General features: G+C 46.5%; 1 protein-coding gene across 1 annotated transcript; it reads right to left on the bottom strand.

Moving 5' to 3' along the window:
- Nucleotides 1-1484: 1484 nt before the first annotated feature.
- LOC141060280 (uncharacterized) lies at nucleotides 1485-36544 on the bottom strand. Its single transcript, XM_073556498.1, has 4 exons — nucleotides 35840-36544; nucleotides 35206-35361; nucleotides 17975-18065; nucleotides 1485-3138 (listed from the first exon to the last, which is right to left on the bottom strand). Exons 1-4 carry the CDS (start codon nucleotides 36542-36544, stop codon nucleotides 2282-2284), a joined length of 1809 nt encoding a protein of 602 aa, XP_073412599.1. The 3' UTR covers nucleotides 1485-2281.
- Nucleotides 36545-62629: the final 26085 nt, after the last annotated feature.

Below are 62629 nucleotides of genomic sequence, written 5' to 3' on the forward strand. Positions count from 1 at the left end.
AGGAAATTAGGAAAAAAATTGAAGCAAAAAATGTGGTCAATTCTGTACTTAATATCCCCTATCCTGGTATATATGGCCCCCTCATCCCTATCCTGATACACATGGCCCCCTCATCCCTACCCTGGTATACATGGATCCCTCATCCCTATCCTGGTATGCATGGATCCCTCATCCCCTATCCTGGAATGCATGGATCCCTCATCCCTATCCTGACAGGAATGATCGCCTTAATCCCTATGCTAGTATGCAGGGCCCCCATTTCACCCTGGTATGCAGGGCCCCATCTCTATTCTGGTACGATTGGCCCCCCATCCCGATCCTGTTATGTATGGCCCCATCCCTATTGCCCCCACCCCCATCCTGGTATGCATGGCCCCATCAGAAAACATAAAAAAAATTACATTTGCTGGAGTACTCGCCAGGACTGTTCCTCAAAGATCACGGTGAGTATTCATTGCTCTTCAGTAGAGCGCAGTATCAGCCACCGACATCCTACTGCTGCCGGCGGTCACATGTGCTGCTACTTAAGAGAAATGAATATTCATTGGATTCATCATTCATTCATCAGGAGACTATTTAATATTGAACTATATTCAAGCGGGACTAGATGAAGAAAACCCTAAAATCATGTATCATGTTATCCGAAACAGTCAGAAAACTAGCCAGATATTGGCAGATCCCAGACCTCAAACTATATACTGTGTAAGTTTATAAGCCCCTCCAGTGTCAGGAATAGATAGTATGTGAAAATACCGTATATACCGCTCAGGGAACACTTACCTTATTCATACTAAATAATGGCACACATCTCCCAGACATTATGATTGCACATATCCCTAGTCTTTATACCGATATTGCACTCATTCCCTGACAGACCGCAGCATGGCCATTAGTTAGAAGCTGCTAATGATCTTTGGAGCAGGTAAGTTTTCCCTGAGTGGTACATATTGGGCCGTCTGAAGACTGAGTTTAGTCTAGGACAATTTGTTTGCACTACTAATTAACAGCAGTTACATTACCAAACTAGGGCAGTCCCTATAGGAGAAAAACACAAGAATTATACTGTATTTTCACATAATATCTATTCCTGACACTGGAGTGGGTTATAAACTTACACAGTATATAGTCTGAGGTCTGGAATCTGCCAATATGGGGCTAGTTTTCTGACTGTTTCGGATAACATGATACATGATTTTAGTTTTTTTCCATCTAGTCTGGCTTGAATATAGATAAATATTAAATGTAGTCTGCTGATGAGTCGCCTTTGGTGAGGATGACAAAACTCACAGAAATGAGAGGCTTGGAGAGTGCGTGTGTATACCCTATCACCCTATCTACTGAAACGTGGGGTACATGTTTTTTCTATTAGTCATCTTCTGACTAACCTTCAGGGGGTAAATTTATGGGTATAGTTTTACATTTTGAGTTAATAAAGTTTAGTTTTATCCTTTTGTCAGCAAACATGAGGAATGACAAGAGACAACCCCTTTAAGAAGATCTAATTTTGGTTAAAACGTTTCCAACATTCTGAACATAAAAAAGGCTTCTCCCCTATGTGACATCTCTGATGTTTATTAACAGTTGATTTCCAAGTAAAACATTTCCCACATTAAGAAAATGAAAAAGGCTTCTCCCCTGTGTGAGTTCTCTGATGGCGATCAAGACTTACTTTCCATTTAAAACATTTCCCACATTCTGAACATGAATATGGCTTCTCTGCTGTGTGAATTCTCTGATGTCTAACAAGATTTGAATTATGAGTAAAACATTTCCCACATTCTGAACAGGAAAAAGGCTTCTCCCCTGTGTGAGTTCTCTGATGGCTTTCAAGACTTACTTTCCATTTAAAATATTTCCGACATTCTGAACATGAATATGGCTTCTCTGCTGTGTGAATTCTCTGATGTGTAACAAGATTTGGTTTCTGAGTAAAACATTTCCCACATTCTGAACATGAAAAAAGCTTCTCTCCTGTGTGAGTTCTCTGGTGATTAATAAGATGCTCTTTCTGGTTAAAACATTTCCTACATTCTGAGCAGGAAAAAGGTTTCTCCCCTGTGTGAGTTCTCTGGTGATTAATAAGATGCTCTTTCCGGCTAAAACATTTCCCACATTATGAACAGGAAAAAGGCTTCTCCCCTGTGTGAGTTCTCTGATGGCTATCAAGACTTACTTTCCATTTAAAATATTTCTCACATTCTGAACATGAATATGGCTTCTCTGCTGTGTGAATTCTTTGATGTGTAATGAGATTTGGTTTCTGAGTAAAACATTTCCCACATTAAGAAAATGAAAAAGGCTTCTCCCCTGTGTGAGTTCTCTGATGGCTATCAAGACTTACTTTCCATTTAAAACATTTCCCACATTCTGAACATGAATATGGCTTCTCTGCTGTGTGAATTCTCTGATGTCTAACAAGATTTGAATTATGAGTAAAACATTTCCCACATTCTGAACAGGAAAAAGGCTTCTCCCCTGTGTGAGTTCTCTGATGGCGATCAAGACTTACTTTCCATTTAAAATATTTCCCACATTCTGAACATGAATATGGCTTCTCTGCTGTGTGAATTCTCTGATGTGTAACAAGATTTGGTTTCTGAGTAAAACATTTCCCACATTCTGAACATGAAAAAAGCTTCTCCCCTGTGTGAGTTCTCTGGTGATTAATAAGATGCTCTTTCTGTTTAAAACATTTCCCACATTCTGAACAGGAAAACGGCTTCTCCCCTGTGTGAGTTCTCTGGTGATTAATAAGATGCTCTTTCCGGCTAAAACATTTCCCACATTCTGAACAGGAAAAAGGCTTCTCCCCTGTGTGAGTCCTATGGTGATTAACCAATTGTGATTTCGTGTTAAAACATTTCCCACATTCTGAACATGAAAATGGCTTCTTTGCTTTAGGAGCAGTTTGTTTTTTAATGTCTCTTTTGTGACTTTGAATTTCCTTAGTAATCGGTAAAGAATCAGAAGATGTGACTTGTTTCATAGGATCAGATGACAGATCTTTACTGTGAATAGGTGATGATATATCTGGAGTAATAGCATTCACTTCAGTTGTATCTTGTAGGATCTCAAGATCATTAGATTTAAAAATTGAAGATGTCAGCTGTCCCTCTGATCGCTTGGTACAGTCATCTTCTAGGATAAAAAAACAATTTTTTTAATAAAATATCCTTGAGTTTTATATTTTTGAACATTTCTACTTAAACTGTCCATAAAAATGGCAAACTATGTAAAAAACTTTAATTATTTACCAAGACAATGACATTTCACAGTCTAATAGAAAACCTTGTTGGATGAGCCAGTAGTGTGTGGTGTTCAACTGTTTGTTCATTCTGCCTCCCAAATATCAAATATAAAGAAACCAATCAATGTTACATAGGCAAAAATAATTGGAAGAAGTTCTCCAGCTCCACGATGTTGTGAAAACAGATTTCTTTATTCACATCAGACGTTACAAAGAGGAAGTTAAAATGCCTGCATAGAAAATACAGATGCTTGCATTCTCAACGCATTTCTAGAGTCTCAGCACCCTTAGTCAAGGCAGGTTAGAGTTAATGCTATAGTTAGGGTTAGTGTTGGGGCTAAAGTAAGAGTACTGTCACGCTTGGCGATGCACCAGCGATCCCGACAATGATATGACCTAATAGGAATCGCTGGTGCATCGCTACATGGTCGCTGGTGAGATGTCAAAGTCAGATCTCACAGCGACGCAGCAGCGATATAGAATGATACGACAGTCGTTGGGATCCGGTCTCTCAGACCTGTAGTACTGAGGTCATTCCTCATTGTCCCTGTCAAACACAGCGATGCATGCTGGCCCGCGGGACACCAGCGATCAAAAAATGGCCCAGGACATTCGAGCATGATCAGCAACACCGCAGCAGGGGCCCAATCGCCGCTATGTGTCACAAGTAGCGAGAACGCAGGTGAGATCGCTGATGCATCACAAAATCGATCTCGCTATGTGAGACGGGGGCTAAAGGGTTCCTGTCAGGCGAAAGTTAAGGTTACTATTAGGCAAAAGTTGGGTTACTGTTAGGCAAAAGTTGGGTTACTGTTAGGCAAAAGTTGGGTTACTGTTAGGCAAAAGTTGGGGTTACTGATAGGCAAAAGTTAGGGTTACTGTTAGGCTAAAGTTAGGGTTACTGTTAGGCTAAAGTTAGAGTTTATTCTACAGTTAGGGGTAGGCTAAAGAATTAGGCTTTTCTCAATTGTCTCCCCAATAATTTGGTCACGTCAGTCATGTTACGTGAGAGTTTTCTATTTCCGGAGAAAAAAAACTATAAACGAATAAAATGGCCCGTCAGTATTATAGTGCAGAGGAGGCTTATGCACTTTTATGTTCTGACAGTGAAGAAAGTTCAGTGTCAGATGGCGATGTGGATTTCGAGGGTTTTAGTAGCAGCGACAGTGATAGCTCAGAAATGAACAGTGATTCTGGTCCATCCTCACACACAAGGACCAGTACAACAAGAAGGAAAAATAGCGCTTCTGGAGAAATGTCTCCAACTCAGGGAACAAAGCCCAGTACTAGCGCTGTCCCTAGTGCTCGTGAATTGGCGCACACCAATGTCCAAGGGGCTTTGCCTCTTGATGTAGCATTTCCCAGATGGGAGGCTTCGGATTCGGCTACTCCATTCATCCCTAATTTTAATGCCATTCCTGGTATAAATGTGGAGGTGGAAAATTTTGGAACGATTATTTTTTTAATTTGTTTCTGACAGATAGCTTGCTAGAGCATATTGTCCTACAAATTTATATGTGTCCGAATTCATCAGCCAGAATCCACGATCCTATTATGCTAGGTCAAATTTATGGACAAACTAATGTCCTAGAAAGGAAAACATTTTTAGGACTTACATTCAATATGGAACTTGTTAAAAAAAATAACCATTCGGTCCTATTGGTCCAACTGCCCTGTTCAAGCCACCCCTATGTTTTCTGCTGTTCTTCGTAGGACCCATTATGAAATGCTCATGAGATTTTGTCATTTTAACGACAATAGTCAATGCCTGCCCAGAAATGTCCCTGAACATGACAGACTATTCAAAATCAGACCCATCATCACAGAAAAGGAAAAGGAAGACTGCACCTCAAGCAATTTATTCCTTCTAAGAGGGCAATTTTTGGAATAAGGCTCTATAAAATGTGCGAGAGTCCAACCGGATACACATCAGCTTTTCGCATTTATGAGGAGAAAGATAGCCAACTAAACCCACCAGGAGGCCCTACTTATCTGGGGACATAGGGAAAAATCATTTGGGAGCTGATAACGCCATTTTTACAAAAAGGCTACAATCTGTATGTTGACAACTTCTACACCAGCATACCCCTATTTAAAAGTCTGGTTGAACATAACATAGGGGCTTGTGGGACTATTCGCAAAAACCGTCAGGTGTTTCCACAATCATTGGTCAGCAAAAAGTTCCGAAAGGGGCAGTCAGGGGCTTTACACAATGGAGAGCTGCTTGTCCTTAAGTATAAGGATAAAGATATTTTTATCCTGAGCTCGATCCACACAGATTCCACAAGGGCCACTGCAGACCAACAGGGATCCACTACTCCAAAACCTGGGTCTGTCATTGACTACAACAAATATATGGGGGTGTGGACCTTGCAGATCAGGTTCTACAGCCATACCAGGTATCAAGAAAATCATATATCTGGTATAAAAAGTTAGTCATGTATTTGTTTCAGGTGGCCACATATAATTCTTTTGTGTTATACAAAAAAGCCGGAAATGCAGATATTTTCCTTGATTATCAGGAAAAGGTCACTGAAAATCTTGTTTTTGAGAATTTTGTCCCCGCCAATCCTTTATAATCTGAAGACGTCAGAAGACTCACTGAGTGACATTTTATTGCACTCATCCCAGTAACTGAAACAAGAAAGAACCCCAGAGAAGATGTCGTGTATGTTCCTAGAGAGGAATGAGGCATGATACCCGCTATTATTACCCACAATGCCCATCATTGCCAGCCTTATGCCTCCATGATGGCTTTACAATCTTCCACACAGAACCCCGTCTTTGAACTGTTTTGACATTCAAGCATTTGGTTTATTTAGTGACAGACACATATGAGTAGAGCTGACTTAACAATTTCCGGTGGTAGGTGGGGGGAGGTCTCCAGAGACACAAGCTGGGCACAATATATTGGGCACTACAATGACATTTTTTCAATTTTTGCTCTAAAACTTCCACTACGAGTTTCTGGAAATCATCCATGTAGAGAAAATGTTCACTATATTCATAGATGAATTCCCAGAGGGGTGTCATTTCCAAAATGGGGTCACTTCAGGGGGGGATTCTGTTGTTCTAGCACTTAGCGGCTCTCCAAAGTGCCACAACAGCAGAATCCCCCCTGAAGTGACCCCATTTTAGAAATGACACCCCTCTGGGAATTAGAAATGACCCCCCCTCTGTGAATTCATCTCTGGGTTTAGTGACCATTTACCTATCTACCTAATTTCCAATGTAATATCTGGGGTTAAAACAACATTTTAGTGATAAAAATGTACCATATTTTTCAGACTATAAGACGCACTTTTTGCCAAAAAATTTAGTGGGGAAATAGGGATGCGTCTTATAGTAGGAATTTACTTACAAATGCTGTGGCGGCGGCGCTCTGTGCTGCGTGGAGGGCTCCACTGGAATTTTGTCAAAGTCCAGAGACCCCTGCAGTTTCATTGCTACGATGCGGTGGTCTCCAGAAAAATGGCCGCTGGGAACGGCGCATGCTCAGATTCAGATCTCGCCCCGAGATCTCGTTGCCGAGATCTAAATCTGAGCATGTGCCGCCCCCACCTGCCATTCTCCCGGAGGCCATCGCATCACAGCAATGGAGCTGCAGGGGCTTAAGGCTTTGACAAAATGGCAGCAAAGCCCCCCACGCAGCACAGGGTGCCGCTGCCCCAGCACAGAGCGCTGCCGCCGCCACAGGTGGAGCGCTGCTGACCCAACGCAGAGCACTTCCACCCAAGCACAGAGCACCGCTGCCACACCAGCCTGGAATGGGAGCTTCCGGAAGCCACCGCACCAGCCTGGACCACCGAACAACGTCTGTGACCACTCTTGCACCTGTGCTGATTCCACCCCCCCGGTAAGCTGAATTCGGATGTAAGATGGACCCCCATTTTGCACATTTTTCTCCCCTATTTTCCTTTTGAAAATTTGGGGTGCGTCTTATAGTCCAAAAAATACAGTAATTATTTTTTCTTCACTGCCCAATGGTATAATTTTCTATGGAACAGCTGTGGGGTCAGTATGCTCACTGCACCACTAGAAGAATTCATTCAGGGTAGTATTTTGTAAAATGCAGTCACTTTTGGGGGATTTTGCTGTTCTGGCACCTCAGGGGCTCTGACAATGTGACATGTCACCCACAAACACTTCCAGCAAAATCTGCTCTCCAATACAGCGCTCCTTCCCTTCCAAGCCCTGCCATGCGCCGAAACAGTAGTATTCTCCCACATGTGGGGTATCGGCGAGCTCAGGAGAAATTGCACAACAAATTGTATGGAGCAATTTCTCCCGTTACCCTTATGAAAATGCAAAATATGGAGCTAAAAAGATTTGTGAAAAATCGTATTTTTTTTTATTTGCATGGCGCCATGTTATAAACTTCTGTGAAGCACCTGTGGGTTGAAGGTGCTCAATACACATCTGGATAAGTTCCCTAAGAGGTCTAGTTTCTAAAATGGTGTCACTTGTTGGTGGTTTCCACTGTTTAGGCATATCAGGGGCTCTCCAAACACGACATGGCAACCGCTAATTATTACAGTATATTTTACATTCAAAAAATCAAATGGAGCGCCTTCCCTTCCGAGCCCTGCCGTGCACCCAAACAGTAGATTTCCCTCACATATGGGGTATCGGCATGCTCAGGAGAAATTGCACAACAAAATGTATAGTCCATTTTCTCCTGTTACCCTGGCGAAACTAAAAAAAAAATAGGTCTAAAGGAAAATTTTTGTGAAAGAAAATTAAAGTAAATGTTTATTTTTTCCTTCCACATTCCATTCATTTCAGTGAAGCACCTGAAGGGTTAAGTAACTTCTTGAATGTAGTTTTGAGTAGCATGAGGGGTGCAGTTTTTAGAATGGTGTCACTTTTGGGTATTTTCTGTCATATTGACCCCCCAAACTCATTTCAAATGTGAGGTGGTCCCTAAAAAAATGGTTTTGTAAATTTTGTTGTAAAAATGAGAAATCGCTGTTTAACTTTTAACCCTTATAACTTCCTAACAAAAAAATTTGATATAGTTGATATAGATGCTACTGCGCAGGCGCCGCCATCGCCGGTGACATTGTGCTGGATGTAATTTCTTTCTAAGCCTCACAATAGCCACAATATTATAGGCATTATCACCAATAACATCAATGCTATTATATGCATCTAGAGTTGAGCGAAACGGGTCGAAAAAATTCAAAAGTCGCCGACTTTTAGCAAAGTCGGGTTTCATGAAACGAAACCCGACCCTAGGATGAGGTCGGCCACAAGGTCGGCGACTTACGCGCCAAAGTCGCGTTTCAAAAGTTTGTTTTGCGCTCTTTTTCAGCCAATCAGGATCCACGGACACTGTGGGCAACGTGATGACATAGGCACGGGTCACCACCATCTTTCAGAAGGGCATGCAAGTGATTGGCTTGCTTTGGTGGGTGTTACAGGGGGTATAAAAGGGCGTGCACGCCGACCGCCATCTTACTTCTGCCGATCTCAGTATAGGGAGAGGTTGCTGCTGATTCTGTAGGGAGAGCGTTAGGCAGGGAAGAAGACAAAAAAACTGCTTCTGCTGCTAGCGATTTGGCCTGCACAACACACCAGTCACTGTGTGTGCAGTGCAAGGGGAGGCTATATAGTGGTGTATCAGTGGTGTTGGTTGTTAGGCTGCCTTCTAAGGCTTCCTGACAGGCTGGCATTGCTGTTTACCCACTGCTCCGCAAACTGCTTTTTTAAAAGCAATCCAATCTCCCTTATCCTCTAGTCACTTTGGTCACAGCTGTGCCATCGAGCCTGTCACATAGCACTCAGATATTCATTGGGCCTCAAACTGCTTTTTTAAAAGCAATCCCAATTTTTTTTTTTTGTCCTGCTGAGAAGAAAAAAAAACTGCTTCTGCTGCTGATAGCAATTTGGCCTGCACAACACACCAGTCACTGTGTGTGCAGTGCAAGGGGAGGCTATATTGTGGTGTATCAGTGGTTTTGGTTGTTGGGCTGCCTTTTAAGGCTTCCTGACAGGCTGGCATTGCTGTTTACCCACTGCTCCACAAACTGCTTTTTTAAAAGCAATCCAATCTCCCTTATCCTCTAGTCACTTAGGTCACAGCTGTGCCATCGAGCCTGTCACATAGCGCTCAGATATCAGTGGGCCTCACACAATCCAAAAGTGTCCAGTGTCCAAAAGTGTGTGCAGAGATTCAAAATCTCACTTATCCTCTAGTCACTTAGGTCACAGCTGTGCCATCGAGCCTGTCACATAGCGCTCAGATATTCATTGGGCCTCACACAATCCAAAAGTGTCCAGTGTCCAAAAGTGTGTGCAGAGATTCAAAATCTCACTTATCCTCTAGTCACTTAGGTCACAGCTGTGCCATCGAGCCTGTCACATAGCGCTCAGATATTCATTGGGCCTCACACAATCCAAAAGTGTCCAGTGTCCAAAAGTGTGTGCAGAGATTCAAAATCTCACTTATCCTCTAGTCACTTGGGTCACAGCTGTGCCATCGAGCCTGTCACATAGCGCTCAGATATTCATTGGGCCTCACACAATCCAAAAGTGTCCAGTGTCCAAAAGTGTGTGCAGAGATTCAAAATCTCACTTATCCTCTAGTCACTTAGGTCACAGCTGTGCCATCGAGCCTGTCACATAGCGCTCAGATATTCATTGGGCCTCACACAATCCAAAAGTGTCCAGTGTCCAAAAGTGTGTGCAGAGATTCAAAATCTCACTTATCCTCTAGTCACTTAGGTCACAGCTGTGCCATCGAGCCTGTCACATAGCGCTCAGATATTCATTGGGCCTCACACAATCCAAAAGTGTCCAGTGTCCAAAAGTGTGTGCAGAGATTCAAAATCTCACTTATCCTCTAGTCACTTAGGTCACAGCTGTGCCATCGAGCCTGTCACATAGCGCTCAGATATTCATTGGGCCTCACACAATCCAAAAGTGTCCAGTGTCCAAAAGTGTGTGCAGAGATTCAAAATCTCACTTATCCTCTAGTCACTTAGGTCACAGCTGTGCCATCGAGCCTGTCACATAGCGCTCAGATATTCATTGGGCCTCACACAATCCAAAAGTGTCCAGTGTCCAAAAGTGTGTGCAGAGATTCAAAATCTCACTTATCCTCTAGTCACTTAGGTCACAGCTGTGCCATCGAGCCTGTCACATAGCGCTCAGATATTCATTGGGCCTCACACAATCCAAAAGTGTCCAGTGTCCAAAAGTGTGTGCAGAAATTCAAAATCTCCCCTGTCCTATAGACACCTTATACCTTGTTTTACATGCTATATAGTTTGTTGGATTTTGTCTACATTTCTACCAAAAATGAGGAAGGCTGGTGGAAGAGGCCGTGGGATTGGGCGGGGGTTGGCAGCTGGTAATGATGGTGTTGGTGGTGGATCTGATGGTAGTGGCAAGAGCAAAATAGGACCGAATGCAGGAGGTGTTGAGCCTGCGTCATTGTCTGGCTACATAAGGCCTCGAACGCTTAGTTTTCTAGGAGTTGGCAAACCGCTTTTAAAGCCAGAGCACCAGGAAAAAGTTTTGTCTTACATTGCTGACTCAGCCTCCAGCTCTATCGCCTCCTCTTCTTCAGTTGTAAAAAGTAAAAGCACTGAGTCGTCATTGGAGGCTCATGTTCATGAACCACACCTTTCCTTGTGTCCTTCACCCCAACCAAGATTGAAGGATGACGCAGGCCATACTACTGATTACTCCATGGAGCTGTTTTCACATACCATGCCTGGATTATCAAGTGAAATGGTGAATTACCCAGGCCAAGATGAATCTGACATGGAGTGCACTGATGCACAGCCGCTGATGGATGATTCTGCTGGTACATTCACTCAGAGCACTACATTGTCCTCGCAGTGTACAGAGCCAGATTCTGACCCTGATGAGACTCAGGTGCCCCTTCCCGCACACTATACCACCATACACGGTGACACAGAGGAAGGTGCACATGACATAGAAGAGGAGGTGATGGATGACCCAGTTGTTGACCCAGATTGGCATCCATTGGGGGAAGAGGGTGCTGCTTCCAATAGCTCAGATGAGGAGCATCCACAGCAGACATCGACATCGCAACAGCTGTTATCTGGCAGGCCCGGAGCACTCCAAAGACAGGTTCCAAACATCAAAAGAGTTGCTGGACAGCTTGTCCAGAGGGTCAAAAGATCACAGCGTGCTAGGCCGCAAAATGTCTGCCAAAGTAGGAAGAGTGCAGTGTGGCACTTTTTTGAACAAAATCCTCATGATCAGGCCAAGGTTATCTGTAAGAAGTGCGCCAAGACCTTTAGCCGAGGGAAAAATCTGAAAAATTTGAATACCAGTTGCATGCTTAGACATTTAACCAGCATGCACTTGCAAGCGTGGACACAACACCAAACCTCAAGTGCCACATGTGCAACTGATCACAACGAAGGTAGTCATCAACGCTACATTGTTTCCCCCACTGTAAGCCCACCGGTTAGCACAGCAGCAAATGTTGAGGTGTCGTTGTAAGGCCACAGCAGTTAGGGAATCCCACTGTTATATCAACGAAAGACTGATTCTAGGCCATCAGAAAGAACACCAACTCCATCACCATCATCAACCCTCTCTCAGTCCGCCCTGTCCACCGCTACTTCCACCATATGCAGCTCTCAAGTCCAGCTCACCCTCCCAGACACTATGAGTAGGTCAAGAAAGTACTCAGTCTCTCATCCGCGTACACTGGGTTTGAACGCCCACATTGCCAAACTAATCTCGTTTGAGATGATGCCCTTTCGGTTGGTGGAAAGCACAGCTTTCCGCGAACTCATGGCCTATGCAGTACCACGCTATGACCTACCCAGTCGCCACTTCTTCTCTCGCAAAGCCATCCCAGCCCTCCACCATCATGTGAAAGACCGCATTGTCCATGCACTCAAGCAGTCAGTGAGCGGAAAGGTGCACCTCACAACTGATGCATGGTCCAGTCGGCATGGCCAGGGCTGTTACGTGTCCATCACTGCGCACTGGGTTAATGTGGTGGATGCAGGGTCCACAGGGGACAGCGGTGGTGGGACAGTGCTGCCTAGCCCACGGTATAGGAAACAGTTGGCTGTAGGCGTTCCACCCTCCTCCTCCTCCTCCAGAAGCGAAAGCTCGTCCACAGAGCGCAGTCATACGAGCACTCCATCTGCAGCTGCCACTGTTGCACACGATGTGTCCCCCTATCGAGCAGCTAGTGGAAAGCGTCAGCAGGCTGTGTTGCAGATGATGTGTTTGGGCGACAGACATACCGCCGAGGTGCTGGCCGAGTACTTAAAGCGACAAACTGAGTCATGGCTGGGCAGTGTACATCTTGAGGCAGGCAAGGTAGTTAGTGATAATGGCCGTAATTTTGTGGCAGTCATAGCCCTTTCAAAACTCAGCCACATACCTTGCTTGGCTCACACCTTGAATCTGGTGGTGCAGTGCTTCCTCAAAAATTATCCGGAGTTAACAGCCCTGCTCCAGAAGGTGCGAAGACTGTGCGCACACATCCGCCGGTCGCCTGTACACTCCGTTCGTATGCAGAAGCTGCAGCGATTGCTCCACCTTCCCAACCACCACCTCATTATCGACATTGCAATAAGGTGGAACTCCACCCTGCACATGGTGGAGCGGCTGTGCGAGCAGAGGCAGGCCATAATGCATTTGTGGGAGGATACACGGCCAGGCACTTTGAGAGCAGACATGGAGTTGACAGGTGTGCAGTGGTCGAAGCTGAAAGACCTCTGTAAAGTCCTTCAGTGTTTTGAGGAATGCACACGGCTGGTAAGCGCAGACGACGCCATCCTAAGCATGAGCATCCCACTTATGCGTCTGCTCATGCAAACTTTGACGCACCTTAAGGAGCAGGCGTCTGCAGCCAATGTTGATGAGGAGGAAGAGGAGGAGGGAATCCTTGATGACATTCAGCCATTGTCTGCTCAGGGACCTCTCCTGGACGAGGTGGAGGAAGAAGAGGAGGAGGAGGATGATGATGGGGATGATTACTTAGGGGAGGAGGATGCATCTCGTGGGGCAAGTGAAAATGTTGGCGTGGCAAGGTCTGGTACAGGGTTTGTGCGTGACTGGAGGGATGTGGATTTGCCAGAAAGTGCTCTTCCAACCAGCACTCGCAGTGCATCATTGACACCGGGAACATTGGCCCACATGTCAGATTATGCCTTGCGGATCCTAAAAAGGGACCCCCGCATTGCCAAAATGATGAACGATGACGACTACAGGTTGGCCAGCATCCTGGATCCACGCTATAAAGGCAAATTACAAAACATCATGCCACAGGAGAAGCTTGACCTAATATTGGCTAATAAACAAGCAACTCTGGTAAATCGGTTGCTTGAGGCATTCCCAGCACACAGCAGCGGTGATGGTTCTCACACGAGCCTTACGGGCCGGGGGCAGCTTGGCAGAGGTGTTCGTGGTGCACACAGCAGAAGTGGCGTTGGAGACAGGGGTTTCATGACAATGTTATGGACTGATTTTTCAAATACCGCTCACACAACTGGTAATACTGCATCGATGGAAAGTGACAGGAGACAGCAGTTGTCAACCATGGTTACAAACTACTTTTCCTCCCATATCGATGTTCTCCCACACAGGTCATTCCCCTTTGACTATTGGGCCGCTAAACTGGACACCTGGCCTGAATTGGCACAATATGCCTTACAGGAGCTCGCTTGCCCAGCTGCAAGTGTGCTATCGGAAAGAGTCTTCAGTGCAGCTGGATCAATCCTGACAGAAAAAAGGACCCGTCTGTCAACCCAAAATGTGGATGATCTAACCTTCATTAAAATTAACCATGCATGGGTTTCCAAGGATTTTGTCCCACCTTCCCCTGATGACACATAGGGTGACAGAAAAATGGCTTGCTTTGGTCCACCTCTTCCTGGGACTTGACCTATTTCGCCTTTTGCATCAGCTGAATGTCCAACATCAACATATGCCACTTTCTAAAACTCCCTAACTGTGCTGCCTCCCCCCCATGGCCGGGGTCACCACCTAGCGCACGACACCGTGCGAGTGCCGTTGCCCTGGACAGGTGGGTAGGCCGACTCTTGGGCGCGGGCACTGGCACAGGGTCCCTCATAGTGCAATCAAGTGTCTCTGACGGTGGTAGTGCACACCCGCCGTCAGACACACCGCTGTACTGAGGGGCCCAGTGCCAGTACCGATGCCCACGAGTGGGCCCCCCTTGCTTGGGCAGGGCCCCAGCATTTGCAATCTTTACCTCTCCCTGCTCCTCCGCTGTGTAATCTGGGCCGTCAAATCCATACCGTGCCTGACACCGTCTGAGCCTGCCTCCTGAGACATATATTTTGAATGTGTATGCTATCCATACATGTTATCCGGGGATACGGTACCCTTTCTAACCTTTGTGCAATCCCGTCAAATTCATACTGGGCCTGACACCGTCTGAGCCTGCCTCCTGAGACATATATTTTGAATGTGTACGCTATCCATACATGTTATCCGGGGATACGGTACCCTTTCTAACCTTTATGCAATCACGTGCAATCCATACTGGGCCTAACACCGTCTGAGCCTGCCTCCTGAGACATATATTTTGAATGTGTATGCTATCCATACATGTTATCCGGGGATACGGTACCCTTTCTAACCTTTGTGCAATCACGTGCAATCCATACAGGGCCTAACACCGTCTGAGCCTGCCTCCTGAGACATATATTTTGAATGTGTACGCTATCCATACATGTTATCCGGGATACGGTACCCTTTCTAACCTTTGTGCAATCACGTGCAATCCATACTGGGCCTAACACCGTCTGAGCCTGCCTCCTGAGACATATATTTTGAATGTGTACGCTATCCATACATGTTATCCGGGGATACGGTACCCTTTCTAACCTTTGTGCAATCACGTGCAATCCATACTGGGCCTAACACCGTCTGAGCCTGCCTCCTGAGACATATATTTTGAATGTGTACGCTATCCATACATGTTATCCGGGGATACGGTACCCTTTCTAACCTTTGTGCAATCACGTGCAATCCATACTGGGCCTAACACCGTCTGAGCCTGCCTCCTGAGACATATATTTTGAATGTGTACGCTATCCATACATGTTATCCGGGGATACGGTACCCTTTCTAACCTTTGTGCAATCACGTGCAATCCATACTGGGCCTAACACCGTCTGAGCCTGCCTTCTGAGACATATATTTTGAATGTGTACGCTATCCATACATGTTATCCGGGGATACGGTACCCTTTCTAACCTTTGTGCAATCACGTGCAATCCATACTGGGCCTAACACCGTCTGAGCCTGCCTCCTGAGACATATATTTTGAATGTGTATGCTATCCATACATGTTATCTGGGGATACGGTACCCTTTCTAACCTTTGTGCAATCACGTGTAATCCATACTGGGTGTGAGAACGGCTGGCGAGCTGTTAAGCAAGCTACAGCACCTGTGGTTTGCACACGTAAGTTTTTCATGTTTTCAGGAATGACGGTTAGGCCTAATTCCGGAACTGCAGTTGACCTGCACTTACTGGGAAATCATTGTTCGCGGGTAATAATTGTAATCAGTGATCCCCATCACTAACGTTGTTCAGCGGGTTATCTGCACCTGTAAGCGACAAACGCTCGCATTTTCAGTGTAGCGCACATGCAGCCATGGACATGTAAGGGCATGACACACCAGTTATTGGCCAATCTCATGTTCCAGAGCCTCACGTGTCCCTCTAGTAAGCCGGACTCGGACCGCGGGGCATGACGGAGTCTCGTTCGTTAACGGAATTAAGCTTGCAATGTGTGCATCTGTTCTGTAGCTGGCATGGTTGAGGTTTCCCAGGTGGAGTCGAATTTAACCGTAGGCTCTACTCCTGGTGGTGCCCTTCTGGACATTCCTTTAAGGTTCAGCTTTGCAACCATACTGCCCACGTAAAACAAACACTTTGCCTTCATGAACGCTGTTTGGAGGGTCATGACTCGTGGTAATAACGCCGCCCAATCAGTTAACCTGCTAGAGAGATCCTTCGTTGCTCCCAAGCATGACATCACACTCCCTAGGAGGAAGGTAATGCCACTGTGGCGACCGTACTCCTGGGGGCGACACAAGTGCACTGATGCCCAGCCACTGCTCGATGAATCTGCTGGTACATTGACCCAGACCACTACATTCCCCTCGCACGCTACACGGCCTGAATCTGACCCTGATGAACTCAGGTTGCCCTTCCCATATACAGTTCCATCTTACACGGTGACAAAGAGGAAGCTGCAGATGAAAGTGCAGGTTCGGCCCACCCGCCATCAGACACACCACCGTACTATCAGGGGCCCTGTGCCAGTGCCGTCACCAACGAGTGGGCCCCCCCTGCTTGCTCAGGATCACAGCACTTGCAAGGTTGAAATACTGTGCAGTGAGATGGAAGATGGGGACGACGAGGAGTCCAGACTAGTACAGGGATTCCCTAGCGAGGAGACTTATTTGATTGTTTTCAATGTTGGGACAGCAATTTTTGGGGAGCACGTTACTCTGGAGAATGATAGATGGGGCCCACCATACACTGGAACATTCCAAAGGTGGACATCAGACACTGGAGCAGCATTTACAGGGCCCATTATACACTAGAGCATTAGAAATGGGGCCCATTATGTTTGGAGCATTATTTGGGCCCATAAGACAGTGGAGCTTCATCCATGGGGACCAACATATACTGTAGCATTATGTGGAGCTCATCATATACTGCTTCAAACATTATATGGGACCAATGATTCTGTATGGAGAAATAGATGGGCCTCGTCATGAGATGTAAAAAGTGAAGTATTTTTCATTGTACTATACCGCTATTTCTCTGCCGTATCGGAGCATGATGAGTTGTGGTATGTGTTAAAGGGGCGCTCTTTCGCCCAGGGCACATGAAAACCTGCAGCCAGCCCTCCCCCCCCCACAACTTTAGCCAAATAACCCCCATTTTTCAGTGCGTAACTTGTATTATGAAGTTAATTAAGGTTGACAAGCTTAAGTAAGAAGAATTGATGCTTTTGGCATTCAAATGGGCACTGTAGGTGTGTTTCCTGTCCTCCTCTCACTGCCGACTTTTATTCCCCATTGACTTACATTGGGTTTCTTGCTTCGGGACGACCCCGACTTTTCCCTATAATCGGACGATCTTGCTCGACCCGACTTTTGGAAAAGTCGGGTTTCACGAAACGAAACGCGACCCTAAAAAACCAAAAGTCGCTCAACTCTATATGCATCATGTAATAATGGGGGGCAGGTCAGTGAGGGGTCAGCGACCTGTCATAAGCCAATACAGATGAATAAAACAGAGCACCACATAAAGCCCCGCCCACAGCCCCACCCACAGCCCCGCCCCAGAGCACGAGAATCTCATTAACTGAAAACTACAAATACAGATTAGACAACAGTAAACCAGAGTTGCCCTCATTTATGGTGGACCATTGGAGCTACTATGAATCCTGACCAGAAGATTAGAGAAAATAATATTGCTCCCCATTTCAGGAGAGATTGTGCAGTAATCTGAATTCCTTAGGATCGAAAACAATGTAATTGGTTGTAAGTTCTATAGAAAAGGGCTTTCAATGCCCAAAGTCATTTGAACAGTTTTGGGTGGAGGAGAATGTTGTGGTCTAGAGGGAAAATGGTGATCATGGTAATACGGCCGGACTACACCACCGATAAAGCAGCCACAGCCGGTGACTGAGAGGAATCTGTGACTTCTCTGCATTCAGTGGTTACTACTCACCTGGGTAGTCATATGTGGGAATCTCCTCTTTACACCGCTCATCACCCCTCACATATGTCTCTGTAGTATTAATATGGGTCAGATCTTCACCCTGAAACAAATATTGTAAAAGTCACCGACAGATGGAGAAGTCCCATCTATGATCAGCTCTAATCCTGCCATCTCCACCGTTCTCATTACACAAGTATAAAACAGATAATACTGGTGGATAAAACAAGACTGAGCACAAGACCTTCACAGCCGTCTACACATCATAGGGGAGATCTCCTGACACCTTCTCTCCATCTACCTGATGATCCAGAGGAGCACTGGGATCTTGTTTACAGTCCTGTGGAAGAAGAGGACGGGGACATCTCTCTGGTGTTGTCCTCTTACTGGATAGATCTGGAGGAAACACATACAGGGACTGAATTCATTCTCTACATACAGATAATTATAGGCCGTGTGTATTTAGTCCTGTCTATTACCTGGAGATGTGAGGGGCTGGGGAACCTCCATTATGACGTTCTTGTACAGATCTCTGTGTCCTTCTAAATACTCCCACTCCTCCATGGAGAAATAGACAGCGACATCCTGACACCTTATAGGAACCTGACACATACAATGATACCGTCATCCCCCGATCCCTTCATAGTGTTACTGTATAATGTCCCAGCATTCCCAGCAGTGTCACCTCTCCAGTCAGCAGCTCAATCATCTTGTAGGTGAGTTCTAGGATCTTCTGGTCATTGATGTCCTCATGGATCAGGGGGTGAGGTGGAGGCCCCGTGATTGGGCTCAGGGGTCTTCCACATCCCTCAGACACAGGGTCCTGACAGCGATCACTAGAGGTCTTCTTCACCACTGTGTAATCCTGGTTATGGAGAGACACATTAATAAATCTCACTACAGACATTTCCAGAGTCCTCACCTCTCCAGTTCTGTCCATCTGTTATTCCCATAGATAAGAATGATGTAATGTGGCGTCATCAGAATCTCTCACCTCTCCAGTGAGACGGAAGAGGATCTCTAGGGTGAGGTGTAACATCCTCTCCGCCATCTTGTCTCTGTCCATATCCATCCTTGATGGGTAAATCAGGAAAATTCTCTTCTGTAGAAGATCTTCACTGAGAGGATCCGATATTGTAGAGACCTGAATGAGAAGATGATCCGATGTAACATCATAAGAATCCTGTGTAATAATACACTTACTGGAGATAATAAGGGAAACATATGAGGAGATTTATTATCTTACAGGGTTTAGTTTTCTTCCCTGACATCTACTAATAAAACCTATATATTTAGGCCACAGACAACAAGCAGTTTCCTCCTCGGAGTCGGCAGCTGAACACGTTCCTCATAGACTCATCTTCCATAACGCTAATTCTCGTCTCATTACCGACACTGGAATCGGCATTAGCAATACTGCAGGAGATATTCATTACACGCGACATGAGAAATAACTCCTTCATGATGAGGACGACATCTTCATCTTCTACTGCGGCTCTAGAGACAGATGTGGCCAGAGTCGGTCACTGCCTCCATCCCCACCGGCCGTCTATATGAAGGTTTCCCGTCTTCCCCGCACTGGAATCTTCTCTCCCGTTAGATCTCAGCTCTGAGTCACACACAGAAGTTTGAGGCTTTTCTGGAAGAACAGGACAGGAGAGATCTGAGGCCGATGTCTCCATGTACAGGGTTTCCCCTCGGGATAAGAGGCTTTTCTATCCCTTTCCCCCAATTAGAGGGGACACCTGTGGATATCGGGGTCTTTACCGGCTGCAGTCCTGGGGGGGATTTACTCGGTAACGTGGACGTTGGACAAACGTCACCATCAATTCCCATCAGAGTGAAGGAACATCGCTCCTCTATTCAGCTCTATGGATCCAGGATGAAATCCACTGCGGCCCCTGCAAGAAAAGAGCGAAGTCTGGTGAGACCCCCGAGGCCGGAGATTTCTACAGCTGCTCTGTGCGCACAGGACCTGTGATGAGGTCACAGGAGGGGCGGAGTCAGGGGTCACATGATCAGGGGCCTCAGTGTGGGCAGGACTCTGCTGTGCTGGTTGTCATGGTGCTGGATGAGGGGAAGTTTATGTGTGGGGTCAGGAGGGGTTTACAGGGTGGATGTAGCAGAGCCGCGTGTGTACGAGGTGTACGGAGCGGAGCTGTGTGTGTACGAGGTGTACGGAGCGGAGCCGCGTGTGTACGAGGTGTACGGAGCGGAGCCATGTGTGTACGAGGTGTACGGAGCGGAGCCGTGTGTGTACGAGGTGTACGGAGCGGAGCCGTGTGTGTACGAGGTGAATGGAGCAGAGTCGTGTGTGTACGAGGTGTACGGAGCGGAGCCGTGTGTGTACGAGGTGTACAGAGCGGAGCTGTGTGTGTACGAGGTGTACGGAGCGGAGCCGTGTGTGTACGAGGTGTACGGAGCGGAGCCGTGTGTGTACGAGGTGAATGGAGCGGAGTCGTGTGTGTACGAGGTGTACGGAGCGGAGCCGTGTGTGTACGAGGTGTACGGAGCGGAGCCGTGTGTGTACGAGGTGTACGGAGCGGAGCCATGTGTGTACGAGGTGTACAGAGCGGAGCCGTGTGTGTACGAGGTGAATGGAGCGGAGCCGTGTGTGTACGAGGTGTACGGAGCAGAGCCGTGTGTGTATGAGGTGTACGGAGCGGAGCCGTGTGTGTACGAGGTGTACGGAGCGGAGCCGTGTGTGTACGAGGTGTACGGAGCGGAGCAGTGTGTGTACGAGGTGTACGGAGCGGAGCCGTGTGTGTACGGAGCGGAGCCGTGTGTGTACGAGGTGTACAGAGCGGAGCCGTGTGTGTACGAGGTGAATGGAGCGGAGCCGTGTGTGTACGAGGTGTACGGAGCAGAGCCGTGTGTGTACGAGGTGTATGGAGCGGAGCCGTGTGTGTACGAGGTGTACGGAGCGGAGCCGTGTGTGTACGAGGTGTACGGAGCGGAGCCGTGTGTGTACGAGGTGTACAGAGCGGAGCTGTGTGTGTACGAGGTGTACGGAGCGGAGCCGTGTGTGTACGAGGTGTACGGAGCGGAGCCGTGTGTGTACGAGGTGTACGGAGCGGAGCCGTGTGTGTACGAGGTGTACGGAGCGGAGCCGTGTGTGTACGAGGTGTACGGAGCGGAGCCGTGTGTGTACGAGGTGTACGGAGCGGAGCCGTGTGTGTACGAGGTGAATGGAGCGGAGTCGTGTGTGTACGAGGTGTACGGAGCGGAGCCGTGTGTGTACGAGGTGTACGGAGCGGAGCCGTGTGTGTACGAGGTGTACGGAGCGGAGCCGTGTGTGTACGAGGTGTACAGAGCGGAGCCGTGTGTGTACGAGGTGTACAGAGCGGAGCCGTGTGTGTACGAGGTGTACAGAGCGGAGCCGTGTGTGTACGAGGTGAATGGAGCGGAGCCGTGTGTGTACGAGGTGTACGGAGCGGAGCCGTGTGTGTATGAGGTGTACGGAGCGGAGCCGTGTGTGTACGAGGTGTACGGAGCGGAGCCGTGTGTGTACGAGGTGTACGGAGCGGAGCCGTGTGTGTACGGAGGGGACCACTCTGTGTACTCTGTATTCCCCTATCTTCAGTCACAGACCCCTCTGTGAACGCTGTATACACCTGTATTCCCTCAGCTTCTGTCACAGACTCCCATGTACGCGGTATACACCCGTATACCCACAGCTTCAGTCGCAGACCCCTCTGTGTACACTGTATATGTGGCGCCCCTGGGGCTCGGTCGCCACAGAGGTACTGCATCTTCTCCTAAGGTGTAGTGCCCCACCACCTAGGTAAGTTGGGAACTCCTTTCCACGCTCCAACACCTGAACCCACACACAGGATAGTTCAGCAATGGACCAGATTGCAGCTCCACGCTTAGAGTATAGCAGAGCACCTTTCGTGGGTCCTTGCTTTGTAACACGAGATGTGCTGGGAGGTGGGTGGAGTTGAGATACATAAAAGGTTGGGAAGGTTTAGAATGACAGGTCAGTCTGACGGGAGGTCAGGCGGGAGAAGGACAGTCAGTCAGGAGAGACTGAGGATGGGTCCGAGAGAGAGAGAGGAAGGAGTTCTGCAGCTGCCTCAGTGATCTGAGCCAGCTGACACAGGAAGGGAACAGAAGGAGAAGACATAGAACTGCAACCTAAGCTTCCATAAGAGAGAGAAGGAACAGCACGGAACGAAGGAGTAGGAGAACAGAGAGGAGTTGTGGGTTGGAAGAGGAACCCTGCCTATAGGTTCTCAGCGCAAGGCCGGGGCCCGGTCCCCGAGGTTGTATGGACACTTATGTTTCTGCAGAAGACACCGGTAGAGTAGTTGGCTGTAAATGCACTACTCCCATCCAAGACTTAGGGCACAAAAGCAACACGGATAGAGAGCCGGGACTCAGGATAAAGGGAGTCCCCGAGAGAGGCTACAGCTGTCTGCCGTACGAGGAGAGCTGTTAGGAACATCTGACAGGAGGAACTTCAGAGTACCACGGTACTGGAGCTCTTCACACTAAAAGGCACAATAGAGGAGTCATTCAGGAGAGGTACAAGTTGGCGGGGTGTTGGAGAGGAGAATCCTGACTTGCCCGGGAGGTTGATTGAGTCTCTACCCCGGAGGACACGGCACAGAGGCAGGCGCCAGTGTGTACCACGAACTGTGAGTAAAGCTTTGGAACTACAAGCCCTGGTGTCTTCCATTCCTTTGTGCGCCAACACCTTCAGCACTGCTACATCTTGGTACCAACATTCCTCACACCGCCTGCGCCTATACACTGCCCTGGGGTTACATCTTCACCTGTGGGGAGCTACACCATCTATGCTGCAACACACCATCAGCCCCAGAGGATCTGCATGCAGCGTTGGCTTTAACATCTTGCTTGCCAAACACCACAGGTGGCGTCACGAACTATTCCACTTCATTAACAACACACCACCATTGATTTGGGCGCCCAGGGCCACAGACCGGGTCACCGCCGCTGTGACACATCCCGCTGACACCGGTACCGAGTACCCCACAGCCATGGGATGGGGCGACCCATATACACCTGTATACCCACATGTGCTGCTGGGAAAACACGGACATAAGAGCAGCACCGTATGTCAAATAGGGGACACGTGGCATCTGTGAAAACCATGACAGGTCGTGTGAAGGGGCCGTACAGTCACATAATAGAAAACATTAGCAGAATTGCCGTCATTTTCTAAATCCTACCTCACAAACAGCAGAATAAAAAGTGATTAAAAACAAGTCCTACATGTTCCCCAAACTACTAATGTTATAATAATAGTAATAAAGTCCTTTCTTTTATGTGCATGTATATATATACAGTGGGGCAAAAAAGTATTTAGTCAGTCAGCAATAGTGCAAGTTCCACCACTTAAAAAGATGAGAGGCGTCTGTAATTTACATCATAGGTAGACCTCAACTATGGGAGACAAACTGAGAAAAAAAAATCAAGAAAATCACATTGTCTGTTTTTTTTTTTCATTTTATTTGCATATTATGGTGGAAAATAAGTATTTGGTCAGAAACAAGCAATCAAGATTTCTGGCTCTCACAGACCTGTAACTTCTTCTTTAAGAGTCTCCTCTTTCCTCCACTCATTACCTGTAGTAATGGCACCTGTTTAAACTTGTTATCAGTATAAAAAGACACCTGTGCACACCCTCAAACAGTCTGACTCCAAACTCCACTATGGTGAAGACCAAAGAGCTGTCAAAGGACACCAGAAACAAAATTGTAGCCCTGCACCAGGCTGGGAAGACTGAATCTGCAATAGCCAACCAGCTTGGAGTGAAGAAATCAACTGTGGGAGCAATAATTAGAAAATGGAAGACATACAAGACCACTGATAATCTCCCTCGATCTGGTGCTCCACGCAAAATCCCACCCCGTGGGGTCAGAATGATCACAAGAACGGTGAGCAAAAATCCCAGAACCACGCGGGGGGACCTAGTGAATGAACTGCAGAGAGCTGGGACCAATGTAACAAGGCCTACCATAAGTAACACACTACGCCACCATGGACTCAGATCCTGCAGTGCCAGACGTGTCCCACTGCTTAAGCCTGTACATGTCCGGGCCCGTCTGAAGTTTGCTAGAGAGCATTTGGATGATCCAGAGGAGTTTTGGGAGAATGTCCTATGGTCTGATGAAACCAAACTGGAACTGTTTGGTAGAAACACAACTTGTCGTGTTTGGAGGAAAAAGAATACTGAGTTGCATCCATCAAACACCATACCTACTGTAAAGCATGGTGGTGGAAACATCATGCTTTGGGGCTGTTTCTCTGCAAAAGGGGCCAGGACGACTGATCCGGGTACATGAAAGAATGAATGGGGCCATGTATCGTGAGATTTTGAGTGCAAACCTCCTTCCATCAGCAAGGGCATTGAATAAGAAACGTGGCTGGGTCTTTCAACATGACAATGATCCAAAGCACACCGCCAGGGCAACGAAGGAGTGGCTTCGTAAGAAGCATTTCAAGGTCCTGGAGTGGCCTAGCCAGTCTCCAGATCTCAACCCTATAGAAAACCTTTGGAGGGAGTTGAAAGTCCGTGTTGCCAAGCGAAAAGCCAAAAACATCACTGCTCTAGAGGAGATCTGCATGGAGGAATGGGCCAACATACCAACAACAGTGTGTGGCAACCTTGTGAAGACTTACAGAAAACGTTTGACCTCTGTCATTGCCAACAAAGGATATATCACAAAGTATTGAGATGAAATTTTGTTTCTGACCAAATACTTATTTTCCACCATAATATGCAAATAAAATGAAAAAAAAAACAGACAATGTGATTTTCTGGATTTTTTTTTCTCAGTTTGTCTCCCATAGTTGAGGTCTACCTATGATGTAAATTACAGACGCCTCTCATCTTTTTAAGTGGTGGAACTTGCACTATTGCTGACTGACTAAATACTTTTTTGCCCCACTGTATATATATATGCATACGTGTATGTGTGTGAGTATATATATATACTGTACAGTATATACATGATTGCATATATGCCATTATTATGCCTAGACACTCTTTTCAGCTGATGTAATACTTGGCTGTAATGCTTAGGTTGCTATCCTTATCTAACGTACAAAAATAAAATGTCATACCTTTACTTCTCTGGTAAGGTAGATAAGAATTGTTTACAGCTAAGCATATTCCAATGTATGTACTATATTTGAAAATGTAGTATTTTGAACACCCTATTCTTTTCTTATTTAAACTCTAAGAATCTGTATGGAGTCAGACAGATGACTGCCCACAGCTGGTGTGGTTGTCAATCTTTCTCCATGCCGGCATGACAAATAAAGGATCTTACTTATTCAGGTCTGGACGATTTCTAATTGGAAGACTAAAACCACTGACATTTAGTGCGTTGGCCGAGAAATCCAACACCTTTCCCTCACCGGTGAGTACTGTAAACCGTGCACGGGGGAGTAAGTCCTCCGCCTTGACAGTAGGCGTCAACAGGGGCATTATCAGTTATCCCGGTCTGAGGGAAAGTGACGGATTTCGTATAGTCTAAGGATCTCTGGGAATCGTCTGTATCTGAATACAGGTAAGAACATTTACTAGTTTTCATTATATTCGGTAACCTTGTTAATCCAGTATGAATGTTATTCTAGGAATTGATTGGGGACTGTGATTGTGGACTTTTCCAATTGGGGTTTGTGATTGGCTCCTGTAAGTTGGAAGTTGTTTACATGCAATTGGAGTTATAATAACTCCTGTAAGTTGCGAAGCTCCATAGGAATGGGGTTTGTTCTTGTAAAAAATTCTGTAGAATGGGTACAAAGCCAGTGTGAGAAGGCAACTGTGTGTGCACGTTAAATTGATCTAGATGGGAGAATCGAGGGAGATTCTCGTCGGATTAAGGAATCCGCTGGATTAACCTAAAATAGAACCCAGTATAAGATGAATTTTTGCCGGTATTCTGTTTTGTCTTCTGTACTTTGTTGAATGTTGTTTCCTGGTAAGTGTGCTGTTTTGTCTGTCTTTTAAAATTATATAGAACTAAAACGCCATAACTATATGTTTTATGTTACACATGAGACTCCTTGAATGTTATCTTGAGTGAATGTATAAGGATTGGAATATAAAATCCTGACTGTATAGGGGAGTCCAGTAGGCGTGGTTAACAGTCACCTGTGGACTGGAGACAAATCATAGGTTATTATAGTGATATAAATCACCTAGGTACACGCCACCTGATCCCCATAGAGAATATTCTATGTTGTATTGTTATATGTTTTTCTTTTAATAACACAGAGTGACTGAACCCTCCTCGTTTCACTGAGGAGAGTCTGCGCCGGTGGTGCTCTGAATACCTGATATTAAGAACGGGAACGTCTCTGGATATAAAGAGGCAGTGTCATTGGACTTTATCTCAGCAGTTCAGGTTGTAAGAGTATGAGGGAACTTTACTCTCTTGTCTTATATGTCTCTGTGTATGTGTGTATGTCCAGTCCCTAACTGTGAAAATTGTTGTGTGTTTGTACTGTAAAGGGGGTTTTACACATAGCGATATCGCTAGCGATATCGCTATAACATCACCGATTTTGTGACGTTATAGCGATATCGCTAGCGATATTGCTATGTATGATACTTACCTCCGACCGGCTCCCCCGCTGTCCATCGCTGATCGCGCGAGAATGTCTGGCTCCATTTCTCGTTGTCAGCTTCCTGCTGGGGCTTCCTGCTGGTGCCGATGAGCGACGCGTGGAGGTGGGCGGGAGGACGTCAGGATCGCTGTGTGTGAAAGGTAAGTATCGTCCGCTGCGTCGCTGCTGCATCGCTGGTGAGGTCTACCTGTGTGACAGCTCACTAGCGATCATTTAGCGATGCACCAGCGATCCTGACCTGGTCGGATCGCTGGTCAGATCGCTGGTACATCGCTAAATGTAAAGGGCCTTTGCACTAGTCAGAAGTCCTTGTGAGCATATGTATCTTTGTGATATCAGTAGCCATAGTCCTTGGGGCACTTTGTTATTATTACACTGTGTTGTCACACTCGCCCCTTACAGGCCTTCATCGGATGGCGGTGGCACGATATAGAGATACAAGCTGGTGAATACCTAGGACATAGTGTAATCAGTGAGGATTATTTAGATCCTGGATATTAGTAGCAGTAATTGTATTGTTGCTACTGGTTTATTATCTTCTTGTTGACTTATGAATTTCACTGATATTTGTTAGATTTCATACAAGTGGGTAGAAATCCATTGTGCTCCAGGGTTTATATTGTGTATAGTCCTCATCTTGTTTGTCTTTTGTATTTAAGAATTTCATGTAACATCCTTATGGGACTTTGTCCCATAGCTATATTTTAAGGTCTTGTCCTCATTGTAAAGGTACTGTCACACTTAGCGATGCACCAGCGATCCCGACCAGCGATATGACGCGGTCAGGATCGCTGGTGCATCGCTAAGTGGTTGCTAGTGAGCTGCCACACAGGCAGATCTCACCAGCAACATCGCAGGGGTCGGGGGTCGTTACTTACCTGTCAGACGAGGCGATCCTGATGTCCTCCCGCCCGCGTCCACGCGTTGCTCGTCGGCGCCAGCAGGAAGCCCAGCAGGAAGCTGACGACGAGAAACGGTCCAGGATGTTCTCGCGCGATCAGCGATAACCAGCGGGGGAGCGGTCGGAGGTAAGTATCAGACAGTGATATCGCTAGCAATATCGCTATAACGTCATAAAAACCAGTCACATTATAGCGATATTGCTAGCGATATCGCTTAGTGTGACAGGCCCTTAAGGCAGAATTGTTATTGACCATTTCATCTGATGGCTGGAAAGTTATTAAGACTGTACCAAGAGGGTATCCCTGGAATGAGACCGGATATGGTCCTTTCTCATCAGGTACCCAGAGAGAACAGTCTTCAGATCAGATGTGCAATGTGTCCTTATTGGTAACTTATAGGCCCAACTCTTACATATTATAACAAATAGAGAGTAAACATTCTATATCCCTGACAATGTCTTTTTAGTCTTGAAAAACTAGGAGACGGCACCACCCAGAGCAAACAGTCCTGAGGTGGGAGATAAGCTGTGAGCCTGAGGATTGTTGTGGAATGTGGTTGTGGTTTTGAGATAAGAAGGGGCCACTAGAAGAGCTGAGTGTGTCCCCTGACAGATGGGTTGTATTTGATGGTAAACTACTTTGATAAAATGTGAAAATTTGGTACAAGAAATGTGTAATGAGAGGAAATATTTAATTTGGCTAAAGTAGAAATACATTTATAAAACACTGTATTTCCAGATGTAACCGTCCTTGTGGGAAGCCATGAGGTCACTTCTCTTGTTGATTCAGCAGCAGCACTAGAACCTTAGTACATCCAGAAGAGATACCGACTATTGGACTGTCTGCTGCCTGCATAGTGGTAAAAGGAGCAAGTGGTAAGCCACAGAGGACCATTGTCTACGCAGGCTCGGACTGGCCCACCGGAGAACCGGAGGATTCTCCGGTGGGCCCAGGCACTGACACCTGCTGGCTTACTGGCCAGCAAATGCCTAGGGCCCCACTGCTCCAAGGGCCCCCACTGCTCGAGGGCCCCCAAGTCAGTGGGTATAGGGCCCCTGAGTCAAGGGGGCCCACCCTGTGCCAGCTAGCAGCAGCAGGAGACAAGTTCCTGTCCCCGCTGCTAAAACGAAATGAATATTCACGCTTCTCCATGCCCCTATGGGCGTGGAGAGGCGTGAATACCATTCCTCTTTAATAGTGGGCAGCCCATCCCCAGCACCGCACCACACACACTGCACCGCATCACTCTCACACACAGCACCACACACACTGCACCGTATCACTCTCACACACAGCACCACATACACTGCACCGTATCACTCTCACACACAGCACCACATACACTGCACCGTATCACTCTCACACACAGCACCACACACACTGCACCGTATCACTCTCACACACAGCACCACACACACTGCACCGTATCACTCTCACACACAGCACCACATACACTGCACCGTATCACTCTCACACACAGCACCACACACACTGCACCGTATCACTCTCACACACAGCACCACACACACTGCACCGTATCACTCTCACACACAGCACCACACACACTGCACCGTATCACTCTCACACACAGCACCACATACACAGCACCGTATCACTCTCACACACAGCACCACATACACTGCACCGTATCACTCTCACACACAGCACCACATACACAGCACCGTATCACTCTCACACACAGCACCACACACACTGCACCGTATCACTCTCACACACAGCACCACACACACTGCACCGTATCACTCTCACACACAGCACCACATACACTGCACCGTATCACTCTCACACACAGCACCACATACACTGCACCGTATCACTCTCACACACAGCACCACATACACTGCACCGTATCACTCTCACACACAGCACCACATACACAGCACCGTATCACTCTCACACACAGCACCACACACACAGCACCGTATCACTCTCACACACAGCACCACACACACAGCACCGTATCACTCTCACACACAGCACCACATACACTGCACCGTATCACTCTCACACACAGCACCACATACACTGCACCGTATCACTCTCACACACAGCACCACATACACTGCACCGTATCACTCTCACACACAGCACCACATACACTGCACCGTATCACTCTCACACACAGCACCACATACACTGCACCGTATCACTCTCACACACAGCACCACACACACTGCACCGTATCACTCTCACACACAGCACCACACACACTGCACCGTATCACTCTCACACACAGCACCACACACACTGCACCGTATCACTCTCACACACAGCACCACATACACAGCACCGTATCACTCTCACACACAGCACCACATACACTGCACCGTATCACTCTCACACACAGCACCACATACACAGCACCGTATCACTCTCACACACAGCACCACACACACTGCACCGTATCACTCTCACACACAGCACCACACACACTGCACCGTATCACTCTCACACACAGCACCACATACACTGCACCGTATCACTCTCACACACAGCACCACATACACTGCACCGTATCACTCTCACACACAGCACCACATACACTGCACCGTATCACTCTCACACACAGCACCACATACACAGCACCGTATCACTCTCACACACAGCACCACACACACTGCACCGTATCACTCTCACACACAGCACCACACACACAGCACCGTATCACTCTCACACACAGCACCACATACACTGCACCGTATCACTCTCACACACAGCACCACATACACTGCACCGTATCACTCTCACACACAGCACCACATACACTGCACCGTATCACTCTCACACACAGCACCACATACACAGCACCGTATCACTCTCACACACAGCACCACACACACTGCACCGTATCACTCTCACACACAGCACCACACACACTGCACCGTATCACTCTCACACACAGCACCACATACACTGCACCGTATCACTCTCACACACAGCACCACACACACTGCACCGTATCACTCTCACACACAGCACCACACACACTGCACCGTATCACTCTCACACACAGCACCACACACACTGCACCGTATCACTCTCACACACAGCACCACACACACAGCACCGTATCACTCTCACACACAGCACCACACACACAGCACCGTATCACTCTCACACACAGCACCACACACACAGCACCGTATCACTCTCACACACAGCACCACACACACTGCACCGTATCACTCTCACACACAGCACCACACACACAGCACCGTATCACTCTCACACACAGCACCACACACACTGCACCGTATCACTCTCACACACAGCACCACACACACAGCACCGTATCACTCTCACACACAGCACCACACACACAGCACCGTATCACTCTCACACACAGCACCACACACACAGCACCGTATCACTCTCACACACAGCACCACACACACAGCACCATATCACTCTCACACACAGCACCACACACAGCACCGTATCACTCTCACACACCGCACCACACACACAGCACCGTATCACTCTCACACACAGCACCACATACACTGCACCGCATCACTCTCACACACAGCACCACACACACATCACCGTATCACTCTCACACACAGCACCACATACACTGCACCGTATCACTCTCACACACAGCACCACACACACTGCACCGTATCACTCTCACACACAGCACCACACACACACGCAGGCACACAGCACATCACACCTCCCCGCAGCCGCAGCACTTCCCGGCTTCCTGCTTTCTGGGCGTTTCCTGTCTGTGACAGCCCAGCGGGATGACATCATCATCCAGCGTTCTGTATCAGAGGGAAAGCTGCCAGAGAGAAAGAGGCTTCCGGGATGTGCTGCTGCTGCGGGGAGGTGAGTTGTGCTGTGTGCCTGTGTGTGTATGTGGTGCTGTGTGTGTGAGAGTGATGCGGTGCTGTGTGTGTGTGTGTGATGGGTTGCTATGTGAGTGAGTGTTTCGGACCGGTGCTGTGTGTATGTGTGTGTGTGTGAGGGGTGGTGGGAGGCAATGATGGAGGTGATGGGCAATGATATTGGTGGGGGAAGCAATGATGGAGGTGATGGTCAATGATGGCAGTGGGGGAGACAATGATGGAGGTGATGGGCAATGATGGCAGTGGGGGAGACAATTATGGAGGTGTTGGGCAGTGATATTGGTGGGGGAAGCAATGATGGAGGTGATGGGCAGTGATATTGGTGGGGGGAGGCAATGATGGCAGTGGGGGAGACAATGCTGGAGGTGATGGGCAATGATATTGTTGGGGGGAGGCAATAATGGAGGTGATGGGCAATGGTGGTGGTAGGGGGAGGCAATAATGGAGGTGATGGGCAATTATGGAGGTGATGGACAATGATGGAGGTGATGGGCAATGATGGCAGTGGGGGAGACAATGATGGAGGTGATGGCCAATGATATTGATGGGGAAGCAATAATGGAGGTGATGGGCAATGATGGCGGTGAGGAGGCAATGATGGAGGTGATGGCCAATGATGGAGGTGATGGGTAATGATGGAGGTGATGGGTAATGATGGAGGTGATGGACAATGATGGAGGTAATGGGCAATGATGGCAGTGGGGGAGACAATGATGGAGGTGATGGCCAATGGTATTGATGGGGAAGCAATAATGGAGGTGATGGACAATGATGGCGGTGAGGAGGCAATGGCCAATGATGGAGGTGAAGGGTAATGATGGAGGTGATGGGTAATGATGGAGGTGATGGGCAATGATGGAGGTAATGGGCAATGATGGCAGTGGGGGAGACAATGATGGAGGTGATGGGCAATGATATTGGTGGGGGAGGCAATGATGGCAGTGGGGGAGACAATGATGGAGGTGATGGGCAATGATATTGGTGGGGGAGGCAATAATGGAGGTGATGGTTAATGATGGTGGTGGGGGAGGTAATAATGGAGGTGATGGACAATGATGGCGGTGGGGGAGGCAATGATGGAGGTGATGGGCAATGATGGAGGTGATGGGTAATGATGGAGGTGATGGACAATGATGGAGGTAATGGGCAATGATGGTGGTGGGGGAGGCAATGATGGAGGTGATGGGCAATGATGGTGGGGGGAGACAATGATGGAGGTGATGGACAATGATTGGTGGGGAGTCAATGACGGAGGTGATGGGCAATGATGGAGGTGGGGATGCAATGATTGAGGTGGGGAGGCAATAATGGAGGTAATGGACAATGATGGTGGTGGGGAGAGGCAATAATGAAGGTGATGGGCAATGATGGCGGTGGGGGAGGCAATCATGGAGGTGATGGACAATGATGGTGGTGGGGGAGGCAATGATGGAGGTGATAAAATGGACAATGATGGTGGGGAGGAGGCAATGATTGAGGTGATGGAATGAGCAGTGGTGGGGGAGAATGATAGGGATGGTGGGGGAGAAGGAAATGATGGAGGTGGTGATGAGGACAATGATGGGGGTGGAGAGGGGCTGCATTATACTCTATGGGGGGGCTGCATTATATTCTGATGGGGATTGCATTATCCTCAGGGGACATTATATTCTGGGGGGCTACATCATACTATATGAGGGGGCTACAGTATACTCTATGGGGGGCTGCATTATATTCTGTGGTGGGGCGGCATTATTCTCTCAGGGGACTACATTATATTCTGGGGGGCTACATCATACTATATGAGGGGGCAGCATTATGCCCTTTTAGGGGGCTACAGTATTCTCTATGGGGAGGCTGCATTATATTCTGTGTTGGTGCTGTATTATACTATATGGGGGGCTGCATTATGCCCTATGAGGGTGCTACGTTATATTCTATGGTGGGGACTGTGTTATACCTTATGAGGGGGTTGCATTATATTTTATGAGGGAGGCTACATTATATTCTAGGGCTACCCCTCTATGATTCTACCCCAACCCCTGCTACATAATTAAGACCTGTACTGCCTTATATTATACCCTGATATTAGCGTGTCTTACCACACAATTGGTGGTTTTGTATTTATTTCTATGTAGCTACATAGTGGGCCCCAAGAATGATTTTCTCTGGTGGGCCCGAGGTGCTCCAGTCCGACGCTGTGTCTCTGCCTGTGGAGTGTTCTTGGACACTCTATACTGGGATCATAAGGGAACTGTGTCGCCAGTTGTAAACTGTCAGAACAAATTAAATTGTTGTTTTTGCTTTTTAGAGGCCCCGAGCCACATGTTTCCCTCTCCAGATGTAAAGTAGATCATGGAAATTCCTTGGTGATTTTGTTGGAGTGTAAGGAAAGTAACGATGGGAGGATTTGGGTGATGGCTCATTTTACAATGCCAGACTGCAGGTATGGTCACAAGTACTAAAGTGGAACACCATTTCTAAACCCAGTGTCCACCTGCAGCGAGGCAGGGGAACGAGTGAGAAATGCTGATCCTTTCCCAGAATTAGAGGAAGAACTGGCCACATACCCAGAATCTTTGTGGTCCTCATGACCTGCAGATGTGGGATCGATAATAGGGGTGATTATACCCTGTCCAGCTCACCTTGTAACACAACCTTGTTTCCAGTAGGGAGGGCGCCCCCATCTGTAAACGAGGCGGTGATTCCAAGAGCCCCCACAGTGCCAGACCCCCATACTCTGCTGAATGACTGGAGGCCGGAACATAAGGTCTTTACAGTGATGTCAGTAATGTCTCCTTCAGCATCCTGGTACATCCAGATAGCCAGGTTTGGTTTGTACTCACATATAAGGGGAGCAGGTATACATTCACCGGAATCCCACAAGGGTACTGTGAATCACCTACTATTGTTTCCAGGTAAAATCGGCTAACCTAGCTCAGTGTGAGTCACCAGAAGGAGCCAGATGCTCTTATATGTGGATGACATGCTATTGGCATTTAAAAAAAGAATAAAAACAAATTTGTAACCAAAGGGGTTATCTTTAAAGATGCGAAAAGGAGATGAATCCAGCGAGCCAAGTTTGAAGTACTTAAAAAATCTTCTTTATTTCAAACATAGATTAAAAATATTTATCCATAGCAGCATACTATAGATATAGGCAGAAATAGGAAAAATTACTGCTGTAAAGCGCACGGCAAGACGCGTTTCGGCTAAACCTTTATCATTGCCATAATACACATTGCTATTTTTCTGGGATATAAGAAGGAAAAGATCCTAAGAAGGTGGTGCTATAGTTGATTAAGCGTTAATAGATCACACTTGTGGGCATCAACCTATAAGGTTAACTATTTAAAAACAAGTGTTAACCCTAACAAAAGCTAATACGCTAGCAGTAATTTTTCCATATATTTTACAAATATTTTACAATACATGATATAACAGAATATATTTACAGAGATTTTATTCTCCTGTTGTCCTCCACAATATTTCTATAATATAATTTTTGCTCAAAAAAGTATATTTATTAACTTAGAACAAAGCAGGTTGTAATTATTAACATAAGAATCATAATTTTAGGATTTTTAATAAATTCTAATTAGATCTTCTCTATTGTTTAAGCCAATTGGCATCCTAGTTTCTAAAGTAAAAATGGTAAATAGGAGCAATTGGACAGGTGACATGTAAATAGTCACATAACCTGTGTTAGAGCCCCATGGAATAAGCCCTCCTCTAGCAATGCTTTGAGCTCCCCATTAAATTCAATAGTAGGATCATAGAATATTTCTTGATAAGCTTTAGGGTTCTCGAGGTCTAATAAATTCAACCTTTCATACAATCCTGCATTAAGAATAACTACTCCTCCCCCTTTGTCAGCCTCACGTACTAACAGATCTTTATTACGTATTAAATCCTTTAAAGCCATTCTTTCTTTTGTAGATAAATTATTTCTATTTATAGGATTATTTCTAATTTCCTTATCCAGCTCTATAAGTTCACTTTCCACCAGCTCCTGGAAGGAATCCAGGACTGGTGGATGTGACTTCAGGGGATAAAATTGAGGATTTTTTGTATGAAAGGTTGAGTTCAGATCTATATAGCTATCTGTGCTTTCGCATTGTAGTTTTTTGCAGACAAAAGTGTTTTTTGTTCTTCATAGGATAACATGATATCTTCATCTATAATAGGAATATCATCATATAACTTTGTAACATTATCATCAGAAAAATGACATTTAATAGTAAAATTGCGTGCCAATTTGTTAACATCTAACAAGGTTTTATATAAATCAAAGTTATACATCGGACAGTAGCCTAGTCCTCTAGATAATAAGGAAATTTGATCTTCCGTTAGTATATAACTAGAGAGGTTCCATATAAGAACCTCTAATACCTCCGATTTTTGTTCCTTTGCGGATTTCTTCTTGCTGGCACTATGGTGTTTCCGCCCGCCTCTTTTCCTCCGTTTTTTGAAACCTTTCTAGAATAAAAAGTCCTTTGTTGTATTCCAGGGTTGTATACGCCGTCATTTTCTTCAATAGAAGTGAATAAAGATGAAGAATCCAGAGTGTCCTCTGTAGAATTGTATGAAGAGGAATCTGAACTTTTATTCCCATCTGAGGAAGTCACTTTGTTTCTATTCTGTGTATACAGATTTTTCTTTAGTGTAGGGCGTGGATAGGATTGCCAATTATAGACTTTATTTTCTTTGTAGTCTTTCAGATCTCTTTCAAACTTTCTTTTCTTAATATCTGTAATAGAATTTTCCAATTTAACCAAGTTTGATTTCATTCTGTCTTGCAATTTTTGAAAGTCCACATGTTGTGAAAATTTAGCCAGATCATTTTTAAGAGCTTTGATATCTGTCTGTATGGAAGCTAGGTGAGCTTCCTCCTCCTGGATAATCAGTTGAATAAGCTTCAAGGAACATGTGCTGAGAATGTTCTCCCATTTTCTCTGGAATTCCTCACTGAAATGAGCTGTAGCTTTTTTCCGTAATCTTAGTCCGCGGGGAATCATCTCCTTTTCAAGATATACATTTAGAGAGTTATGATTCCACCAAGTTTTTATTTTCTTGCTCATTTTATGTTCCAGATTTTTAATAATGGTGGACAGTTCATCAGGAAGTTGCACCCTGTTCACATTACTGGCTCTAAAGATCTGTGCAGATCTGTCTAGTCTATTGGCATAATCATCCACATCCAAAATTATCTGTTCTGTATTCATGTTAAAGTTCAATCATTAAGATCTTCTGCCTAATAAGGGTAGGCACGGCAAAAAAAACTCTCATGGAACAATAAAAAAGAAAAAATGCCAGCTTACCCGGTTGGTTCAAAAGATAAGCTGCTGTACTGTATAGGCTCGCCGCAGCGGATAAATGACAGGAGCTCTTGCCAACAATAAATGCGAAAAGGAGATGAATCCAGCGAGCCAAGTTTGAAGTACTTAAAAAATCTTTTTCTTTATTTCAAACATAGATTAAAAATATTTATCCATAGCAGCATATTATAAATATAGGCAGAAATAGGAAAAATTACTGCTGTAAAGCGCACGGCAAGACGCGTTTCGGCTAAACCTTTATCATTGCCATAATACACATTGCTATTTTTCTGGGATATAAGAAGGAAAAGATCCTAAGAAGGTGGTGCTATAGTTGATTAAGCGTTAATAGATCACACTTGTGAGCATCCACCTATAAGATTAACTATTTAAAAACAAGTGTTAACCCTTTCTGCAATAATTTGTTTTAGTTTTGGATCCTGGCTTAACACTGGAATATATTTCTTTATAATAGAGACTATGTTGCTATACTGAAGACTATATGGAGTAGAGAAAAACATTTTTTTATTATTTGGAAATTGTGTTTTTTTTGTTGTTTTTTTATTTATTATTAAGTCCAAAAATTTTTTCTCTACTCCATATAGTCTTCAGTATAACAACTTAGTCTCTATTATAAAGAAATATGTTCCAGTGTTAAGCCAGGATCCAAAACTAAAACAAATTATTGCAGAAAACCAAATCACTTATGTAGCAAAAAAAGCTCCTACTCTGCAGGATAAACTATCGCCCAGTCTGTATCTGAATTCCTCGCTGGAGACCAGGGACACCTGGCTGAAATTAAAGGGGTTTATAAATGTGGAAATAAGAGATGTACTTGTTGTCAATATGCACATAAAATCAACAAATTCTCCTCATTCCATAGTAACAAAGAATATCCTATTAACAGCTTTCTGAACTGTAATTCCACCTATGTATAATAATAAATGGCTAAGCAGCTTCCGGTTGTAACAACTTCCGTCCAGTTGTAACCGGTGACGTCACCGCACACCTCTTTCCATGTTAACCCTCAACACACCACTCCTCAACACACACACTCCTCCTTAACACACACTCCTCTCACCTTTCACCATCTCCACTCACGTCCACTCACTCTTTCACTCCACATACGACCCCTTCTCTCACTCCGTCTCTCATACTCACACCGTCATCATCGCTGCTCCACGATCCCCGACATCTTCTTCCGCCGGCGCCATCCTGGATCCAGACGTCCTCCACGCCGGCGACATGTTCTTGCGGCGACACCATCTTGAGTATCGTGAAATCCCGCGATACTCAAGATGGCGTTGCCGCAAGAACATGTCGCCGGCGAGGATGACGTCGGGATCCAAAATGGCGTCAGCAAAAACTCGCGAGATTTCGCCGACGCCATTTTGGATCCCGACGTTGTCCACGCCGGCGACATGTTTTTCCGGCGACGCCATCTTGAGTATCGCGGGATTTCACGATACTCAAGATGGCGTCGCCGCAAGAACATGTCGCCGGCGTGGAAGGACGTCTGGATCCAGGATGGCGCCGGCGGAAGAAGATGTCGGGGATCGTGGAGCAGCGGCGATGACGGCGTGAGTATGAGAGACGGAGTGAGAGAAGGGGTCGTATGTGGAGTGAAGGAGTGAGTGGACGTGAGTGGAGATGGTGAAAGGTGAGAGGAGTGTGTGTTGAGGAGTGTGTGTGTGTTGAGGGTTAACATGGCAAGAGGTGTGATGCTATCGAATCCTCCCGATGCGATAGCATCGGGCCATAATCTAGTGTAGTATATTTGACTGTACATCATGTTGTAAACAGTATATAGGTTGTACAACGGGAAAACTGAGGAAAAGAATTAGAAGAAACATTTCTGATGCCATTAACCCCTCCAGCTTCAATCAATCAGCGGTCTCCAGACATTTTTCACAATATCATTCTGGTAATTTTGATAGCTTCAGGTTTAAAGCAATAGAGTTAGTAACACGGTCTACCAGAGGGGGCGATAGAAGACGTAAACTACTTAACAGAGAATCTGCTTGGATTTTTACTTTGGAAACTAGGATGCCAATTGGCTTAAACAATAGACAAGATCTAATTAGAATTTATTAAAAATCCTAAAATTATGATTCTTATGTTAATAATTACAACCCGCTCTGTCCTAAGTTTGTAAATATACTTTTTTGAGCAAAAATTATATTATAGAAATATTGTGGAGGACAACAGGAGAATAAAATCTCTGTACATATGTTCTGTTATATCATGTATTGTAAAATATTTGTAAAATATATGGAAAAATTACTGCTAGCGTATTAGCTTTTGTTAGGGTTAACACTTGTTTTTAAATAGTTAATCTTATAGGTGGATGCTCACAAGTGTGATCTATTAACGCTTAATCAACTATAGCACCACCTATCCAAGGATCTTATCCTTCTTATAGCCCAGAAAAATAGCAATGTGTATTATGGCAATGATAAAGGTTTAGCCGAAACGCGTCTTGCCGTGCGCTTTACAGCAGTAATTTTTCCCATCTCTGCCTACATGTATAATATGCTGCTATGGATAAATATTTTTAATCTACGTTTGAAATAAAGAACAAGATTTTTTAAGTACTTCAAACTTGGCTCGCTGGATTCATCTCCTTTTCGCATTTATTGTTGGCAAGAGCTCCTGTCATTTATCCGTTGCTGAGAGCCTATACAGTATAGCAGCTTATCTTTTGAACCAACCGGGTAAGCTGGCATTTTTTCTTTCTTATTGTTCGTCACATATTGGTGGCATCAATCACACCATCATCACACCAGCCTGGCCCCCTTTTTTTGTAATATGCCCCAGTCTGGTCCCCTATGTCCCTTGTCCAGCCTGGCCCCAGATATCCATCCCACACCCCCAGCTATACATACTGGCCCTCATATGTCTCTAATCCTGACCTCCATATATCTTTCCTGGACCCCCACATATCTTTCCTGGTCCCTTGCCCTGGCTCCCCCATATTTCCATCCTGGCCCCCCATATATATATATGCTTCATGGTCTCTTGTCCTGCTCCCTGTATATGCAATCAGGCCCCCCCATATATATCCATCCTGGCCCTTCCCCATATATATCCATCCTATCCCCCATGTGTGTCTATCCTGGACCTGCATATGTATCTGTCCTGGCCCCCCATGTGTCTCTATCCTGGCCCTCCATATGTATCCATCCTTTCCCCCTATGTGTATCCATCCTGGCCCCCCATGTGTCCCCATCCTGGCCCTCCATGTATATCCATCCTGGCCCCCCATGTGTATCCATCCTTTCCCCCTATGTGTATCCATCTTGGCCCCCCATGTGTATCCATCCTGACTCCCCTATGTGTATCCATCCTGACTCCCCTATGTGTATCCATCCTGACTCCCCTATGTGTATCCATCCTGACTCTCCTATGTTTATCCATCCTGACTCCCCTATGTGTATCCATCCTGACTCCCCTATGTGTATCCATCCTGACTCCCCTATGTGTATCCATCCTGACTCCCCTATGTGTATCCATCATGACTCCCCTATGTGTATCCATCCTGACTCCCCTATGTGTATCCATCCTGGCCCCCCCATGTGTATCCATCCTGGCCCCCCCATGTGTATCCATCCTGGCCCCCCATGTGTATCCATCCTGGCCCCCCCATGTGTATCCATCCTAGTCCCTTAATGTGTATCCATACTGGCCCCCCCATATGTATCCATCCTGGTCCCCCTAGTGTATTCATCCTGGTCCCCCATGTGTATCCATCCAGACTCTCCCCATGTGTATCCATCCTGACTCCCCTATGTGTATCCATCCTGACTCCCCTATGTGTATCCATCCTGACTCCCCTATGTGTATCCATCCTGACTCCCCTATGTGTATCCATCCTAGTCCCTTAATGTGTATCCATACTGGCCCCCCCATATGTATCCATCCTGGTCCCCCTAGTGTATTCATCCTGGTCCCCCATGTGTATCCATTCTGCCCCCCCATGTGTATCCATCCAGACTCCCCCCATGTGTATCCATCCTGGCCCCCCATGTGTATCTGTGTATCCTGCCCCCCCCATGTGTATCCATCCTGACTCCCCTATGTGTATCCATCCTGACTCCCCTATGTGTATCCATCCTGACTCCCCTATGTGTATCCATCCTGACTCCCCTATGTGTATCCATCCTGGCCCCCCCCATGTGTATCCATCCTGGCCTCCCCATGTGTATCCATCCTGGCCCCCCATGTGTATCCATCCTGGCCCCCCCATGTGTATCCATCCTAGTCCCTTAATGTGTATCCATACTGGCCCCCCCATATGTATCCATCCTGGTCCCCCTAGTGTATTCATCCTGGTCCCCCATGTGTATCCATCCAGACTCTCCCCATGTGTATCCATCCTGACTCCCCTATGTGTATCCATCCTGACTCCCCCATGTGTATCCATCCTGGCCTCCCCATGTGTATCCATCCTGGCCCCCCATGTGTATCCATCCTGGCCCCCCCATGTGTATCCATCCTAGTCCCTTAATGTGTATCCATACTGGCCCCCCCATATGTATCCATCCTGGTCCCCCTAGTGTATTCATCCTGGTCCCCCATGTGTATCCATCCTGACTCCCCTATGTGTATCCATCCTGACTCCCCTATGTGTATCCATCCTGACTCCCCTATGTGTATCCATCCTAGTCCCTTAATGTGTATCCATACTGGCCCCCCATATGTATCCATCCTGGTCCCCCTAGTGTATTCATCCTGGTCCCCCATGTGTATCCATTCTGCCCCCCATGTGTATCCATCCAGACTCCCCCCATGTGTATCCATCCTGGCCCCCCATGTGTATCTGTGTATCCTGCCCCCCCTCATGTGTATCCATCCTGGCTTCCCCATGTGTATCCATCCTGGCCCCCCATGTGTAGCCATCATGACCCCCATGTGTAGCCATCATGACCCCCATGTGTAGCCATCCTGGCACCCTATGTGTATCCATCCTGGCCCGCCATGTGTATCCATCCTGGCACCCCATGTATATCCATCCTGGCCCCGTGTCCTGGCTTCATGTACAGAGAGAGAGAGGACAAAAAAAATCCTCTTACCTTCCTGCGCTTCCAACATCGTGCGGCGCAGTCCTCCTCTGCAGGTCCCGGAGTGCATATAGTAAAATGGCCGCCGACATAGCACAGGCCGGCCATTTTTGATCGGGACGTATGCCGCAGTTTTTCAGTTAATGACTGCTACATGCGCGCACCCCTGCACATACTCTGCCTGCGCCTTTAAAGGGCCTGCGCCCCTGAAAACCAGACTTTTTTTATTTTTTTCTACTTCTCCTCCTCCTTCCCACAGCCAAGGGCCCACTGGGGATTCCCCCGATACCCCGCCAGGCCAGTCTGACCCTGTGTGTATATACAGGGGTTGGACAAAATAATGGAAACCTCCAAAAAAAGTTAGTTTAATATGGTGTAGGTCCACCTTTTGCGGCGATTACAGCCTCAATTCTCCGAGGTATGGATTCATACAAGGTGTGAATTGTTTCCAAAGGAATTGTAGCCCATTCTTCAGTTAAAACACACTCTGGTTCTTTGAGCGACGATGGCGGCGGAAATCGACGTCTAACTTGAATCTCTAAAATCGCCTATAAATGCTCAATAACGTTGAGGTCTGGGGATTGTGGGGGCCAGATGAGATGCTCAACTTCATTACAATGTTTCATCGTCCCATGCTTTAACGATTCTAGCTGTATGAATTGGTGCACTATCATCCTGAAAGATGGCGTTCCCCTCCGGGAACAGTGCTTGAACCATAGGATGCACTTGGTCACCCAAAATGCCTAAATAATCACGGCTGTTAATTCTTCCATGAAGGGATATCATTGGCCCGGCGGATCTCCATGAAATAGCACCCCAGATCATCACAGAACCTCCGCCATGTTTTACGGTTGGGAGAAGGCAGTCTGGATGGAATGCTTCCTTCGGCTGTCTCCAAAGGTACACTCGGCCGGAGGTCGGAAATGGGGTAGATGATGATTCGTCTGAGAATATCACGTTTCCACTGCTCGAGGGACCAATTTTGGAGGTTTCTACACCACTCTAAACGCTTGGTAACATTTGTCATTGAGAGCAGCGGTTTTCTAATTGCAGCTCTTCCGTGGAATCCAGATTTGTGCAGCTCCCGACGAACAGTTTTCGTGGAATCTGGGTTCTGTAGGTGTTCATGGAGCTCAGCAGTAATTTTCGGAGCCGTTGTCTTGTGATCCTCTCTCACAATTCGCTTTAGAGTCTGACGGTCTCTCTCAGTCTACTTCAATTTTTGGCCGGACCTGTGCTTTGCTGCTGATGTTTTTCCTTCTCTTTCAAATGCAGTCATTACTTTGGAGACAGCACCTCTTGACACGCCAATCATTCGGGCACTTTGTTACACTAGCGCCTGCCATACGAGCACCAACAATTTGGCCTCTTTGAAAATCCGAGAGGTCTGCCATTAGTATCAGGTTCTCATCAATGTTCTTACAATTCTGCAAAACAAACAGTTAATTTACATACACATATCACATGACACAAATAATCAACGACATAACATTACCATATGTCACGGTTTGCATGTTTATAACATGTTCGAAGATTATGAGGCCAAAACGTTAGGTGTTTCCATTATTTTTTCCAACCCCTGTGTGTGTGTGTGTGTGTGTGTGTGTGTGTGTGTGTGTGTGTGTGTGTGTGTGTGTGTGTGTATATATATATCAAGAAAAAAGGGCAGCACTACCAAAATAATACAGCAGGTGCAAAACCTATACAGCAGTGTCCAAACAGCCAAAATGACAAAAGGAAAAAAAATAGGCAGCACTCAAATTAAGTGTGAAAAAGTGGATACTTTACTGATCCTCAGATGGCAACATTTCAACGGTGACCCGTCTTTGTCAAGCTTGACAAAGACGGGTCACCGTTGAAACGCTGCCATCTGAGGATCAGTAAAATATCCACTTTTTCACACTTAATTTGAGTGCTGCCTATTTTTTTTCCTTTTATATATATATATGAAACGTTGCCATCTGAGGATCAGTAAAATATCCACTTTTTTCACATTTAATTTGAGTGCTGCCTATTTTTTTTCCTTTTATATATATATATGAAACGTTGCCATCTGAGGATCAGTAAAATATCCACTTTTTTCACATTTAATTTGAGTGCTGCCTATTTTTTTTCCTTTTATATATATATATGAAACGTTGCCATCTGAGGATCAGTAAAATATCCACTTTTTTCACATTTAATTTGAGTGCTGCCTATTTTTTTTCCTTTTATATATATATATATATATATATATATGAAACGTTGCCATCTGAGGATCAGTAAAGTATCCACTTTTTCACATTTAATTTGAGTGCTGCCTATTTTTTTTCCATATATATATGTATATAAATAAATATATATATATATATATATATATATATATTAGTGGGTATAGATGGGTATAGAAAGTATTCAGAGCCCTTTGAATTTTTCATTGCAGCCATTTGGTAAATTTAAAAAAGCTCATTTTTTTCCTCATTAATGTGCACTCTGCACCCCATATTAACTGAAAAAAAACAAATTTATTAAAAAGGAAAAAGTGAAATATCACATGGTCATAAGTAGTGTTGAGCGATACCACCCGATACTGAAAAATATCGGATCGGAATGGATCGGCCGATCTAAAAAAAGTATCGGGTATCGCCGATTCCGATCCCGGAAGTCCCATTCAAGTCAATGGAACTGAAATATCGGAATTAAAAAAACCCCTTTCTTTCCCTGTTGGTTAATTCTACATGAAGAAAAACAACTAATAATAATGTAGAATGTATTGTGGGAGGTGGAGGAGACATTAAAGCCATAGAGGTTTAGCCCAATCAAATGGAATAGCAGGAATTAAATTTTTTTTTTTAAAGACGTTCGGAGTTACAAAGATATTGACTATGTTAACCTCTTTTATATTTTGTTAGATATGTATCACTACTTCCATGCTCTTCACCTTTTTTTACTTCTCTCACACTTTCTCCTTCATCATCTTCAGCAGCAGCCAGTATCTTTTTCATCAACTTTTGTTGATCAGAAGACCAAGTCATAGTCATCTTGATTTACAACAACTTTTGTTTCCTCCCTCTTCTAATGTACCTATACCCGACATTGCCATTTCTGTGTGTGGTTCCACTATTACTCCCCAGCAACAGGCCCGCTGTCTTGGGGTCATACTTGATTCTGAGCTTTCCTTTGCCCCCCACATTCGATCACTGGCTCGCTCTTGTCATCTGCACCTCAAAAACATTTCTAGAATCCGACCTTTTCTTACTTTTGACTCTGCAAAAACTCTTACTGTTTCTCTTATTCACTCTCGTCTCGACTATTGTAACTCTCTTCTAATCGGTCTCCCTCTTACCAAACTCTCCCCTCTCCAATCTGTCTTGAATGCTGCAGCCAGGATCATATTCCTCACCAATCGTTACACCGATGCCTCTACCTTGTGCCAGTCATTACACTGGCTACCCATCCACTCCAGAATCCAGTACAAACTTATTGCCCTCACCCACAAAGCCCTCCATAGCTCAGCACCACCTTACATCTCCTCCCTTGTTTCAGTATACCGCCCTACCCGCACCCTCCGTTCTGCTGATGACCTCAGGTTAGCACCCTCAATAGTCAGAACCTCCCACTCCCGTCTCCAAGACTTTACACGTGCTGCGCCAATTCTTTGGAATGCACTTCCCAGGTCAATACGATTAGTCCCCAATCCCCACAATTTTAAGCGTGCCCTGAAAACGCATTTATTCAGACTGGCCTATCGCCTCAATACATTAACCTAATCTATCCCTGTGTGGCACAGCCAAAAGTTTTACCATAACCAGGTTCCCCGCATCATGTTCCCACATGCTTTATGCATCCATCAGCCCTCTGTGTCTGTACTGTTACACACTTAACATTATGGCTGGTCCATACAATCAGGGCAACTGTTACCACCCACCTTTCGTGTCTCCCTTTTTCCCTCATAGACTGTAAGCTTGCGAGCAGGACCCTCATTCCTCTTGGTATTTTGTTATAATCTACTGTATGTGATTATTGTTATGCTGTAATGTCTATTGTCTGTACAAATCCCCTCTGAAATGTAAAGTGCTGCGGAATATGTCGGCGCTATAGAAATAAAATTTATTATTATTATTATTATTATCAACTTCTTCTTCACCTTCTTCTTCTTTTTTTTTTTTACATTCTTCATATTCTTCTTATTCAACTATTATTCTGCTTCATATTCAACTTCTTCATCTTCTTCCTATTCTTCTTCTTCATCATATTCTGATTTGTGACAGGCATTCCTGTAGTTGTTATCTATAAAAGTTTGAAGATTACACCTTACGTTCTGCCTGTCACAAAAGATTTACAACAGGATTTGTCCGCGTTCAGTTTGGTCTGTAGCAGCAGGCCTTTTCCAGGGGCACCACGAGGAGGAACGGACTCACCCCCATACACTGCTTAGTCTTCCTCTGCTTATAAATTAGATAATATCATTTGCTCAGATTTTTAGTCTTATGCTCAAGGTTCTTCTGCTTTTGTTTTTTATGCTTCTTGGTCTTCTGTCTCTTGTTGGTCTGCATCTTGGTGGTTGTCTTCATGTTCTTTGTCCTCTTGGTCATCTTCTTCATAGTCTTCTTTTAGGTATTCTTCTGTGTGGTCTTCAGGGTCGTCGTCTTCACAGTCATTGTCAGGGATATCCAGAGTGAGAATCAAAAACCATTTCCACAAGCTTGAACTTGGAAAAGTAGCAGAAGGTACAAGAAGGCTGAGGAACTGCCGAGAACCAGTTGACGGTACTGGAACCCGGATGGGTAGCAGAAGGAACAATAGCAAATGGAACTAGCGAGGACCAGCTGACGGTGCTGGAACCCGGAGGGGCAGCAGAAGGAACAAGAGCCAATGGCACAACCGTGGTCCAGCTGACGGTGCTGGAACACGGTTACTACACAGGAGGTACCTGTGCTTTAAAGCACTACCAAGAACCAGCAGACGGTGCTGGAACTCGGATACCGAGAAGGAGGCACCTCGGCCAAAGGCTCTGCCGAGAACCAGCTGACGGTGCGGGAACCCGGATGGGCAGGAGGGAGTACCCGTGCCAAAGACACTGCCGAGAACCAGCTGACAGTGCTGGAACTCAGATGGGTAGCAGAATCCAAAAAATTGCAAGGCCGCGAGCAGGACGCAGTTTCCGAATCCCACAGTCCTACAGGGGGTTCTTGTCCTATTGGCACTACGGAACCAGCCTTTAGTACCAGAACCCGCAGCCCACATAGGAAGCACCGAATCTGCAGGCACCATAGACTCGGCTAACCCGACCGCAACACGACAGGACAACGTATTGGTGGCAAAGTGACGTTGACATTACCCGGAAACAGCTGGCGTGCTGGAACCAGGCTGGGCAGGAGTGAGTACCCGTGCCAAAGACACTTCTGAGCAGCAACATGCGATGTTGAAGCCCAGGGGTCAATCATGCAGCAGGCTGAGGCCAACTTGGAGCTAGTTTTATATTAGTTGTACACAACTATTGATTGTAACCGTGCTCCACTTTGGCCTCTGGCTCTACTGTCTCTAGTATTTCCCCTGGCCTCCAACCACACCAGTTGCTGCTCTGCAGTGTTGTCTGCACAATCCACACTTGTTCCTGAGTTACTGGGGAACAGTCACGTCAGTTGATCCCCTGATGTGTGTCCGGCAAGGTCTCCTGCTCTGTCCACATTCCCACTACTATTAATGGGAATGGGGACAGAGCGTGTGTTTCTCTGTGAAGACGGCACTTCTGAACACCAACTGGCGTTGTTGGAGACCAGGATGAGGCATGGAGCAGGCTGAGGCCTGATAGGGTTGGCGTGTGGAGGCAGCAGGAGACTTTGCTATCTACACAGCAGGGGAACAGCTGGCATTACTGAACCCCACTAACACAGGAGCTAGTGTGTGTTTCTCTGTGAAGACGGCACTTCTGAACACCAACTGACGTTGTTGGAGCCCAGGATGAGGCATGGAGCAGGCTGAGGCCTGATAGGGTTGGCATGTGGAGGCAGCAGGAGACTTTGCCATCTACACAGCAGGGGAACAGCTGGCATTACTGAACCCCACTAACACAGGAGCTAGTGTGTGTTTCTCTGTGAAGACGGCACTTCTGAACACCAACTGGCGTTGTTGGAGCCCAGGATGAGGCATGGAGCAGGCTGAGGCCAACTTGCAGCACGTTTTATAGAGGTTGTAGACTACTACTGATTGTAACCGTGCTCCACATAGGCCTCTGGCTCCACTGTCTCTAGTTTTTCCCCTGGCCTCCAACCCCGCCAGTGACAGCTCTGAAGTGGCGTCAGCACAATCCACACTTGTTCCTGTGTTACTTGGCTCAGTCCCGTCAGTTGATCCCCTGATGTGTGTCCGGCAAGGTCTCTTGCTCTGTCGTCATTCACAATACTAGTAATGGGAATGTGGACAGAGCAGGAGACCTTGCCGGACACACATCAGGGGATCAACTGACGTGACTGAGGCCAAGTAACACTGGAACAAGTGTGGATTGTGCAGACGCCACTTAAGAACTGTCACTGGCGGGGTTGGAGGCCAGGGGAAATACTAGAGACAGTGGAGCCAGAGGCCTAAGTGGAGCAGGGTTAAAAATCAGTAGTAGTTTGAATGTGGATGGAGCAGGAGACTTTGCCGTCCACACAGCAGGGGAGCAGCTGTCATTACTGAACCCCACCAACACAGGAGCTAGTGTTTTTCTCTGTGCAGATGACACACCTGAGCTACAACTGGCTGTGTTGAAGCCCAGGGATTATAGTTCAGGTGGTAGAAACATGAACACAACAGGAGACCTGGATACAGTTGCCAACAAATTATTTAGTCAGGAAGAGGACTGGCAAATTCTGGGGAGATCCAGGCCTTGTTCATTTTCAGAAAAGTAAGCCGGTCGACGTTATTGGAAGAAAGTCGCGTGCGACGGTCTGTTAGTACACCACCTGCGTCACTAAAGACGCGTTCCGATAATACACTGGCAGCAGGGCAAGCCAGCACCTCCAATGCATACTGGCTAAGCTCTGACCATGTATCCAGCTTAGAGACCCAAAACTTGAAGGGGGAAGAGCCGTCTGTGAGTACACTCACAGGGTAAGACATGTAGTCTGTCACCATCTGACGGAAACGTGGCCTCCTGCTGACTGGAGCCGTCAGTGATGGTGTAGACCAGAGGTCCCCAATGTTAGTCCTCGAGGGCTGAATCAGTGCAGGTTTTCAGGATCTCCTTAGTATTGCACATTAGGTAATGATTCCAATCCATGTGCAATAGTAAGGAAATCCTGAAAACCTGCACTGGTTCAGCCCTCGAGGACTGACATTGGGGACCTCTGGTGTAGACAGTTGTGGAGGACACACAAAACTTTGCCACATTTGGGCCATAGTGGTCTTGCCTTGTGCTGAGGCGCTGCCTCTGCTCCCTCTTTGTGCTGAGTTTCCTCCACTGGCTCGACGCACGGAGGTGCTTTGTAAAGCACTAGCACCACTGCTGTCGGGTGGAATGGAAAACATTATGGACTGCACCAGTGACTCTTCGTACTCCCGCAGTTTACGCTCCCGGTTCAACGTTGGTATGAGCCTTTGTACGCTGTCCCGGTAGCGAGGATCTAGGAGGGTGTACACCCAATAATCAGCCGTGTAGAGAATGTGGGCGATGCGGCGGTCATTTCTCAGGCACTGCAGCATGAAGTCAACCATGTGCTGCAGACTCCCAACTGCCAAAGAACCGCTGTCCCCTGCTTGAGGCGTGATCTCTGCCTGCTCTGAATCACCCCACCCTCGCTGTACATACTGACTAGAGCTTTGTGTACCTCCCTCCTCTGGAGAGATGTCTTCCTCCTCCATCGACTCCTCCTCATCCTCCTCACAAAGTGTCCCCTGCCTAGGCCTTTGTGAGGAACCACGTAGCGCAGACTGTCCAGAAGCAGATGGCATTTGGGACTCCTCATCCTCCACCTCTTCCAAAACCTCATCCCTTAGTGCTTGCAGTGTTTTGAAGCAGGCAGATAAGGGGGACAGTCATGCTGACTAGTGCATCATCTGCACTCGCCATCCGTGTGGAATCATCGAAGGCATGCAAAACGAGGCAGATGTCCTTCATAGAGGCCCACTCAGTGGTGCTGAAGTGTGACCGGCGCACATTGCGACTTGTTTGCGCCTGATGCAGCTGGTACTCCATGACTGCTGCCTGCTGCTCACACAACCGCTCCAACATATGTAACGTAGAATTCCACCTGGTGGGTAGGTCACATATGATGCGATGTTCCGGAAGGCGTAATCGGCGCTGCAGAGCAGCAAGGCGCGATCTTGCCGTGCTGGAACGACGCAAGTGAGCGCACTCTATGCGGACCTTGTGTAGCAGTGCATCAAGATCCGGATAGTCCCTCAGAAAGCTCTGCACGACCAAGTTGAGCACATGTGCCAGACATGGGATGTGAGTGAGGTTGCCTAGGCCAAGAGCTGCCACCAGATTTCGGCCATTGTCACACACTACCAAGCCTGGCTGGAGATTCGCTGGCACAAACCACACGTCGCTGTCCTGCTTGATGGCATTCCAGAGCTCCTGCGCTGTGTGGCTTCGATTCCCCAAAGAAATTAATTTCAGTATGACCTGTTGACGTTTGGCCATGGCTGTGCTCATATCGGTCGTAACAGGCTCCTGCTGCGCTGTTTCAGAGGAACTTGAATAGGAGGAGGAGTCAATGTGTACAGACTGGATTCCTGCAATCCGTGGAGTTGGCAGAACACGTACAGCGCCACTCTCCAGATCTGTACCCGGCTCCACAACATTGACCCAATGGGCAGTGAGGGAAAGGTATCGTTCCTGTCCATGGTTACTGGTCCACGCATCAGTGGTCAGGTGGACCTTGCTACTGACGGCGTTTAGTAGCGCATGTTTTATGTTTGCCTCCACATGTTTCTGCAGGGCAGGGACGGCTCGCCTGCTGAAATAAAAGCTGCTGGGCATGGTGTATTGTGGGACTGCCAATGCCAAGAAGTCCCGGAAGGTGTCAGTCTCCACCAGCCTGAATGAGAGCATTTCAAGTGCCAGTAGTTTGGCAATGCCAGCATTCAGAGCCTGTGCTCGGGGATGGTTTGCCGAGTATGGCCGCCTTTTCTCCCATGCCTGTGCTACCGATGGCTGTCGAGTGGCCTGGGAGTGTGAGGATGACTTGGAACGTGGTGCTGTGGGTGGAATGTCACAGGGTCTCCGGACAACAGTGCCAGAGGTTCTTCCTTGGCGATCCTGTGAGGAAGCCGAACCAGCTGTGTGTGAGCTGGAGGAAGAGGCCCCAACATGAGCTGAAGAGGTGGTAGGTGGTGCTGTACATTGGCCTACGTCTTCAGTGTGTCTGTGGAACTCCACCTCGTGCTTGGTCCGCACATGTTTCCACATATTAGTGGTATTGAAGTTGCTGACATTTTTCCCTCTTTTGACTCTCTGATGACACAGCTTGCATTTGACAAAGCAAATGTCATCTGCAACTGTGTCAAAAAAGGACTACGCACTGCAAGTCTTGGTAGCGCCCGTTTTGCCTTTTGAAAGTGGAATGCTCCTAACAGGTGCCGAAGTGGAGGCTACAGGCAACCAAGTCTGCCCCCTCTGTTATGAATGAGTCACCGTAGGAGGCAAAAACAGAAATACTAGCTAAGTCCAGAAAACCAGAGAAGTTGGCAGCTATCGGATTGCAGACCCCTGAACCTATCAACAAAAACTAGCAGTAGCCATAGGGGGTTCCTACGGTGCCCTAGACCCCTCGATCACAGCCGGAGAACTAAATAGCCTAAAGACAGAAAGGGAAATCTAAACTGCCCCAGAGCAGACCCCAAAGCAATAGGCAGCCCCCAACATATAATGACGGTGAAGCAAGATGAAAAGGCACTCACACAGATAGAAAGATAGGCTGAGCAAATGATGGGGCCCAAGCTAACTAAATAGGACAGGATAGAAAAGCTGCTGTCTGCAATCCACCAAAACCCTATCAAAACTAGAGCCAACAGACTGATAGGGAAAAAAGCCCTGAAGACGCTAGGCTTCAAAAAGACTATATCAGTACTCAGGTATTTTCTGAAGACAGAGCAAAAAGGAATTCAGCCCACCCCAGCAGGGAATGGTAGAAATCCAGAAAAACAAGGCAAAACAAAACCAAAACACAAATGCAAAAAGCAGAGCAGAAAACTTAGCTTTTGAGGAACAGGAATCAAACTGGTCTCCTAGAATCCCTCAGGAAGATCACCAGCAAGGCAGAAGGGCGTCGACTGCCTTATATCCAGTCAGCAATTCCAGTCATCATCATCCTGCTCAGGTGCTTGGTAATCAGCTTCACTACCTTCCTTCAGCAGAAGAGGGAGTTCATCAGACCTCAATGGTGAAGGGGAAAATGAACTCACAACGGTTTTGGCCGTTAGGGGAATCTCTTCCTCAGAGCTGCTCCCACCACCTTCCTGTTCCTCACGCCATGATGGGTCAAGGACCTCATTATCTACACTCCCCTCTTCAAACACCTGCTTCTCCTGGGTTGTCTCGCCAGCACCGTACGCAACAGAAAGTGGCACCTGTGTCTCGTCATCATCTGATGCGTACTGAGGTGTGTTGCCCATAGGCACTGGCCCACCCGCCTCTTCAGATTCAGAGGGACAAAGAAGTTGCGCATCACTGCATACTCCCTCTTCACATTCTGGAATGCTGCTTGGCTGGCCCCCTCTTTCCAAACCAACAGATTCTGAGAACAGAAGTAGAGACTGTGATGGCTCCTGTCCAGGGCTCTCTGACTGCCTGGGCACTTTGGCAGGTGGTGAAGAGACAGGTGGTTGCTCTTCGGTGCTCTGGCCCTGAGAGGATGTGGAAGTAATTGAAGTTGATGCGTTAGCTGCCATCCATCCGACAACGGCTTCAATTTGTTCCTCCCTCAGCAGTGGGGTACAGTGAGGTCCTACAAAGCTGCGCATAAAGGACTGTTGCCTGCTAAAACTGTGGGATGCTGACTCACTGGTGCCAACAGCAGGCACAGAATCCCCACGTTCTCTCCCTGCAGAATCCCCACGTCCTCTCCCTGCTGAAACTCCATGCCCACGGCCACGTGCCTTGCTCCCTGCCTTCTTCATCTTGCTAGACTGAGAAAGATAAGCAGAAAAGTACAAAGGGGCCCTTAGTGTGCTTATTCCTGAACAGCTGTTTTACGTTATAAGAAACACTAATTTTATGAAGTGTGTGTGTCGACTACACTTTAATGGGAGCTAATGTGGCCTACACAACTTTCAAATGTAGTGTTTGGTGAACTTTGTTGTTTTTTGGGGGGGAAAAAAAACTCAAAGGATGTAACCAAAGATTTGAAAGTGAGAGTATCACCAACTTTCTGGAGCTATTACAATGCAGGCAGGTAACCTACAATGCAAAAGATGAGGCTCCAAAAAAATTGGGTAATACTAATCTGGCTGCAGCTGAAGGGCACAAGCCAGAAAAAAGGCTCCTCTATCTACTCCTATATAGTGTTTGCAACCAACCAATGTAGATGGATATGGATGGATGCACACTGATAGGAGAAGAAAAAATGAGCTGCAATTAAAGAAAAATATGTGTGAGGCAGTGACGCACGCTGAGCGGCCTACAACCAGACGTAGCTGCAGGACACACTACTCAGCATGAGCTGCACTCACACACAGTCAGAGACCTCTCAGACAGCCTAGAACAGTGCAGCTAAGTGGGCACTAGGACTGACAGGCTTCAGAAAGGCTCCGCTGTCTAGTACTAGTGTTTGCAACCAACGTATATGGATACGGATGGAAGCACACTAGATAGAATTTAAGAAAAATAAGCAGCTCAAAAAGAAAAATATGTATGAGGCAGCAGTGATGCACGCTGTGCGTCCTACAACCAGACGTGGCTGAAGGACCCACTCCACAGCGTGAGCTGCACTCACACAGCCCTTGCAGAGAGCTGTGAACACTGCTGCTAGGGAAAAGAAAGCTACAGTGGTGGTTTATGTAGCCTGGGTAAAGCACAATATATTTAGTAGAATCGCTATTTCTAACTGTCCCTCACAGTCTTCAACAGCAGCCTGTCCCTAACTGAATTCACAGCAGAGTGACCAGAAATGGCGGTGGCTTTTACAGTGCATCATGACATCATTTCAGCAGCCAATCACAGCCATGCCAATAGTTAACATGCCTACATGCCTAACAGGATGTGCCCACACTTCTGAGGATTCCTATTGGCTGAATCAAAGCGAGCGGGAAGATAGCATTATGGGAACTTCCGATTCCGGTATCCAATATGAAAAAAGTATCGGAAGTCAGTATCGGAATTCCGATACAGTGAATATCGGCCGATACCCGATGCTTGCGGTATCGGAAAGCTCAACACTAGTCATAAGTATTCAGACTCTTTGCCCAGTATTGAGTAGAAGCACCTTTTGAGTTAGTACAGCCATTAGTCTTCTTAGGAATGATGCAACAAGTTTTTCACAAGTTTTTCACACCTGGATTTTGGGATCCTCTGCCATTCTTCCTTGCAGGTCCTCTCCAGTTCCGTCAGGTTCGATGGTGAACATTGATGGACAGCCATTTTCAGGTCTCTCCAGAGATGATCAATTGAGTTTAGGTCAGGGCTCTGGCTGGGCCAGTCATGAATGGTCACAGAGTTGTTCTGAAGCCACTCCTTTGTTATTTTAGCTGCGTAGGGTCATTGTCTTGTTGGAAGGTGAACCTTCAGCCATGTCTGAGGTCCAGAGCACTCTGAAAGAGGTTTTCATCCAGTATATCTCTGTACTTGGCTGCATTCATGTTTCCTTCAATGGCAACCAGTTGTCCTGTCCCTGCAGCTGAAAAACACCCCCATAGCATGATGCTGCCTAATGATCAGTGCCTGGTTTTCTCTGCATATACTGCTTAGAATTATCACCAAAAAGTTCTATCTTATTTCTCATAGTCTGGGAGTTATTCATGTGTTTCTCAGCAAACTCTAAGCGTGCTTTCATATGTCTTGCACTTCTCCCCAATTTCTAAATATCTAGAAAAAATTCTAACACCCCTTATAAAATTAACACCGTCCTTCTTATTGGACACAGGGACCTTTCTAGATATTATTCATAATTTAGGATCTATTCCACAGGAGGCCATCCTAGTCACATTCGACGTCAAAGACCTGTATACATCCATTCCTCATATGGAGGGTATCCAGTCGGTGCGGAGGCTACTTGAATTGTCTAAATTTCATCCAGAACAAATCAACCTTTGTTGTGAACTACTGTCCATAGTGTTAACAAAGAATTTTTTCCTATTTGAGGATACGTACTATCTACAGACCAAGGGGACCGCTATGGGCTCAAATACTGCACATCCGTATGCAAATTGCTACGTAGCCCACTTGGAGGATTGTGTCATATATTGTGATGATCTCTTCCGCACTTATTCTATAGTGTGGAAGAGATACATTGACGATATTTTCTGTATCTGGGGTGGGCCACTTGATACACTACATTCCTTTTTTTTTCATGTTACAAACATCCTGGCAAGGCCTCAGTTTTACGATGACACATCATACCAATCAGATTAACTTCTTGGACACGTAAGTCATAAAAGACAACTTGGGTCACCTCTCCACCGATCTCTATAGGAAACCAACGGATCGGAATAGCTTGCTCCATTATGAGAGCTTCCATCCGACCAAAATGAAGAATGCAATTCCTAAATCTCAACTTAAAAGGGTTCAGAGGATAGTCTCAAACACAGAGGTTCAAGAAGCACGCATGAATGAGATGAGCACAAAATTTTTAGAGAGGGGTTATCCACCAAATATATTGAATAATTTAGATCTCCTCTCCCCTCCCAAACCCAAGGCAACTAACCGTATTGCATTTGTACATGATTATCATCCTCTAGTCTATCGGATACATTCAAGTATCAGACGCCACTGGCATCTCCTCACGACAGTCCAACCCAATGTAAGGGCCTTCAAAGAACCATTCCTCCCTTGTTTTAGGAGACCCCGCAATGTACGAGATATCCTAATTAAAGCAGATATAGGCTCACCCCGTCCCTCTATACAACAACGCTTTCTTAAAAATCCCAAATTTGGTACCTTCCCTTGCTTACAATGCACGCAGTGCAACAATTTTCAGAAAAGAAACAGCTTTTATCACCCCCACAGGCAAAAAGTATGACATTAGAAAGTATTATACCTATGATAGCTCTTTTGTGATATATATCATCAAATGTCCACCTGGCTTACTCTATGTGGGGGAAACTACACAACATATAAGGGATCGGATAGCTAAACATAAATCCACCATAAGGTGTAAAAATATGCTCCTCCCGGTCCCCCATCATTTTATCACTGCCGGCCATACCATCGCACAACTTAAGTTTCAAGTTGTAGAACAAATCCATCCATCACGCAGGGGCGGTAACCGGATTAATATGTTAAAAAGAAGAGAGGCCTATTGGATCCACGAGCTGAATACCTTGGCACCCAAGGGGTTAAATAAGGATTATGATGTACAATCATTTCTTCAATCATGATTTAGCTATATCTTTATACGTGAGCCAGCACATGGCATTAAGGTTGATGAATGAGACAGTCTGTCCAGCATTTTCTTTATTGTACTTTGAGACATAGTATACCTTGTACCTGTTCACATTAAGCCTGCTTACCACATTCTAATCTGCTTTTATCTCTATTACAGAACCAACAATTGTGAATGTTCTTGAAATCACCGTCACCAGAACACTGAATTTCCTCTGCCGTCTTCTCTGGCACTTCCTGCAGCGGCGCCCCGGCGGTTACTATGGTAACCAAGGCACTACTCTGCACCTCCCCACATTCCGTCCTATTCTTCAGTGTTCAGCAGCTCATACAGGCAGACGTTCCCTGCTCACGCCCCCTTTCCATCATCACCCAGTGCCTGGAACGCATAATGATGTGAGTGGAGCGCACGCCGGCTCACTTCCGGTTGCACACTTCCACCCAGCCTCCATGTTCTCTCAGGGATATAAACCCTGACGCTCCCCACTGATATTGCGCTATTGATTCGCGGCGGATACCGCGTCCACCTGCCACAACTAAATCACGGTAAGACCTCATGGACACTCTTTTCACATTTACCATTATGGTTACTTAGCTGCTCATTATTATGTTCCCTTCTGTAGAGAGACGGCCTCCTGTGCCTCCTCACCCACCGGTATGTTATCCAGGAACTTCAATGCACACTCTTACCACGTGTTTTTCTTTGAGACTACAACAATACCTTTTCCCCTTAGGATTTTTTCTCTTCATGCCCAGTCTTCCTGAGCTCACAGTACAGCCTTTGGTATGTGTCTCTCTTTATTTGCAGATCTTGGTCTCCACCATTGTTTCTTCTGACTACACATTATATAAACTATGTACACATGTGCTTTAATGTGCTGGATGTCTCTGCATATGATTATGATATATTCTGGTTTATCTACCCAGATACCTTGTATATACTTTCTTTATGTCACCTTTATATTTATTTTACTTTTTATGTTCCAACCCACAGTACATTGATGAAGGTCATAGACTGAAACGTCTGTATGTATGTACTGTATTAAAAATCACCTTTCTGCATCAGAATTCACGAGTGTGTGCCAAGTTTCTGTATTTTGCACTGAGGAGAGGCTTCTGTCGGGCCGCTCTGAAATAAAGGTTTGACTGGTGGAGGGCTTCATTGCTAGTTGATTTGTGGAACTTTCTCCCATCTCCCTACTGCATCTGTGGAGCTCAGCCACAGTGATCTTGGGGTTCTTTATCTCTCTCACCAAGACTCTCTTCCCATGATTGCTCAGTTTGGATGGACGGCCAGGTCTAGGAAGACTTCTGGTGGTCCCAAACTTCTTCCATTTAAGGATTATGGAGGTCACTGTGCTCTCAGGAACCTTGAGTACTGCAGAAATTATTTTGTAGCCTTGGCCAGATCTGTGCCTTGCCACAATTTTGTCTGAGCTCCTTGGCCAGTTCCTTTGACCTCATGATTCTCATTTGGTCTGACATGCGCTGTTAGGTCTTATATAGACAGGTGTGCGGCTTTACAAATCAAGTCTTATCAGTTTAATTACACACAGCTGGACTCCAATGAAGGAGTAGAACCATCTCAAGGAGGATCACAAGAAAATGGACAGCATGTTACTTAAATATGATTGTCTGAGCAAAGGGTCTGAATACTTATGACCATGTGATATTTCAGTTTTTCTTGCAAAAATTTCTACATTTCTGTTTTTTCAGTCAAGATGGGGTGCAGAGTGTACACTGAAGAGAAAAAATGAACTTTTTTGAATTTACCAAATGGCTGCAATGAAACAAAGAGTGAAAAATGTAAAGGGGTGTGAATACTTTCCAAACCCACTGTATGTACATTATAAATATATATATGTTTTCCATATAGTGATGGATATTTCTTGTTGCTGAAACTGATATTTTTTCCACTTTAAACCTTTTTTAAACCCCTCTGATCAGTGCGATCATACAACATACAAGCCTCTGATGGCTCCGGTGATGCCCTGTACTACTGTAGTGCCGTGTATCATCACTGCCTGTCAGTGTAATACTAACGGCCCCATACACATGAGATCAGAGTTGGCTGATCGGTCATTTGGCAGACGGCGATCTCTCCCGACTCCCCCATACACACAAATATTCCAGCTTTCCTGTGGTCTGTATGAGAGAGTCGCCTCCAGACTCCTCTAGAGGAGGATTATCTACAGGAAGAACAAACGGATTGTCCTCTGAAATTCAGGATGCCGGATCCTTCTCTGCCCTGACATCATCTGTCGGGAGGCCCCCAAATATATTATATGGTCGGCCAATACCCCCGAAATCAGTGCTTTCATGGAACTTTAGTCTACTGTGTATGGGGGTGTAAGATGGGCGCCGGACGAGTCCTTGAGGGGAGATGTGTCATTGCGGCTCTTAGCTGCGGTGATATGAGCTCGGAAGAATGCTCCAGCACATATAGTGCTGAGAGAGTTATTAGGCCATTCCAGTGATGGGTGGGAATGACTGCTTACATGTCCCATTCCCAGGGGTGTAGTTTGGCAGATAAAATGGAGGATGAGTCTCTCAATCAGTGTCTGGCGCTGGAAATGTGCGGATCTCCTGTGTGTTGGTCTGTGCTAAGGCCTAATGAACTGGACACTATCCTGAGCGGGCATGCTCGAAGTTCGGGATCGCGTGTACGGCGCATGAGCGAACTCCTTACGTGTTCCTTCTGATTAGCTGCATGAGCGCATGCGCAGTTCAACGCATGCTCTGTTGATTTTCTCGGTGGCCATCTTTGAATCTCCCGGCGGTGCCCTCATTACTGACTTTGAGCTGAGCCTGCGCAGATGGAGGCCCTGAGGGACTTCCGCTTGCGTCACACGCCGGCCTCGGCACTTGGACATTATCATGATGATGTTCTCCAGCTGCTCTCTGGCAAATAGCACCATGTTAAGGTATTTATAAGACGCTCTCTCACACACTTTGCATTGCCCATGATGAAGCCAGGTCTCCTGGGGTAACGCGTCGGGCATCTTTTGGCCCCTGCCTCCCACACTACCCTGCTTATATTCAGCCCTCCCTGGATGTGTTACTCTGTTCAGGCGTATGTCTCCACTCTCTAGGGCTCAGGTTGTATCGGGCAGTCTGTTCTTTTTGCATATTTGATCTATACTTTATATCTTGTATGTAGCAGCATGCCATTTTGGTGTTTTTTTGCAGCCCTGCAGCTTATATAGTATGGTACTCATATAATTTTATTGTGACTTGACAGGACTGTATTACACCATTATTGGCATGGTTTCCTGACTAAAGTGGTGTACTTGTATATTTATCACCTACAGATGGTTCCAGTGTGGGTTTAAGCAGGGGTTCTTTCTACCCCTTTTGGGGTTTTTTGTATTTCTCTCATTGCCTTGGTGCATTTTTTAATGTTTTTAATGCTTTCAGTGTGTTTTATAGTGTTTCAATAAAGGTGAATTTTACACTTCATTACAATTTGGTAATCCCTGTTGTGTACATGCTCTTTCCTCTTTTTGCATATTGTTATTAGCATGTACAGGTGATCCCTTGCAGTGGTGCCCTCCAGCCCCAGGTTTATACTATCGTAGTAATGTAATAAACTTCCAGTTGCTGGTATGTCACGACGGAACCGAGACAAATCAAAAGTTAAAGGATTTTATTTACAGGGATATGATAATCCTCGCAGGGAGAAAGCACTGGGGGGTTAAACTGGTTTTAAAGCAGTATATCAAACAGTCAAAAAGAGTAACCGTTAGAAACGGGTGTTCTTGGAACTTATCAGTCTGCTGAGTACTGGCTTGTAGGGTCGTCTTCTCCCGCATCGGCACCGTCAGCAGCGGCAGTTGTTGTCTCTCTAGTCGCTGTAGGCTCTGCAGTCTCTAAGGACACACAACAGGGGTCTTGGGGGTTAATGAAGAAGGACAGGGGGAACAAAAGGCATTCCGGGACCCCCTGCTTTGAGTCTATGCTTCAAAACTAGCAGTCTCTCCGCAGGTACGGTGCTCTGTGTCTCTATAAGTCTCTCAACAGGAGTCAGGGGATCTGCACTGACACCGCAGGTACCGGGGATGCGCACAGGGGTCACTGTCTCTGCACGGGGGTCAGAGCGCACCTCTCCAGTCACTGCAGGCTCTGGTCTCACGTACTCACAAGATGCAGTATCTCTGCACACTTAAAATAGAAAATCTTCTTAAAAGTCAGGGGGTCTTCTTATATGCAGTGTGTCATGTTATATGATGGGTCTGGAGCAATCTGCATATGGCGGGGGAGTGGTCCCGATGACGAAGGGAGGGTGTAAGGGGAGTTATCATCCCCTTTTACCTCATTGGTGGCAGCGGTGCTATCTGCGGTCTCTGTGCTGGGGATTGGCGGCTCCTCCATCTGCAGTGTGGTGGCTCTGTGCTGGGGGTCAGCAGCAGTGGCGGCTCCTCTTTGTCCAGTGCGGGGTCGCTGTGCTGGGAGGCGGCAGCAGCGGCTCTCTGTCCAGCGTCGGGACTCCTCCGGCATTTCCCCAAAGCCCGGAGGCCCAGGCAGCTCCATTGCTGCAATACGGTGGCCTCCGGAAAAATGGCCACCGGAGCCTGTGCATGCTGAATCTGAGCATACGTGGGCTCCGGCGGCCATTTTCCCCAGGCCACCACATCGCAGCAATGGCGCTGCCTTGGGCCTCCGGGCTTTGGGGAAATGCCGGAGGAGCCCCAACGCTGGACAGAGAGCCGCCGCTGCCGCCCCCCAGCCACGACCCCACGCTGGACAAAGAGGAGCTGCGTCGACCCCCAGCACAGAGCCGCCACACTGCTGAAGGAGGAGCCGCCGCACTGCTGCCACCAGTGAGGTAAAAGAGGGATGGTAACACCACTTACACCCTCCCTTCTTCATCGGGACCACTCCCCCACCATATGCACCCGGCGTATAAGGCGACACCCCGCGTATAAGATGACCCCCGACTTTTTAGAAGATTTTCAGAGGTTAAAAAGTCATCTTATACACCGGAAAATACGGTAGTTATTTCTCATGTCGCGTGTAATGAATATCTCCTGCAGTATTGCTAATGCCGATTCCAGTGTCGGTAATGAGACGAGAATGAGGCTAAGTGCACACGTTGCAGAAAATTTCTGCTTAAAAACCTGAATCCCTTCCCAGAAACCGCACCAATTTTTCCGCGGCAGTTTTTGCGCGGTTTTGATGCATTTTTGATGCGTTTTTTTCCGCAGCGGTTTCAAACCGCATGGAAGAAGCCAAAACAGCGGAAAAATCTGCAAAATTAGCATGCTGTGTTTTTTACCGCGATGCGGTTATTTTCGCGGTAAAAAGTGCAAAATGCATAGAAATGACTGGGAAGCTTATTTTTAGTGGTTTTATAGCGGTTTTATAGTGAAAACCGCGGTAAAAACCGCTAAAAAAACGCTGTGTTTGAACACAGCCTTAGCGTTATGGAAGATGAGTCTATGAGGAACGTGTTCAGCTGCCGACTCCGAGGAGGAAACTGCTTGTTGTCTGTGGCCTAAATATATAGGTTTTATTAGTAGATGTCAGGGAAGAAAACTAAACCCTGTAAGATAATAAATCTCCTCATATGTTTCCCTTATTATCTCCAGTAATTGTATTATTACACAGGATTCTTATGATGTTACATCGGATCATCTTCTTCTCATTCAGGTCTCTACAATATCGGATCCTCTCAGTGAAGATCTTCTACAGAAGAGAATTTTCCTGATTTACCCATCAAGGATGGATATGGACAGAGACAAGATGGCGGAGAGGATGTTACACCTCACCCTAGAGATCCTCTTCCGTCTCACTGGAGAGGTGAGAGATTCTGATGACGTCACATTACATCATTCTTATCTATGGGAATAACAGATGGACAGAACTGGAGAGGTGAGGACTCTGGAAATGTCTGTAGTGAGATTTATTAATGTGTCTCTCCATAACCAGGATTACACAGTGGTGAAGAAGACCTCTAGTGATCGCTGTCAGGACCCTGTGTCTGAGGGATGGGGAAGACCCCTGAGCCCAATCACGGGGCCTCCACCTCACCCCCTGATCCATGAGGACATCAATGAGCAGAAGATCCTAGAACTCATCTACAAGATGACTGAGCTGCTGACTGGAGAGGTGACACTGCTGGGAATGCTGGGACATTATACAGTAACACTATGAAGGGATCGGGGGGATGACGGTATCATTGTATGTGTCAGGTTCCTATAAGGTGCCAGGATATCGCTGTCTATTTCTCCATGGAGGAGTGGGAGTATTTAGAAGGACACAGAGATCTGTACAAGAACGTCATAATGGAGGTTCCCCAGCCCCTCACATCTCCAGGTAATAGACAGGACTAAATACACACGGCCTATAATTATCTGTATGTAGAGAATGAATTCAGTCCCTGTATGTGTTTCCTCCAGATCTATCCAGTAAGAGGACAACACCAGAGCG

This window comes from Dendrobates tinctorius, unplaced genomic scaffold (assembly GCF_039654945.1).
Source record: "Dendrobates tinctorius isolate UK_male_01 unplaced genomic scaffold, ASM3965494v1 ptg000233l, whole genome shotgun sequence".
In the NCBI taxonomy this organism is placed as follows: Eukaryota; Metazoa; Chordata; class Amphibia; order Anura; family Dendrobatidae; genus Dendrobates; species Dendrobates tinctorius.

Coding starts and splice junctions, on each gene's coding strand:
- LOC141060280 (XM_073556498.1), bottom strand. CDS start 36,544: ATGAATACAGAACAGATAATTTTGGATGTGGATGATTATGCCAATAGA. Junction 18,066..35,205: donor TACGTAATAAAGATCTGTTA/GTACGTGAGGCT, acceptor TATTTGTTTCAG/GGTGAAGATCTGACCCATAT. Junction 3,139..17,974: donor TCCCACATATGACTACCCAG/GTGAGTAGTAAC, acceptor TTTTTATCCTAG/AAGATGACTGTACCAAGCGA.